Source organism: Cervus canadensis, chromosome 17 (genome assembly GCF_019320065.1).
Source record: "Cervus canadensis isolate Bull #8, Minnesota chromosome 17, ASM1932006v1, whole genome shotgun sequence".
NCBI classification, from domain to species: Eukaryota; Metazoa; Chordata; class Mammalia; order Artiodactyla; family Cervidae; genus Cervus; species Cervus canadensis.
Window position 1 is genome coordinate 53198843 of NC_057402.1, and position 72089 is coordinate 53270931.

Consider the following 72089-nt stretch of genomic DNA (forward strand, 5'->3'; position numbering starts at 1 on the left):
GGCTCAGTAAATCCGGAGCTTGGTGTTCCGTCTGGAAACCACTGTGAAAGGAAAGAGGATCCCCCTGCCCAGGCTGGGTGGAAAGGGTGATGACGCTGAGACAGGTGGAGTGACCGTGGCCACAGGGAGGCAATGACATGTGCAGAGCACAATCTGAACCCCCAGAAGGAGTGAGGGCTTAGGGAAATACTGTGAAATAGGGGGAGAAAATAGTAAGACAGAGGTCCAAGCCAGACCAGCGGACAGTCTTCAAGGGAGATGCAAACGAGCCCATGGAAACTGCAGAAGGCTGTGGGCAGGGCCAGTTGACCAACGCTCCTTTCTCTTTAACTTTCCTCAAAATCCCCCAGTTAAACTGTTCACCCACAGGAAGCAAAGATGGCCCTTAAGAGCCAGAAGAAGATCGAGTCTCGATGGTCATGTCTGCTCCTACCTGACTCAAGGGCGGCCTCCGAGAGACTGCGCCCGCAGCCCCGGGAGCAAATGGGAACAAGACGGAGCAGAGCCCCTTCCAATCCAGGGACTCTGGGCTTCGCTGGAAGAGGCTATTTCTTAGGGCTTTGTGTTTTTCTCTCTGGCTCAGTCTGTCTTTCAGATTTGAAAGGGGATGTTTGGAGAAGATTTGGGAGTGCAGAGTACATGGTGGTCATGCATTCTAAGGAAATGACTCTGAACATCCTCAAGTTGAAGGATACAGGCTTGTCGTTGCATCCTGGGGTGTGGAGAAACCCCAGGAACCACTGTGAAGGTGGGAGGTCATGAGCCAGGAGAGGTACTAATCTCTGGAAGGGCTCTTGCCAGAGCAGGTATGCCTCACATGGACAAGTAGACAAGCCCTGCCCCAGTCTGGCTTCCTGAACCAAGCCCTCGGAGGTGATCTGAGCAGAAGGGGGCCACTCCCCCTCCCCCGACTCCTTGTAAACACTGGTCCTGCAGAGACTTCTTCCAGCTCAAAAACAGGAGCAAACGAAAAAGAAGGGAAATGGGAAGAGAAAACAAACTCCCAGCCCCGACTTGAAGACTTGGAGGAAGAACACAGTTGTGGGAATGACCTAGGCAATATGTCTTAGCCCTGGTTTATAGCCTGTGGCTTGGGGGAAATTATGACTACGGATCTTCTAGAGATGCTGCAGCTTGGAAAAATAATAGCAAAGCCCTGCTTCCCGTGAGAATGCCTGTGCTCAGGGACCCTCCCTCGCCACCGGTTAGGCCCTTCTCATTTTCTTTTTTGACTCTTAGGACCCTTGAGGACCACCTCTGTTCTCTCTCTCCCTTGCTTTTTCTTTTTCACTCCTGTATCCTGTAGAGAGCCACACCTGTCACACTTAAGACTTCAACCAAGAGCTCCCATTCTGGAAGACTCCCTCCGCCCCAGGACCATTGCCACCCCCAGCCCCTTCACTGGATCTCCCTGGGCCACTGTGGGGTTGACCCACCAGGAAGAGAGCCCCAGTGGCCTCGAAGACTGTCTTTTCCAATCTGCCTCTGCCTGGAGGAGCGGGCGCGGGGCCAGTGCTCAACAGGGAGGGAGGGGTGGAGGGCCACGCCCTGTGGGGAAGACCCCAGGGAGAAGGGGCTTCTCTTCTTGCAGTCTGCACATATCAGAAATTCACAGGGATTCCCAGGATGAAGGAAAGTCCCAGGACATGTAATTTACACTCTCACAGCTGCTGAACGTCTTTTCATTAAATTCCCGAAGGGCGGCCACTCCTCCCCAGGTAGTCTTGGCAAGGCCTGCCCCAAGAAGGGGTCTCGCAAGACTCATGGTGGCCCCCCAGGCCCACACAGGACTTTAGACGCTCCGGAGGCAGGGCAGGTATTTCACATTGAGGCCCGGAAGCCAATAAGAAAGTCCACCCCTTCTTTTGGAAGCTTTTTTTCTTCCCCTCTCTCACTCTGGGCTTCCCTCTCACTCTGCATAACTCTAGGAGTAACCAGGACCAACTGAGATACTCTGGGAGAGTCGTTCAGATTTTTTTTTTTTTTAAACCAGGACTACTGCAAAAGCAATAACCTCTTACGTGGGTTCCCGTAAGAAACACCCGTTGGTGCACCTAAAGATGAAACAGAAGTTTCACCGAGCAAGACTTAACCTATGTGCAGTTCACTCTGTTTTCTATGGTTATTTCACATTGTCGGCACCTACTGAATTATTTCAGGCACATTCTCGGTTGGCAGCTGGCAGTTTTAGAAGTGTTACCCTCAGAGATGGGTGTTATCTATCCCGTGCGCCCCCAGGCACCCCGGCAGCCTCGGCACAGGTGTCAGAAAGAACCAGGACTAGAAGGGACTGGGGATGGGGCTGCCCTCCTTCCCTGTTTCCCGGGGTGTGTCGCAGGGAACCCCTGGGGCCCTGGCAGAGCTGCCAGGCGAGGTGGATGAGACGCTGAAAATTTGCTCCTGGAATCTGGACCGTAGAAAAGGCACGGGATGAGCTGCCTCGGCAGACAGCATGCAGTACAGATGTCATTCCAGAATTTCGTGTTTCTCCAACACTCACCCCTGCATACTTCCTGTCACTTTTTAGGTTGAGGAGGCAAAAATCTCACAGCCCCCAGGTTGGGCGGTGGGTGGAGGGCCAGGCCCTGTGGGAAAGGCCCTGTGGGGAAGACCCCGGGAGAAGGGGAAATTTCCAAGGGACACACCCTGCCTGGAGGTACAGCCCACATGCACATCCCAGGCCAGTATGCCCAGCAGAAGCACCCTTTCTGTTCCCTGATGAAGAAATACTATTCATCCCAGGAGAGGATCACTCAGGGAGTCCTGGGCTCCCGGACCCTGACTCTCAAATAGAACTGAGCTTGTCACCCACTTCCTAAGCGAATGGAATTTAGGGGTACCTGGACACCTTTAAATTCCAGCTTGAGAAGCGTGAGACCCCGACACCCTTGCACTTTGGACACAGGAAACAAGTGATGCCCCCTTCCTGCAGCACCCTCTCCTCTCTCGGGGCAAGGAGCATTGTCTGAGAGGTCCCTGTGGGGATTAAGCAGAAAGGGTGGGTGAAGCTCCTTCCCCAGCACAGACCCCTGTTTCAGCTGCAGCCCTTTCTCATCACCCTGGCTTGGCATCACCCCACCCCACCCCCCATCTCTAGGAATCTGTCGTCCTGTCCATTGAGGATGTTTCTGGTAACATCCCTCAGAGGGCCAGCACCCTGGCGTCACCCCAACATCTCCGAGCCCCGGAGTGCTTGCTGCATACCAGGGTCCGATCCCACCAGAGCTGAGTTTGCTGAGCGAAGTTGGGAGCCCATCCTTTTTGTCCTCTCCTCTTGCTGAGTCTCGTCTTTGGCTCCTGGACACCAGGGACCAGCCTAGTTAGAGGGATTTTTGTCAGCCACCCGCCATCCAAGAACTGAATTCATTTACGTCTCCAGCTCAAGTCACTGTTAGACTCTCCCCCAAGTTCTTAACAACCACCATCGCTCCAAGCATCCACAGAATGCTCACCACACCACATTCAAGCCCCAGGAAGCCTCCAAAGACGAGACAAATTCCCAACAGTCAAAGACGAGACAGATTTCCCCAGCACTCAAGGAGCTTACAATGTCACTTGGAAGACATGGTGAGCGTTGAAACCATGGACATGACAGTCCAAGCAACACAAGAAGTTGCCCACAAGTGCCCAAGATGCAGACCAAGACAGTGAGAGTTGAGCAGGGTCCCTCTGCAACTGTGGGTTCAAAGGCAGTGGTAGAAATGTGCAAGTCCCAAAATAATCAGAGACCTCCTCCCGCAAAGGCCAGAGCTGAAGGATTTGTGTAAGAAAGTTAATGGGATGAGGGGCTGGGGGTGTAGGCAGAAGGAACATGAAGAAGTGGGGTCAGCCAGGCTAAAGGCCTCTTTATGAGGCAGGCAGTTAGGATGCATGTTGCCTTCCCCACCCCCAGCATCACAGAAAATAGTAGCCATCCATACAGAAGCAGCAGTGACGATTCAAGCCTCTGCCATTCCCAGGGGTCCTCTGACATCATCAGTGACCTAGCACATTCCTTGGGGGCCCGATGATAACCAAGGCATGGGGACTGCACCATCCCCCAGGACCGCAAAGAATGGGCTTCCCCACGCAAGCAGCCTCTCTGGATTTATTTTCTCCCTCCTCTGTGTCACTAAGTCAAGTGATCCAAAAAAAAAAAAAATTTAAAAAGCGTCTGAAAGACGAGACCCCTCCTGTTTTCTTCCCCGAGTCTGGTGCTTATCATGGTCCTTGGAGCCTTTGATCAGAAAATCCACACAGGCATGACCCTGGGGGCCCAGAGCACTCCCAGCAGCAAGATTAGTGCTCGTAGTGGACCAGCCACTGGACAAGGAGACACGAGATCTCTTGTGACCCCCAGACCTGTAAATATCTCTGCTCCCACCCAAATCCAGCCCCTCTTCCGGGGCTGCTACGTATACGCGGCTCACCAGCTACTACTCCGTTTCCCAGTGACGATGGCAGGTGGGACCCGGGGGGCTGCGTTCTCTGCCAAGTGAGTGGACAGGGGGTGAACCTCCTCCAGGCCGCCATGACCCCTCCACATGTCCCTCCTCACGTGCCTGCAGGGGTGCTGACTGTGGTGGCGACCTGGGAAGCCCCCCGTCAGATGCGGCAGAGCCACCGGCGGCCTGGGTCCCTCAGGGAATTTCTAGAGCAGAGAGCTTCCTCTCCCCTCGCCCATGCCAGCCATGCCCGGCTACCGCACTGGACTAGCATGCGAGAAAGAAATAAACGTCTTTTGTGTTGGAGCCCTCATAGTTTGGGTCTATTTGTTATAGCAGTTTGGCCTACCCTAACATAACCTCAAAGGCCTGAGTCTTCCTTTATCAGTCCGCTAAGTGACTAGACACCTGATTCCTCATGAATAAGCAGGGGTGTTGGCAGCCTAGGGACAGAGGCTCCTGGGCGGTGATTTAAATGAAGGGTTACACATTCACACACTCTCTCCTGCACCTCTGGGAGGTGTCAGCCTTTGCCTCGGGTGCGCCTCCGGTCTGAAGGCTGGTTTGGAAGCCCATTCTCGGCTAAGAGGCTTCTCATCGGGTGGGCTGTTTTTCATTTCCACAGCCAGCTCCCTGGACTGGAGACAGAAGGCAGGAAGCCGCTGCCCTGGGCCCCAGCGCGGCTGCCATATCAGAGCTAAGTATCAACAGTTTATTGTAGGACTCCGCCCTTTCCCTCCTCTTGACCCCGCTGGTCCCGGCTCAGGGCACACACCTTGTTTGATTCTGACTGAAGCCGTTAACAGGACTGTGCGGAGTCTCGGGCGGTGCCGGGGCCAGAACCAGGCATTCAGAATGCTCAGCCACACGCCGGTCCTGACATTGTGACCCACGTGCGTGTTTTCAGGGGCCTCCTGGAAACAACAGTGCCCTTTACTGGGCTCTAACAAAGCGATCAAATAGCGAGACCCCACCGATTCCCGCCAGGCCCGTTCCGTCGGCCCTGGAACACACTGACACGGTGCTGACAGGACACGAATAAAAGAGAAAAACCAAGAAATTCTACAGGATGGGCTGGTGTGTTTCCTCTCCACGCTTAGAACGCGCCTTTGGAGGAGAATTGTGTCTTAGGAAGAAAACTGCCGTTCTCAGCCCAGCATCATCCATGACCAGTAGGGAAGCAAGCGGTGGTCTCTCCCAGCTTGGGAGAGACGCTCGCCCTCCGTCAGCTGTTAAGACGCCCTCTAGGATGCTTCCAGAGTTTATACTTTTAAAGCAACACAGTTTTTAAAAGCATGTGTCAGCATGCCATAGAACCTGATGGGATAGCCCCTCCCTGGGCCCCGTTAAAATATCCCCCCAAACATGCCCACACCGGGAACGATGAGGGGACCCTGGGGACCCTGCCTAACCATTCCATTTACTCACGGAGGCGGATGCAGGAGACCAGACAGTCCTCTTGAGTAGAGGTGTGCCTGCCTTGAGGAAGGCACGGGTCCCCCCTGGCCTCACCCGCCCGCCCCTGACTCTGGGATTCGGGAGTTTTACCAGACCCGAGGGGGCTCCCCCATCCTCCCAGGAAGCTGTCTCCTGACGGGCGTGGGAGGCGGGGATGCGGGGTGGGGGGTGGACGGAGCACCTGCCCTGCCCGCAGCAGTCGCCCACATCACTTCAGACAGAAGGGCTACCCGAGGGCCCACATCCGGGTTTAGCAGGTGATGATGCACCTTACCTGCCCCTGGGGGGTGGGGGTGGGCTGCTCTGTGAGTGGACAGCATCTCAGCATCTCACAGCATCGAGCGCCCCTAGGGGCTGGGATATGCCAGCTTAGACTTACAGTGGAGGACTTCTCCTCACAGGACAGGATTGGGGGAGGAGAAATGGTTATGGGGGGCTGGGGGGAAGGGCCCTGGTGACGGTTTCTGAGAACTCTGTGTGGCTCAGCCTGCCACCCTTCCCCCTCCCCAGCCTTGCTGAAGTCTTGGCCAAGTCTACAGAAGAGACCAAGAAATGTCTGGTGGGACTGGTCTGACTGGGGACAATGGGGAAGGAGCTGTGTTTCACGTCTGCTTCCTCAAGCTGCTGTCTAAGGCCAAGGGACCGTGAGAAGCCCCTTTGCGGAACGTGGCAGGAAAGCACAGGTGTGTTTTGGCCCTCTGTTGACCCCTGGCCCGGAGCGCAGGTGGTCACAGGACCCCGCAGGTCGCAGATGACACGGATGGGCGGGAAGGGGCCAGCCAGCAGGCCACGCCCCCACCCTGCCAGTGACAGGCAGGGCTCACAGGAGCTCAGTCACTCACACGCTGGGAGACGTGCTAGACTGCGATCATGCAAATACGGGGCCCATCCCATTTCTCAATGCATGTGATGTGACACAAGAGAGAATGCAAATGAATGCGTCCAGAAGACACTTAGAGGGCTGGATCAAGTCTTTTCTTCAATTGCTGCCTTCTGAAGACATCTAAACCCCAGTGGTGCCAGCATCTCAGGTCACAACACGAGGCTGAATGAACTTGTACTGAGTCTGGGCCGCCCAGGGAATATGCCACAAGCTGCATCTGACCCATGCCCAGGCCACCCCCAAGGCCCTGGAGCCCTGCATTTTTCCCCCTCACTCCACTGAAAGCCTGCTGGTGCCAATGCTAAGCTCTGGTTTCCCTGAAACTTGCCCCCACCCCTCCACCCTCAAGTCTAAACTAGGCAAAGGGGTCCCCCCAGCCCCCAAAGACTAAGGATAGAAGCTAGAGAAAATGCACACACACTAAGCTGGGACAATACAAGCCCTGGGGGAGCCATCCTTCATCCAGGACCAAGCCAGCCTCATGGGGAGGGGAGGGCTCTGAAGCACAGGGAGAGGGAAGTCCAGCTCTGAGAGTGAAAGATTTTTAAGCTGACCCTCAAGCAGAAAAACGTGTCTGAGAATATGAAATCTGGACCGGCAGGGCTGCTTCCCTCTGTTTTGTTGGCTGGTGTGTCCCCCCTACCGCCCCCCATGCTCACATTAGGGCTTGATGCATAGTAAGTGCTCAGTAAATATTTGTGAAATGAATGAATCAAGACCTGTGCAACTATGACACTGAGGAGGGTCCCTCCCTGCCAGCCAAGCTGCCCAGGGAGGTTACCGGGAGGGCCGGCTGGCTCACTACCTAAGAGCCTCCTTCTCCCTAGAGGCCACAGGAGGACCAGAGGAGGCAGGAGGACCTCTGACTTGGCTTCACAGGCTCAGAAGCTTGGTTTTCTTTGGTATCCAAAACTGATCAACTCCAAGGCCAAACTAATCATTAAAATAAAAAACAAAAACCACCTCCTCCCAGGGGCCATTAGCATGGGCTGTAGACATACCTCCCTAGTATCCGCACCCTCCTCTCTGATCCTCTGAGGTCTGTAAGCCCTTCCAACAATCCTGACTCCTCTCTCCTCCTGGGCTGTTTCCAGGACACACGTACACTGGAGAGTCCGGTGAGGAATCACGGAATCAGAACAAGGTACATTAACAACGGTGCCCAGCTGAGACTCATGTTACCATCTGTAGCTTCTCGGCATGCAAGCTGGTATAAACTCTGTAGGAAAAACAAAAGCAATGGTATAAAATACACCGAAAGCTTTTGCCCTGAGGTCCCCTTTTCAGGAATCTATCCTTCAAAATGATCAGAAAATGCAATCATCAGAGGCTCGTGCAAGGTTTTTCAAAGCATTCATTGTAACAGTGAAAACCTGGAAGAAGCCACACAAAGGTCCTGGACTAGGAGAATATTCCGATAAAAGACAGTGATAAAAGACAGTGCATTCCTCAGGAAACCCCATCCATGTCCTCGGAAATGGGGGATTTTGCAAATTGGCAGGAAGGGTGGGTTTTTGCGGAGATGACTTACATTGCAGAGAGCGTGCAGCGCTTGACACAAAAGAGAAAATATTCCTGTCTTTAGTTTTTGTCCCTGTGTCTCCTCGGGCTCACCCCCAGCCTCCCGAGCACCTGACAGTCATCTAGACCCTCTGGACTTGGCCTCCTCACTAACTCTCTCTTCCTCCTTATTTGATATTGGTAGTAAGAGAGGCGTAAATACAACACATCCTCTGTCAAATAAGGGACCACTGGCCCAGGTGCGCGTGAGACAAGGCAGAAGCAGACCCTGGGTCAGAGACACACGCTGAGCATCGTCACTGGCCCAGGTGCGCGTGAGACAAGGCAGAAGCAGACCCTGGGTCAGAGACACACGCTGAGCATCGTAACATAAATAGATAAATGAATGGGTAGAATACATATGTATGGGGAAATAATTGGAGTGAATTTGAACAAATGTGAATGTAATTTGATTTCCACTTGGGTCTCTCATAATATTGCCTAAGTTCAGGGAAAAAAAACAAAACAAAACAGAATACCCTACCTAAAGGCTTAGGTGGGAGTCCCCTAAAAATCTGTGGGTGCCTTATATCTGCAGGCAATTTGATCCCTCCTCTCTGGCCCTCTGAGTCTGCAGGCCCGCCCAGCATGCCTGACTCTTCTTCTTTCCTTCTGGTTGTTCCTATCCCGAAGTCCCTGAGAAAAATAAGGACTCAATAGCCAATGAATGAAGAGGCCAGTGTGAGAGGCTTCCTTGGGTGGCCCAGCGGCGGGACCCTGCAAACCCTCCCGGGAAGGTGAGCGGGCCTCTGCCCCTGACCTGAGGCTGTCTGTCTGAGTTTTGTCTGCCCCAAAGACCCAGGGCCCAGCCACCTCCCTCTGCCCGTCCCCCACCACAGCTCTGCGGAACACTCTCCTCCCAGGGTGGGCATCTCTGAAGCTGGCCAGGAGCCCCATGGCAGGATGGTACCAAGACAAGTAACTTAAGACTTCCATTGGTGGAAATGGCCCACTAGGCCTTTGAAACGATCCCCTGGAGACAGTTACTTTAAAAAAAAAAAAAAAAGCAAAAGCTAGAATATTATAAAATGGACAATCTTCTTAAAGGCATCAAAGAGATAACAAGATAGTGGGGAATTTACTGGGCAGAGTCATAGAGAACCCAGAACAGTAAACCCAGCTCTCGAAGCTGCTTTTGCCTTGAGGGCACTGGTGGATCCAGATAAATCTGCTCAGAAACGGAGCTGTGCATCCAGTGGGTTTGTAGACAAAAGCCACGGCCCAAAGCCAGGGAGCCCAGTGAGCCCTCCCTCACCTCCTTCAACCCTGACCCCGCAGAAGGGCTACCCTCTGAGCGTAAGGGGGACCAGAATGAGCCAGCCCTCCACATGCTTGCAGCTCAGCTTCCTGTCACCGAGTTGGTTCGGGCACCTCCGACTGTGAATTTGGATTATGGTAGTCCCGTCTGTCACGGCCAGCAGGTACGTGTCCGCAGCAGAGAAGTCTTCTCCGGAAGAAGAAGACAGCATCATCCTAAGCTTCTAACGTTTCCTACAAAGAGACAGCCATCCTGGAACTTCTTCCCCACCAGGAAATTCTGGTGGGTCCCGCTGCCTAGAGACTCACGGGAGTCACCTGTCAGGGATGCTGAAATGTCTGAGCCTGGGGGCAGACCCAACCTGACACCCTCCCCTCACTGCAGCGGGCCCTCACTGGGCCCTTTTCTGGGATGAAACTGGATCTAGATGCCTTGCAGGTTGTCTAGGAAATCAGCTAGATAACTTCTGGTGGGCTCATCCTGCCCGGGTGACAGTTGAAAGAATCCAAACTGGAACCATCGGCACCCATCCCCTCTTCTCCCACATTCCTCTCTGCAAGGGGTCATGAGGCACTCTCAGGAGCAAGGTAGCCCTGCCCTTGGAGAGAGGATGTCTGACACGGGGAAATCAGGCTCTCTGGCAGGAAAGTAGCCCCCGTGATGGTCTCTGGACACAGCCCACCTTGTAGCCATTCCTCCTGAGCCTCCCTCTGAATCCTCCCTCCTCCAACCAGAGTCCCCTTCTGTCCCTTCAAGTTCAATTCAGGGCTGGCTGACCACCGCCTGTGCACCATCACCCCTTCTCGCTTTCAGCAGGATGGCAGAATTTTTAGCTGCTGGTATTTGTCTTTTGCTTAGCATAAATTCCACGGCAGCAGAAGCTACGTCTGTCTTGTCCGCCCGGGTGTTCCCAGTTCCTAGAACAGTGCCTGGCAGAGTAGGGCAAATGAATGAAATCACAGCATCTCCCATAAGGCCCAGAGACTCGGGACGGCCAGTGAAGTACTGACCGCAGTGACTACTGCAGTGATGTACTCCCCCCTTCCTTTACAAAATACGGGGGCCCCTCCTCTTAGCTCACTTCATTTTCCTCTTCTTTTGTCTCCTCCTTTTGTGTGAGACTTTTCAGGTCACTGGATCGTGGCTGGGCTTTCAGAGTACTCTTAAAGTGAAATGCTGGTTGACATCATCCTTCACTCTAAAACTATTTCCAAGGTCACTGATCGCCCAGGTCCTCATATGACCATCATTGTCACTATCAAAAGTGATCACTGCCCCCCCGACCAAGTGCCCAGACTTGGCACACACACATACACAAAGCATTCAAGTCCACGGCCACCCGGAAGCTAGAGCATCATGAGGGAGAAGCTGACTAATGAGTGCTGGCTGACCTTGTGGTTATGTCAACAAGTACGTGGGGGCAACATCAGAGTAACGGCCCCTTTTGAGACAAAGAGTGTGGTTTGCTTGGGGCAGGGGCAGCAAGGAAGGGTATGATCAGGACTCATGGAAGAAAGAGGTGAGGTTCCCCAGAGCCTGAGGGAGACCATCCCAAGGCTCAGTGAAGAGGGTGGACTAACTGCCCCCAACAAGCCAGGGGAGGGTCGATGCTTTTGATTGAGGGGAAGGAATCGGGAGGGGGGGGGGGGGGGGGGGGGGGAGAATACAGTCAAGAGAGGGTGGGCGAAGAGAGGAGTGTCGGCAAGACTCCATGCGAGGTTGGACGCTGACCGGGGGCCCAGGGGACACTCCAGTGGCAAGAGGAAAGAAGGTTTAAAAGCAGCAAACGTCTGAAGCCCCCTGTAGAAGTGTGTGCACGTGTGCCTGTGACACACAGGGTCAGCCCTCCCCAGAACACCCGACCCCGCCCCCTCGCCCCGTTCCTCCAGAAAGTCAAAGCGCTGCCCCTGAATATTTTATATGAGGAAGTCTTAATGGCTTCTCACACCCAGGGCGACCTGGTAAATAAATATAGCAGATGTGCAGAAGGCAGAAACCAGGAGGCCAAAATGACCCCATGGTCTCAAACCTGCAGGCGACAGAGGACAGTGCGCAAAGGGCGTTGGCCTCTGAGATCCTGCTATCTTAGATGCCTACAGGGCCCGGGCCACCTCGGAGAACAGACGCCTCTGCAGAGCGCCACCCCGGCCACCCAGCACGGTGGGTGATGTCACCACAGAGAAGCAGACCTTGAACTGGATCTGAACTGGAAAGGGACGGCGTGTGGCTCATCCAGGAATCACGGAGGAGGCTGGCTGGATGCAAATTGGGGGGGGGGGGGGGGGGGCAGGAGCGGACGCTGAGGTCGGCCGGGGAGTTGGGGGGGTGGGCAGCGTGTCAGGGTGTCAGGCTGCCAGCACCAGCCGCGGTGCTCTTTGGGCCGGCCAGGTGAGGTTCGGGGCTTTCAGACTGAGTCTTGGCGCCTGACTGCCTTCAAGAACGCCCTGACGGCGGTCTCCCTCAGAGGCACCGCGTTGTCAATCTGAGGTGTGTTTGTGTGTGTGTGTGTGTGTGTGCATTTATAGGGTGGCCCGAATCCACCCCCGGCCCCGAGGGCAGTCGCCACAGCCTCTCGAGTCCGGGGGTGCAGGGACACAGCCCCCAGCACCCCCCGCCGCCCCTGGCGGGGCGCCGAGAGCCACTAGGCGGAGAAGGCGGCGGCCTCCGGCTGGGTCTTGCTTAGGGTTCTGGGTACAGATGCTTCGGGCTCGGCGGGAACTTACCGCCCGTTGGGGCGGAGGGCTGAAGCTCCCGCCAACTCCGGAGCCCGAGTCTCCTCAAGTGTGGACCGACAGTGCTGGACTCTGCGACCCCAACCTGACTCCAGCCCTACACATCCCCGCGTCGTCTCGCTCCGCGGCACTCCATCCCGGGGTGTGAACTTTGGGATCGGATCCGTCCAGGCCCTAGGACCTCGTCCCAAGGATGACCATCAGCACCGCAAAGGTAAGCTGCAAAACTTTCAGCAGAAACCTCTGATGTAGTACATAGTAGTGCGCGACGGAGGCGGCATCCCATGTCGGTGGTGCCCAGACCTTCTGAGAACACGTAAGACTGAACCCAGACCTCCCTCGACGGCCGCTTCCAGGACAGGGCAGCGGGGGCCAGTGCTCCGGAACTACCCCCCTGCGCATCCGAACCACCGGGAACACGTGCTGAGGCCACGCCCACGACGGCTGTGGGAAGCCAGGTAGGGCTCTGATGAGTCTGCGGCGCGCAGGTCCGGAGCCAGGGCAGCGGCTGCCCTTTGTGAGCTCCGCTCAGTGACACACGGACGGTCCCCGAGCTGCTCGACCCGGGTGCAGACAGCCGAGGGTCAGAACCACACACAGCCGGGCCTGGGCAGCAGCAGAGATGATGCTACCCCGTGACGAGCCAACTCAGGTCAACCTCACCCTTCCCCAGGCTCCAGGCTGAAATACCGGAAGGGGCCTAAAAGGGAGGAAAGAGGAGGAGGAGAAAAAGAAACTAGCTCTTTGGGGTGCAGTTCAGACCCCAGGGGCCTCACTCTTTGGATTTGGCCAAGGGGCCCTTCCTGTCCTCTATACATTTGTGGGTATCAGTTAGAGATGGAGTCCCTCGGTGGTGCAGTTCTCCAAAATACAATGCCAAATCTCTTTTTAAAAGTTTTAAATATTTGTGGACATGGGGAAATGCTTATGATGGTAAGTGAAAAAATCAGGTCATATGACCCAAATGTGTAGAGAACAGCTGAAAAGGCATAGAAGTGTAAGCAGAGCTGGCTCCTTCCCTTGTCGAGGCTTCCGAGGCCCCATCCACCCCCATCCCTGCCACACCTTGTCACCCTGTAATCCCTCTAGGTCACCATGTCTGGTCTTCCCTTCAGACTCAACTTCCTGAGCCTTCCAGTTACAGAGCCCTGCATAAGTGGGTCTTTGCTAAATGCTTGCAAATGATAGATGCAGATAAATGACCAAAGGAACGAAGAGAGGAAGGAAGAGAGAAAGGAAGGGAGGGAGGGAAGGAGGGAGGGAGAGAAGGGGAAAACACCAAAATGCCATTCAGAGTTATCTGATAAGATATTTTATCTTCTTTATAATTGTCTTCCATAATGTCCCCCATAAAAACATTGCTTTTATAATAAATTCACTTTTAATCAAAATTCACTTTTTAAATCAGTCTGAAATGTTTTCCTCATAACTTCCAGTCCTATTTTTTAAGTGAATTCAGAAGACACCACACTAGATTGTGTCTCTACAGCATTCACACCTTTCAGAGCTGATGCTGGACATGTGATGGGGCTTCCCTGGTGGCTCAGATAAAGCCTGGTAAAGAATCTGCCTGCAATGCAGGAGACCCCAGGTTCAATCCCTGGGTCAGGCAGATCCCCTGGAGAAGGGAATGGCAACCCACTCCAGTATTCATGCCTGGAGAATTCCACAGACAGAGGACCTTGGCGGGCTATAGTCCACAGGATCACAAAGAGTTGGACTGATGGACTAACACTTTCAATTTCATGCACTTGTTAAAGAATGGGAACTGGGTCTTCAGGATCGGGGTACCCCCATTTAAGGACACCTAAGCTTCCACTGAGGGAGGAAAGCAGAGATGCTGGGGGTGTGGGATCCTTTTGGACCATGGGCCCCTTTCACCATGAAGTCGGCCCCTCTGAAGTGCCCAGGAAAAGAACAGAAAGAGGAAGGAAGACAACCTACCAGGTCTGACATTCCCTCCACCCCAACTTTGCTTTTCCAAGGCCCAATTCACTCTGCTTTTAAGAAACAGAACTTATCTTCATGGAGGAGGGGCTGGATAATGCAGATAATGAAAGGGTACCCCCGTAGCCTCCTCTCCCCACCCCACCCTCCCTTCTCCCCACTGCCCCGGACCCCACTCCCCCCAGCTCCTGTCGACACAAAGGTTGGCCTGCCTGCCTCACCTTGCAGCCTCTCCACCAGCGAGGGGTGCACAGTGGACAAAGCGGGGCAGTGTGCCGTGCCCCTGGGATTTTTTTCTAAACTCCCAGGACCAGGGACCTGCCCGTGGTCCACCATCTCTGCCCCTCCCAGCCCCAGGCACCCTGCTGGACTCCCAGCTCAGAAAACATCCAAGGCAATCAATGCACACAGTTCGCGCCAGAAGAGTTTTTATTTAAGAGCCCATGGTGCCAGAGCTCTGGCATCCAGAAGGTCATCCTTGGGGGCTGCCTCTGCCAGGCCCGGTGGCAAGCACCTGGTGTTTACGCATCAGGCAGAAAAATCCAGCTTCTCCGAGGATACAAAGGCGAGTGGGAGCCATGGCTCCAGTTCAAAGGGTACACAGCTCCCAGGTGAGTCACCCCCTGCGAGGACACAGTGGATGGCGGAGATAAATCCGGCCCAGTCCTCCGGCAAACAGGGTGGAGAAAGGGAGAAGGAAGGTCAGCGAAAGCAGTGCGGTCCTGGGAGGCGCCAAGGGGCAGCGGGCCCCCATCTTCAGGTTGGCCATCCCCAAGCATCGTCCTCTGTCCCCCACAGGCCAACGGGTCAGCCTGACTGGCCCAGTGGGGCTTGGGGGCCAGGGACCCCAGAGCAGGGCAGCCCCCTTCTCAGGAAGAATTTGAAGAATTTGAATAGAGGAGGCAAGTGGGAAAAAGCTGGAGTTTTCATCCCAAGCAGTGGAGGAGCCAATATACAGGCAAATATGGGAGCCCTGCAGAACGCCAGGAAAGAGGAGATAGAAAAATTTAAAAAACATCCTTCCAGAAAGAACAGAGTCCCCAGGCCCCCAAGGCACTGCCCAGAGACTTTAGCCAGAAGGACACTGGGAAGCGGGAGGCCTCTAGCGTCCTGAGAAGTCAGCCCGAGGTCCCGCTTCCAGAAGCCGGCAAGTGTTGAGCACTGGAGCTATGTGATAGCCCGCCGCCCGGACCCCTGGCCCCACCTGCGGCCGGGTAGGCTCTTGGACCACCCTGGCCTGGACAACAGCAAACACAGTCCCTGGCAGTGGGTTTTTTATCAGCCAACTAGATCACCATTCATTTAAATTATCACAGTGATTTTTTTAATTCCATTTCTAAGACCAACAACGTAAAACGGTGACAGGGTGGAGAAAAAACAGATATTACTAACTGAAGGGGACGAGCACTTTCTCTTCTCTTTGGAGATGGAGAAATGATCTCACGTGTATACACACACACACACACACTCACAGCAAACACAGGTATAGGTCTCTCCCTGATATTCAGAATTCTTTGTGAGCTAGCCATGGCCAATTCTGCTGAGCCCTTTGGAAAAGAAAGAAAAGGAACCACAAGGACTTGTTTACACCTGCTATGAGCTGAGCAGCTCTACGCCCCGCGCTCTAAAACTTGGACGCAGCCACCACCAACGAAAGGCCAGAGCTCCAGCAAGCCCAGTAAAACCACACCTAAAACCTCGCTGATCCAGGAGAGTGGACTGTCGGAAACCCACTTCTGATCTCTCTCACTTTTGTCGACAGAGTTGCTTTAAAGTTATTTTAAAAATCAGCCTGTTTCTGCCCCTCAGCAAGGCAAAAGCCCTCTGGGGGAGGGACGGAAGGGGTGACATTTTAAAGGGGCGTCCAGAGGGTAGTGTCTCCTGCAGTGACACGCAGAGCCGATGTTGCACAGACACACACAGGAGTGCGCCGCAGTTGCACAAATAGTGTTTGTTTTGGTTTCAACACCTCGGGTGGGACAGCTTCCAGATCCTTCACACCCCCAGCCTCAGCTGACCAGCTTGCCACAGGATGCCAACACGCTGGTGCACAGGTTTTACCTAAAAGAAGAGGAGGAACAGGTCAGTGGCCTCTGGCAGAGCCGCACACCCTCTGTGAGCCCTCCCTGACCACGGCCATCCCCCAGGCCACATCATCAGCTGTCAGCCTGGCAGGGCAGGTGGCACCCCCCTTCATGCCCCTCTAGCAGCGCCTCCCGAGCTGTCACCCCCACCTCTATTCCCATCACACCGAAAAGCTATCTTTTCAGTTCTTGAAAACTCCACCCTCCTCAACCCCAGGACCTTTGAACGTGCTGCCTGCAATGCACACCCACTCCTCCAGGTAGGGCCTTCCCTCCGCTCAGCTCCCAGCTCAGCATCCTTTCCTAGGTCCCCACACAGACCTCTGTACACAACCCCTCTTCTCCTTGTAACCCTCCTTCCTAGCACTCCTGCGGGTATTTATACCAGCGCTTGGAGAAGGAATTGGCAACCCACTCCAGTATTCTTGCCTGGAAAATCCCATGGACGGAGGAGCCTGGTAGGCTACAGTCCATGGGGTCGCAAAAGAGTCGGACATGACTGAGCAGCTAAACAGCAACAATGATATAATCACATGAAAAAATAGTAGGGACTTAATAGAACTTATAAAATAACAAACTTCTCTGCATGATGTTGTTGTTGTTCAGTGGCTAGGTTGTGTCTGACTCTTTGCAACCCCATGGACTGCAACACATCAGCTTCCCTGTCCTTCACAGTCTCCCAGAGTTGGCTCAGGCGCATGTCCATTGAGTCAGTGATGCCATCCAACCATCTCATCTTCTGTCACCGTCTTCTCTCCTGCCTTCAGTCTTTCTCAGCATCAAGGTCTTTTCCTGTGAGTTGGCTCTTTGAATCAGGTGGCCAAAATTTTGGAGCTTCAGCTTCAGCATCAGTCCTTCCAATGAATATTCAGGCTTTATTTCCTTTAGGAGTAACTGGTTTGATCGCCTTGTTGTCCAAGGGACTCTCAAGAGTCTTCTCCAGCAGCACAACTTGAAAGCATCAATTCTTCAGCACTCAGCCTTCTTTATGATCCAACTCTCACATCCATATATGACTTCAAGAAAAACCACAGTTTTGATGTTATATGATCCCAAATATAAATATCAGGTAGCTAATTACTGAAAGATATGGACATCCTATTTTTAGGAAATCCACACTTTATTTGGGGGGAAAGGGACATGATAAATGTAACTTATTTCAAATGCTTCAGAAAAAAATAATCTGAACACACAGAGCCACCATAAGGCGAATGAGGCAAAATATTAAAATAGGAAAATCTAGGTAAAGTGTATCTGGGTGTTCCCTATACTCTGTTTTGCAACTTTTTTAAACTTTGAAGTTATTTCCAATTTAAAACAAAAAGGGTATCCTCATATTGACCACTAGGGTCCCCTACTCAACAGAGTAGAGAAGAGAAAAGATAAATCCCCACGGCCATGTCCACGCTGTGAAGGCTGGCTTTCTTGGATCACCTACATGCCCCCTTCTCTGGGTTGGGGAGTGGGCGGCTCACTCCCACTGACTGACATCCATAATCCGCAGAGCCCAGGCACTCACCCCCACTCTACAGACGCAGCCTGAGGACCTCCCAGCGGCCCTGACCCCCACCATCGGGCCCTCCACTGCATCCGGCTGCAAGTTCAGCGTTGAGCGTGAGGGGCAGGGGCCAGGACACTGGAGACAGAGCCACAAAGGTTTCAGAAAACAAGAATCAGACCAGAGTAAAGGGACCCAATTCCCAAGAGCTATCCCTGAGCAGACCTGCAGGTAAACAAGCATACACCAGCGAACCTGCTGAATCTGGAAAAAGCAGACCGTTAGCACTCTGTCAGCAGAGATGTGAACTTTACATATCGCCAACACGCTGAAAATTCCCTTTCACTGGCATCCCCAAAATGCCATTTAGTTGAACTGCATCTTCCGGATGCCCTGAGGGCCCACCCCCTGATTCTCTGATAGGTTCTCTGCCTGCACCCCATCCCCCTGCCCCACATACACCATGTGCGGCTGTTGATCTCTCGTGCTTCTAGGAATAAACACCCACGTGTGTACATACACACAGAGCCAGTGGAACTGGATCAGGAGGAGGGGAGCCCACGAGGAATCAAGCACATCTCATTCCTCAGGCTCCCTCAGCGGAACTAAACCTTGGGGGGCTGCTCCCAGACAAAGGGAACAGATCCGCTCACCCACCCCACGGGGAGCTCTGGAGGCACGCACCAGCACCCCGGAGGTCACCAGCTCTGGATCTCAAGTCTGAGCACTGTGGTCAGCTGTCCTGCAGACTCCGGTGCTACCGGGACTTGGGAAGTTCTGGGGAAAACCAACATGGGGATTGGGGTGAGGAGGCTGGCGGAAAAGTCCCCGCTCTCTTCTTCCCACCCCGCTGTTTCCCTGAGGCCGTGAAGCTCTGGGGTGCTCCCCTGGGGAGGGTCCTGGGTTCACAGCTGTGGGTCATCTGGCTAGCTCTGTGTGCTTAAGGTGCCTTCCATTGTGCCCAACTCTTTGTGACTCAAGCTCCTCTGTCCGTGGGATTCTCCAGGCAAGAATACCAGAGTGGGTTGCCGTGCCCTCTTCCAGGGGATCTTCCCGACCCAGGGATCGAACCTGCATCTCTAACGTCTCCTGCATTGGCAGGTGGGTTCCTTCTGGTTGGCGCCACCTGGTTAGTCCTACATCTGCTCAAACCTGCACCCCTCGACATGCTATTATTTCTTCCACCAATGCCCTCACGCTCCTCCCTGCCCGTTAATCAGCTCTGCGTTCGCTCCCTGGTCCTCCCTAACCCCCTGTAAGCTTCATCTCCACTGGGAAGAGGTGCCAGGGAGATGAGCCCCTCCTGGCGGCCCATAGAGCTCTGTTCTTTCTTCCCGGAGGTGTTGGCCAGGTCCTCTTGTAAGAGTCCATGTTCCTGCCGTCTCCCCATCTCAGCCCAGAACCTGCGCTCACCGTGATCTGGGCACACGTACAAGGTGATGCGCAGAGATTTCCAAGAGGGCTCTCTAGGTCCTTTCCCTCCTCCAGAAGAGCCAAACCACTACTGACATCCTTGCTTTGTCATTAAGACCAACCAGAAAGGGGGTCCATTCTGACCCCGTCCCCACCCTCCCTGGACACTCCAGGTGAAGTGAAGGCATGTTTAGGCACCATGAGCAATGTTTATTCCCTTCAGATTGGTAACTACCCTGTATGACAATGCTGGGTTATAGCCATCCCAGAAAAAGAGAGAGACATTCCCCAACCTGTCCCTGTCCCCTGCTTCACAGGAAGCTCATCTGTGGGTACCAAGAGCCCTCCACAGGGGAGCAGCTGTCTGGGAACCAGGATGCCTCTGAAAGACGGCGCGGCAGCCACGGAAACAGAAGATGGAGAAGCTGAGGGGGAAGCTGGGCTGCCCGTACTGAGTGCTCCGGAGACGGCCAGATGGGAGGACCCCAGCACCCCATGCCAGGGGCCCCGGGCAGTCCCCCTGCTTTCATGCCACCGCACCGAACACAGAAAAGAACCACCGAACAATGCGGCAAGCTTCTAGAAAAGCTCTGCTAGTTAGGATTATGTGTGTTCTTTCCCTTCCCCCCCCCCCTTTTTCATGCCTGATTCTCACACAGCACTGTAATCTGTATATGCAGGTAAGCAGCGCACTAAATCAGATTCACTTAAACACGGGCAGGCCTAGAGATTATCCTACGAGGTGAAGTAAGTCAGAAAGGGAAAGACAGACGCCATACAATATCACTCAAAAGTGGAATCTAAGAAAATGATACAAATGAATTTATATACAAAACAGAAACTGATCCACAGACACAGAAAACAAACTTATGGTTATCAAAAGGGAAAGGAAGGAGGGAAAAATCAGGAGTCTGGGATTAATATATGCACACTACTATATATAAGGGCTTCCCTGGTGGCTCAGAGGTTATAGTGTCTGCCTGCAATGCGGGAGACCCAGGTTCGATCCCTGGGTCGGGAAGATCCCCTGGAGAAGGAAATGGCAACCCACTCCAGTATCCTTGCCTGGAGAATCCCATGGATGGAGGAGCCTGGTAGACTACAGTCCACGGGGTCGCAAAGAGTCAGACACGACTTCACTTTCACTTTCACTGTATATAAAACAGGGGTTCCCAGGTGGCGCTAGTGGTAAACAACCCACCTGCCAGTGCAGCAGACGTAAGAGGCGTGGGTTCGATCCCTGGGTCGACAGAAGATCCCCTGGAGAAGGCAATGACAACCCACTCCAGTATTCCAGCCTGGACAACTCCATAGACAGAGGAGCCTGGCGGGCTACTGTCCATGGGGCCGCAGAGAGTCAGACAGAACTGAGCACAAAGGTATATATAAAACAGACAACAACAAGGATCTGCTGGACAGCACAGGGAACTATACTCAAGGTTTGTAGTAACCTATAAGGGAAAAGAATCTGAAACAGAATAGATACATGTATCTGCATAACTGAATCACTTTGGCCGTACACTTGAAACAAACGCCACACTGTAAATCAGCTATGCTTCAATAAAAGAGTCACTGAGCAGTAAATTTTCATCACCACACAAATTCCTGTTTGCACAGTCTCCCTCCTCATAGACATAAAACTCAACCAGTTTTAAGGGGCACAATACCTTAGCTGAGAACTGCCCCCAGAATGCCAGCATTGCAATTCAAACAAACAAAAAATGCCTCAGGAGACACTCATTTACATACAACAGGTAAGTTCCACGTTCTGCAAGCAAGAGGGCTGGCAGAGAGCTAGTCAGACTGCTTTGGGGATGGCCTCCGAGGCTGTTTCAGGTCCAGGTAGGACACTCTGGGGGAATCCACCTGCCAAGGCAGAAGATGCATGTTTGATTCCTGATCGGAAAGACTACCCTGGAGAAAGAAATGGCAACCCACCCCAGTACGCTTGCCTGGAAAATCCCATGGACAGAGGAGCCTGCTGGGCTACAGTCCAAGAGGTCTCGAAAGAGTCGACATGACTGACAGACTCAAGAACAACAAGGATGCCCCAGCACCGTTGTGGAGCCTGCAGGTCCTCGGGTCCCCTCGGATTCCTCCCAGGCCCCAGCAGCTCAGGGTACCCACTGCCTCTGCAGCTGTGCCCATGCTGACACGCCAACAGCCTCATTCCTCGTCCTCAGGAGATGAGGGCTCGTGGAGCGAGCCAATGGGCCTTCCCAGCTCAAGGATTCTAGAAGTCTTTGCCCTGAGGGCACTGAGCAGGGACTTAGTTGTCACTACCCTAGGGTGGCCATGGGGACCCAGGTCCCGGGCCTCAGTCGAGGATAAGCAAATCAAATCTGTTTTCCCCCTCTCCTACCACAGCCTCCAGGGGCCTCTGGCTGCAAACAGCCACTGAATGCGCTTTGTTCCAAAGATAAGATGATGCTAGGCACAGCCCCCAGAGGTGCAGGGGACATCTCGTGCATTTCTAATTATATTCCCTCCGGCAGCCCTATCCAGGAGAGGGTGGGTGGCAGGCATCTCTGGAACGCACATCTGCACTCCCACGGGTCACATCTTTTCCAGACTTAAGATGCGGAGGAACTGAACCCTCCCTCCTGGCCCCGGGGAACCGGTGTGTGTTCTCCAAGAGGAGCACCTTTGGGCTGCGCTGGTCACAGCTGCTGGTGCCGCCTACCAGGTGGAGAAAGAGTAGCATCCGCCTCGCCCCTGGGGTTGCCCAGAGGATGTCACATAAGGCTTCAGTAATAAACCGGGGAGGTACAGAGGCCCATAGCATCAGCTACCAGTATACGCGAGGCCAACCAAGCTCAAATGCATGCAACCAGGATGCAAACGCCTTTTGAAATAAGGAACCATTTCAAAGCCCCAGGGTTCTCTGCAGTCCACTGAGCCATCATTTCTCTCTTCCAATTAGCCTTTTAAAGTACAGAGTTGGAAACTCATCTCCAAAGACTCTTTTCCCTCCCCACATGTGCACGTACGTGGGCTTAGTCGCTCAGTCGTGTCTGATTTTCTGCGATCCCATGGACTGTAGCCCACCAGGCCCCTCTGTCTCTGGAATTCTCCACACAAGAATACTGGGGTGGCTAGCTATTTCCTTCTCCAGGGGATCTTCCTGACCCTGGGGTTGAACCTGTGTCTCTTACGTCTCCTGCAGTGGCAGGCAGGTTCTCTACCACTGCACCGCCTGGGAAGCCCCTGCCCCTCCCCACATCTGGCCCTAAACGTGGGGGCCTAACCTCACACGTTGTAACATCTCAGTGCCATGCGAGCCTTTGAGGAGGCTGCCCACGGAAGCCTTGCCCTGTCTGCCTTTTCTCCGCCCCACTTCCTGGCTGATGCTCACAGGCTCCAAGTCAGGACACGTTATCCGCGAGCTAAAGGTGTAATACAACGCAGGGTACCACCTCACTGCCGGGCGCCAAAACCACGCTTTTCCTTATTGCACTCATTCATAAAACCAACCAAGGTCATGATTCAGCCACATCCGATTTAAATGTAGTCTGTTTCCCAGGGCGAACCAAAAAATTAAGCTGAGCTCTGTCTAAACAGGAAAGACGAGGACCAGTGAGCAGACCATCACGTGCAGACAGAGAAGGTCTCAAAAACACTAAAGCCTACATAAAACCGGCCTTAAAATCCTTGTCCTTTCAAATGTATTGACCTGAAAAGCGGTTTGTGACATGCCGTTCAGGTGGAAAACCGTTCCAAAGCTGCATGTGTAACACAGTCCTATTTCTGTTAAAAAAAAAAAAAGAGGATTCCACAGGTACGTACTCACACACACTCTAGTGGTTATCGTTAAGTAGTGAGATTAAACGTCATTTTATTTTCCCTTTTTTTTAATCTGTAATCTCCATACCATACATTACATCTGTAATAAGAAAAGCTATGACCCAGTCTTTGTCTTTTTCAACAACCGAAGGTCTTTGAGCCCGAGGACTAGAGTGGTCTTGTGACGGGTGACTCAGCCCCAAGTTCACTCACATTCTTACAAATGGCACCACCTTCTCACAAGAACCACTTGAAGCCATTGTCCTTTACAACAAACAAGAAGGCAGGGTAGTGCCTGGCACTGATAAGGACAGCCTGAGGGAGGCAGCTGAAGTAGATAAGATTACAGAATACTGCTAACATCAAGGCAGCTGAAAATAAAGGAGCTAAACAGCCAACGGAAGAAGTTAGGAAAAAACAGAACAGAATGCACTCAAAGAAAGTTAAGGAAGAGAAGCAGAAATGAACTGAAATCAAAAATGATAATATAATAAAAAGGATCAAAGAAACCAAAAGTTGGTTCTTTGTACAGATGGATAAAATTAAATGTACAGCAAGACTGAACAAGAAAAAGGAGAAAAGGTAAACATAAGCAATATTATTATTGGAGAAGGAAATGGCACCCACTCCAGTGCTCTTGCCTGGAAAACCCCAAGGATGGAGGAGCCTGGTGGGCTGCAGTCCATGGGGTCATGAAGAGCCGGACACAACTGAGCAACTCCAGACCTAATGAGAAGGCAATGGCACCCACTCCAGTGCCCTTGCCTGGAGAATCCCATGGACGGAGGAGCCTGGTGGTGGTGCAGTGGCTAAGACTCCATGCTCCCAAGGCAGAAGGCCCGGGTTCCATCCCTGGTCAGAGAACCAGATCCCACGTGCTGCAAATAAAGATTACATGTGCCACAGCTAAAACCTGGCAGAGCCAAATAAACAAATACTTTATTTTTTTTTTTTTATCTCATAATCTTCCAGGACATATGCACACACTCCAGATAGCACTTCATATCCATTAAGCAGACATATAAACTAAAGTATGTTAGTCTATGTTCTACATTTTAAAAATATTAACATGTTTTTCCCTCATCAAGCCAAAACCAGAGTGAGCCAAATTAGGAGTTTGTGTTTTTTTTTAGTTGGCTTGGTTTTGTTTTTTTTTTTAATTTATTTATTTATTTTTTCAGTGGGTTTTGTCATACATTGACATGAATCAGCAATAGATTTACACGTATTCCCCATCCCGATCCCCCCTCCCCCCTCCCTCTCCACCCGATTCCTCTGGGTCTTCCCAGTGCACCAGGCCCGAGCACTTGTCTCATGCATCCCACCTGGGCTGGTGACCTGTTTCACCATAGATAATATACATGCTGTTCTTTCGCAACATCCCACCCTCACCTTCTCCCACAGAGTTCAAAAGTCTGTTCTGTACTTCTGTGTCTCTTTTTCTGTTTTGCATATAGGGTTGTCATTACCATCTTTCTAAATTCCATATATATGTGTTAGTATGCTGTAATGTTCTTTATCTTTCTGGCTTACTTCACTCTGTATAATGGGCTCCAGTTTCATCCATCTCATTAGAACTGGTTCAAATGAATTCTTTTTAACGGCTGAGTAATATTCCATGGTGTATATATCAGGTGAAAAGACAGCCCTCAGATTGGGAGAAAATAATAGCAAATGAAGAAACAGACAAAGGATTAATCTCAAAAATATACAAGCAACTCTTGAAGCTCAATTCCAGAAAAATAAATGACCCAATCAAAAAATGGGCCAAAGAACTAAACAGACATTTCTCCAAAGAAGACATACAGATGGCTAACAAACATATGAAAAGATGCTCAACATCACTCATTATCAGAGAAATGCAAATCAAAACCACAATGAGGTACCATTACACGCCAGTCAGGATGGCTGCTATCCAAAAGTCTACAAGCAATAAATGCTGGAGAGGGTGTGGAGAAAAGGGAACCCTCTTACACTGTTGGTGGGAATGCAAACTAGTACAGCCGCTATGGAGGAACAGTGTGGAGATTTCTTAAAAAACTGGAAATAGAACTGCCATATGACCCAGCAATCCCACTTCTGGGCATACACACTGAGGAAACCAGATCTGAAAGAGACACGTGCACCCCAATGTTCATCGCAGCACTGTTTATAATAGCCAGGACATGGAAGCAACCTAGATGCCCATCAGCAGATGAATGGATAAAGAAGTTGTGGTACATATACACCATGGAACAAATACTTTAAAACAACAATGAGAAAGAATGAAAAGGGGACCATGACTACACATGGGACAAAGAATACAAAGATGATAAAAAGAGAACGTTGTAAGTAACCTGAGGAGGATACATTTGAAAACTTGTATGACAAGGACAAAATCTCAGAAAAATAAAACCCATCAAAACTATCCCAAGAACAGGACCTCCCTGTGGTCCAGTGGCTAAGACTCCGTACTCCCAATCCAGGGGGCCCAGGTTCTGTCCCTCGTCATGGAACTAGATCCTACATGCCCCAAGTAAAGATCCTGCATGCCCCAACAAGACTGGGCACAGCCAAATAAATAATTTTTTTTTAATTGCCCCAAGAAGAAATAAAGACTAAATAGTCCTGTAACTATTCAAAGAATTAGACATCAATAGTGTTTTCCAGTATTCAAACAAAGAAAGCATCCGGGCCCAGACACTTTTAGCAAATTCTACTAAACATTTAGAAACAAATAATTCTAATTTGATACTATCTCAGAGAAAAGGAAAATAAGGAACTGCCTCAATTTGTTTTATGAAGCTAGTAAAACTTCTATCAAAGCCTGACAGTTCAGTTCAGTCACTGAGTCGTGTCCAACTCTTTGTGACCCCATGGGCTGCAGCATGCCAGGTTTCCCTATCCATCACCAACTCCCCAAGCTTGCTGAAACTCATGTCCATTGAGTTGGTGATGCCATCCAACCATCTCATCCTCTGTTGTCCCCTTCTCCTCCCATCTTCAATCTTTCCCAGCATCAAGGTATTTTCCAATGAGTCAGTTCTTCACATCAGGTGGCCAAAGTATTGGAGCTACAGCATCAGTCCTTCCAATGAATATTCAGGGCCGATTTCCTTTATGATTGACTGATTTGATCTCCTTGTAGTCCAAGGGACTCTCAAGAGACTTCTCCAACACCACAGTTCAAAAGCATCAATTCTTTCACGCTCAGCTTTCTCTATAGTCCAGCTCTCACATCCATACATGACCACTGGAAAAACCATGTAATGCAGGCGTAAGTGGTTTAGCCACTAAGTCATGTCTGATGCTTGCGACCCCATGGACTGTAACCAGCCAGGCTCCTCTGTCCATGGGATTCTCCAGGCAAGAACACTGGAGTGGGTTGCCATTTCCTTCTCCAGGGTTCTTCCCGACCCAGGGATCGAACCTGGGTCTCCTGCACTGCAGGCAGATTCTTTACTGACTGAGCTACGAAGGAAGCACCATAAGTTTTGACTTGATGGACCTTTGTCGACAAAGTAATATATTTGCTTTTTAATATGCTGGCTAGGTTGGTCATAGCTTTTCTTCCAAGGAGCAAGTGTCTTTTAATTTCAGGGCTGCAGTCACCATCTACAGTGATTTTGGAGCCCCCCAAAATAAAGTCTCTCACTGTTTCCATTATTTCCCCACCTATTTGCCATGAAGTGATGGGACCAGATGCCATGATCTAAGTTTTCTGAATGTTGAGTTTTAAGCCAACTTTTTCACTCTCCTCTTTCACTTTCATCAAGAGGCTCTTCAGTTCTTCTTTGTTTTCTGCCATAAGGGTGGTGTCATCTGTGTATCTGAGGTTATTGATATTTCTCCCAGCAATCTTGATTCCAGCTTGTGCTTCACCCAGCCCAGCGTTTCTCATGATGTACTCTGCGTATATGTTAAATAAGCAGGGTGACAAAATACAGCCTTGACATATTTCTTACCCAATTTGGAACCAGTCTGTTGTTCCATGTCCAGTTCTAACTGTTGCTTCCTGACCTGAATACCGATTTCTCAGGAGGCAGGTCAGGTGGTTTGGTGTTCCCATCTCTTGAAGAATTTTCCATAGTTTGTTGTGATCCACACAGTCCACGGCTTTGGTGTGCTCAATAACGCAGAAGTATATGTTTTTCTGGAACTCTCTTGCTTTTTCTATGATCCAACAGATGTTGGCAGTTTGATCTCAGGTTCCTCTGCCTTTTCTAAAACCAGCTTGAACATCTGGAAGTTCATGGTTCACATACTGTTGAAGCCTGGCTTGGAATATTTTGAGCATTACTTTGCTAGCGTGTGAGATGAGTGCCATTGTGCGGTAGTTTGAACATTCTTTGGCATTGCCTTTCTTTGGGCAAAGCCTGATGAGGATATGACAAAATAGGAAAATTACAAACCAATCTCAGTCTCTAAGAGAAAAAAGAAAGTCCTAAGCAAAATATCAGCAAACTGAAGGTGGCAACGTGAAGAAAAACATGACCAGGACCAAACTCCTTTTATCTCAGGAATGCAAAATTGATTTAATATTAGGGGGAAAATCTATAATTATAAGTTCACCACCTTAACAGATTAAAGGAAAAAGTATAATATTCTCAATAGAGCTAGGAAATACATATAATAAAATCAACATTAGCAAAGTATGAATAGAGGGAAGCTTCTTGGAAAAAAACCTACAAACCCTAAATGGTTTGTATAGTATTTACAACAGCAAACACTGCTGTCAGTGTCAATACTGAAAGCATACCCGTTAAGATCAAGAATAAGCCAGGATGCCTAATACCATCACTTCTATTTAACAAGGACTTAGAGACCAAGAATGAGTATAAAAAGGCTTAAAAAAAAAGGGTAAAATGATGAAGGACTTGAGGGAAAGGGAGGCACTCCTACTAGTCTCACGTGATATACTGACACAGAAAACTCAAAAGAATCCACCGTTACACTACTAGAATTGATAAGAGTTTAATGAGGCTGCTGGATATTTTTTAAATCACTATTTTTAAAAAATCAACTGCATTTCTAGACACCATGAACAGAAAGTTAGAAAGCGACATTTTATAAAGGAGGCTCAGATTGAGGTCATGAATCATGTGGCAGCGGCTTGCAGAGGTACTTGTCTTTGAAGCTGTCCCCAAAGGGACAAAGAGAGAAGCCTGCAGCCCCAGAAGCAGAAACGCGGGCGCGGAGGCTGATCCGGTGGGACACGGGGGCCATTACGCTGAATGATCAGGGATGAAAGACTAACACGAATGGACTTGCTGGGCCCCGACTTTCTGCCCAGAATGGGGGTGGAGGAGAGTCACAGAGGCGCCTGGGGGACCTTAAGTGATTCCTGTATTAAAAATCACCACGGGTGAAAGGGCCCCATGCCACTGCTCTGTGATTTAGGGAACGGGGGTGGGGGGCGGGGATGGCATGACTACAGTGGCCAAAGAATACACTCCAGAGCACGCCAACAGACCAGGGGGCAGACTCAGACTCTCAAACAGCAAAAGGATCATCTGCTACCTTAACACCTACCATGGTTCCATGGAATCATCTGCCTAAGTGTCCACTTACAGACGAATAAATGAAGTGTGGTATACACACACACACACACAAAATGGAACACTCCTCAGCACCGAACAGAAAGGAATCCTGCCATTTACAATGCCATGGACGGACCATGAGGGCATCACATTAAGTGAAGTAAGTCAGACTGAGAAAGACAAATACTGTGTGATCTCACTTATATGCGGAATTGAGAGAAACCAAACTCATAGAAAAGGAGATGAGATTTGCAGTTATCAGAATCAGGGCCCTGGGGATAGGAGAATTGGGCGAGGGCGGTAAAAAAGGTTCAAGCTTCCAGGCAGGAGACGAATACATCCTGGGGAGGCGATGCAGAACATGACGACTACACGGAACACTGCTGTATGACGGGTCTGAAAGCTGCCTAGAAAGTGGATCCCATAAGTTCTCATCACAAGGAAAAAAAGTCTTTCTAACTACGTTAGGTGCTAGATGTCAACTACACTTATTGTGGCAATCATGTCCCAATACATGTACGTCATATGTATTCCTTCAACTTATACAGTGCTGTATGTCAATCAACAGCACAAGAAAACTGAAAAAAAAAGTTTTAATTTTGCCTTTGCAAAATTATCCATCATTTAGCATCATTTGCCTCTGCTGGTGACTGTCCTAGCCAGGAGCAATGCCAATATAGCACGAACTGTTCCTAGGAAAGGAGCTGGCTCCATTGTCTGAAGCACTGAGATTCACTGGGGAAGGCTCTTGGCCTGACAGTGGGCTCAGTATGTTCCTCCTCCTCATGCCATCAGACGCGACTTCCACCCAGCCGTGTTCAGACCACAGTAGTACTTACATCCAGACACTCTTCCCACCTACACTCAGGAACAAGCCTACAGTAAGACTGTCCAGACAGACTATTCTATTTCTTTCCTCAGCCTTTTCTTATGCAGTCAGACCTGGGGCTACCACAAAAATCACTCCATCCATCGCAGCCCCCAAGGAGTCAGCTCAGACACCAAATACAAATGAGATCCCATTCCATGGCTCAGAATCAAAACAGTCCGTGATCCACTAAAGCCATCCAGGGCTCCCTATTGTACAATAACCCCAGCAGGCCTGCAGGACACAGCTTTCCATTGTGACTCAGTGAAGACAGCGCTGTCTTCACATTTCATTTTATTTCTGTGACTTGAATGTGAGATAGATAAAATGACTTAGCAATAAAATCAGTATAACCACTTCTTATGTACATAGTATTCTGCAGTACAGATGCACATTAGTAATTGCTTTGATTCTTCTTAAAGGGGGTCATTATTTACCTAAAATGCAAATCATAGTTAATGGTTTGTTCCTCTATATATAACCAACCCATGTCTTAATGTTGTGCATTCTCTGTAAAATTTATGTGTGATTCATTAATAACTCTTTTTCTGATATCAGTATGTACGTGAACACAATAGTACATTTTTTTCAGACATGAGTATAAATAAAATAGCATTTGAAAGTAAAATATATGTATATATCAGAATAAAACCTTGGAATATATCTAGCAAAAATTCATAATACATTAATGGAGAAATTTTTGAAAGACATTTCTTAAAATACCTAAATCAATGGGAAGTCATTCCACACTCATGGATGAGAAGAGAGAACATAAAGGGCCTGATTCTCTTTATTTTTTTTTTTTTTATTGAGGTATAGTTGATATACAGCATTATGTAGGTTACAGGTATGCAATATAATGATTCAAAATTTTTAAAGGAAAAACTTTTAAAGGTTATACTCCATTTATAGTTATTATAAAGTACTGGCTATATTCCCCGTGTGGTGCAATATATCTCTGTGGCTACTTTCATATCTAGTAGGTTGTATGTCTTAATCCCCAGCCCCTATCTTGCCCCTCCCCATTGCCCTCTCCTCACTGGTAACCACTAGTTTGTTCTCTGTACCTGTGAGTCTGCCTCTTTTTATTTTGTTATATTCACTACTTTGTTGTATTTGTTAATTCCACATATAAGCGATATCATATAATATGTCCTTCTCTGTCTGATGTAGTCCACTTAGTATAAAGGGCTGATTCTCTTTAAATCAATCTACAGAGTCAACACAGCTCTCATCAAAATCCCAAACACTGCTTTCTCGAATCTAACTCATTTATAGCCAAGTACACCCAAGGTCATGCTAGAAAAGGACAATTCAGGAGAGATATGGACAGCCTATATTTGCTCCCTGGAAGGAAAACTATGACCAAGCTAGACAGCATATTAAAAAGCAGAGACATTACTTTGCCAACAAAGGTCCATCTAGTCAAAGCTATGGTTTTTCCAGTGGTCATGTATGGTTGTGAGAGTTGGACCATAAAGAAAGCTGAGCACCAAAGAATTGATGCTTTTGAACTGTGGTATTGAAGAAGATTCTTGAGAGCCCCTTGGACTGCAAGGAGATCCAACCAGTCCATCCTAAAGGAGATCAGTCCTGGGTGTTCATTGGAAGGACTGATGCTAAAGCTGAAGCTCCAATACTTTGGTCACCTGATGTGAAGAGCTAACTTATTGGGAAATACCCTGATTCTGGGAAAGATTGAAGGCAGGAGGAGAAGGGAACAACAGAGGATGAGAGGGTTGGATGGCCTCACTGACTCAATGGACATGAGTTAGAGTGAGCTCCAGGAGCTGGCGATGGACAGAGAGGCCTGGCATGCTTCTGTCCACAGGGTGACAAAGAGTCAGACAGGACTGAGCGGCTGAACTGACCGACTGACTTTCTCAGTTATGGGAAATCTGTGTGGGATGTGACTCTTAGGGGTCAACCTGACTGGGGGACACGGTTCCCAGATATTCGGTCCAACAGTAGTCTGGGTATATCTGGGAGGGTGTTCCTGCCGAGATTAACAATTGTCTGGGTCCAGTCAGTAAAGCAGATTGCCCTCCCCAGCGTGGGTAGGTCTCATCCAACCTGTTGGAGGCCTGAAGAGCGCAAAAGGCAGGATAAGGGGAGATTACTCTGTGCCGGTGTTGAGCCAAGACGCTGGTCTTCTCCCGCGCTCCCACTGGAACTCATACCACGGGCTCTCCTGGCTCCCAGGCCTTCAGACCTGGACCTTTGTAACAAACCTCCTCCTGTATGCACATATCCTATTGATTCTGTTTCTCTAAGAACCCTGTGGGGGAGGGTGGACTCTCCAGATTGGGCCCAGCCTGCATTTGGGTCTCATCTTTGCCACTGAGACCTGAGACCTTGGCCAACCCAGGGCCCCTCTCTGGGTCTCCATGCCCTCATCTCTAAACTACGTTCACCAGAACCTCCCTGGCAGTCCAGTGGTGGGGAGTCCATTTTCCACTGCAGGGGATACAGGTCTGATTGCTGGTTGGGGAGCTGGGATCCCACATAGCTCAGGGCAGCGAGGCCCACACATTCTAGCCACTGAACCTGGGTGCTCTGGAGCCCATGAGCCATGGAGAGCCCTGTGGCCCCACTATAGCGTCACACCCACACTCTGGAGAGCCCATATGCCACAGTGAGGGCCAAAGACAGCCATAAGTAAATAAATAAACTCCAGTCATCCAGCTTTCACACTGAGAATCCCACGGACCCAAAAGCAGTACACCCCAAAAGAAGCCAAAACCAAAAAGACAATCCTGAAGTCACACAGTCATTCTGACTTTTCCATAGGCCACCTTAAAGAAACACGCCTGCCTTTGGAACTCAGCAGTCAGTTCCATCCGAGGAGTAGCCCCCACCCCCCATGCTCTGTCACCTGCTAAGAAAGCCTGAAAGAGCGGTTTCCATTCATGTGCATGGTGTGAGGCACATGAGGCTGCGTGCACCAAACCCCCGCCAGCCTGTGCAAGGCAAGCTCACGGTCTGAAATCCAGCTCCCCTTTTGCTCCGGTGAAGCTGGCTGCTCCCAATGAGGGAGTCCTGGGTTCAACCCCTGGGTCGGGAAGATCCCCCAGAGAAGGAAATGGCAACCCACTCCAGGATCCTTGCCTGGAGAATCCCATGGACAGAGGAGCCTGGTGGGCTACAGTCCATGGGGCTGCAAAGACTTGGACAGGACTGAGCGGATCACACTTTCACTTTCACTTTAAAGTGTTAGCATCTGGAAAGAGCTAGGAATACCCACTTCCCTGCTGGCTTTCTGGGTGCTGTGCATTCCCAGAAGGGATCAGAGCACTTCTCCCCACATAAGCAGAATGCCCCAAGGTCAAAGACAGCCAAAAAACAAGATTATACTCCTGGCCACTCAGTGTCTTCAAAGGGGGACCACACCACCTTCCTGAGTCTGTGAGCGCAGGAGGAAGCCCCTGTCCCCAACCAGCTTCTCTTGTTGTTGTTCAGTCACTGAGTCGTGTCCACCTCTTTGCGACCCCATGGACAGTAGCCCGCCAGGCTCCTCCGTCCATGGGATTTCCCAGGCAAGAAAACTGGAGTGGGTTGCCATTTCCCTCTCCAGGGGCTCTTCCCTACCCAGGGATCGAACTTGCATCTCTTGCTTGGCAAGTGGATTCTTTCACCACCAAGCCGCCAGGGAAGCCCCCCAGTACCTGTATTTGATGTCAAATACTGTGGAGTCCTCGTCCTCATCATCCTCTTCGTTCAGCGGGGCCATTTCCACTCGCTCGGCGGGAGTGGTGATGATGTCATACTTGCGGGTCTTCTTCAGCCTCTTCCCGGACCTGGACGAGGATAAGCACATTCCTGAGACCCAGGCGATGCCCACTGAAGTCAGCCATACTGCCACCCCCAGCCCAGCTCCCAGGAGATCTGGCAAAACCCCACCCAGCTCCTCCACTTCCGACCATGGGACCTCGGGCAGGATCCTGACCTCAGCATCCCTCGTTGGTCCTCACCCACAAAGCAAACAGGTGCCCTGAGCGCCGTAAAGCCCTGGGATCAGGATCCATAACACCCAAATACAAGATTTTCAAAAGGCAAAGTAAAGCAAAGAAAACCCACGACGCGCCAAAGATCAGAACGCTCACCATGGATGGAGCTCAGCCAGGCCCTGGGCCAGCCCTGGGCAGGCCAGGCCCTGTGCCCTCTGCCCCCGACCCCGCGCCCTTGTCCCAGCCCTGCTGTGTCGCAGGTCACTGCTCCAGGCACAGCCATCACAGCCTGGTACCGCCGTGTGTGCTGCCCACGGGCCGGCCCGGGCAATCAGAACCCGGGCTGGGCCACCTTCTACCTGTGTGGTCACAGGCCAGTCGGTCAATCTCCCGAGGCCTCAGCGTCCTCATAAACAAAATGGGCTGAGGACAGGGTCTGTGCCTCACAGCCCAGGGAGGATGAAGTGAGACGAGGCATTCAATAAGCCCACGCAGCAGGCTCTCGGCAAACAGGACTGCTGGTGAAGTGAATCAACAGGGAGTGACTCCCCTTGTGGTCCGGTGGCCAAAACTCCGCGCTCCCAGTGCAGGGGGGCTGGGGTTCAACCCCTGGTAGGGAAACTAGGGCCCACATGCCCCAGCTAAAAGATCCTGTGTGCCACAACTAAGACCCAGCACAGCCAAACAAATAAATTTTAAAAAACGAATCAACAAAGAGGAGCTAAATGCGCTACGGCCTCTCTCATATGACAAGGACTTGGACACATCAGTACTGCTTCCGTCACAAGGATTTACGAGCATCGGGAGCTGTAACCCTAGGCTTTTACCTCTGGGATGGTAGACAGTCACCAGGGGCCCCCGGGAAATTGCTGAGCAAGGTCTCTAGTGTCAGACCTTCTATATGAAGCATGCAGCATTGATTAGGCCACGCTGAGAGTTTATGATGCCACAGGGAACAATATTGTTTTATGACTACTGATGCTCTAGGCATTTATTTCCCCACTATTTTGAACTTTATCCCAAATGCCTTGTATCCTCTGATGTCCCTCTTAAAAAAAAAAAAATTGAAACTGTCTATGAGAAACCAGTCAAACCACCACCACCCCCAAATCACAAATAGGACACTGAAGAATCATATTCTCTAAACATGCTTCCCACAGGCCATAAGCCATGTGTGCATAGAGACCATGTCAAAGATACGTGCAGGGTCTCTTTGTCCCCAGCGCACAAAACTCCTCAAGAAGTTTGCAAAACAGTGAAGACAGAAGTTCACCTTCAAGTAAGAATTTCTTAGGAACAGCAACTTGCTCTTTTCTTGAAGAAAGAGAGTGTTAGTCCCTCGGTTGTGTCCAGCTCTTTGCAACCGCATGGACTGTAGCCCGCCAGGCTCCTCTGTCCATGGAATTCTCCAGGTAAGAAGACTGGAGAGGGTTGCCATGCCCTCCTCCAGGGGATCTTCCCAACCCAGAGATCGAACCAGAGTCTCCAGCATTACAGGCAGATTCTTCACTGTCTGAGCCACAAGGGAAGCCCAGGGAAGCTCTTTTCTTGCCTAGTATTATTCATCAAAAACATGGTTTGTGAAAGGATTATTTACATAGAAAATATATATATTTATCTACACCTTTGACATAAAGCCTACATAGCCGACAGTATTTGCTGCCCGTGGTTCTCTGGGTAGAGACTTTGGGGCATCAGGTATACAGCCTGACAACCCCCTAGCCTCATTACAAAGCAATCTGTCATCCTGCTTCCATCACAGGCAGTGTGTGTGTGTGTGTGTGTGTGTGTGTGTGTGAAACCACATGGATTTCAAGCATGATGCAGCAAGGTGCAAACGCCACGCCAGGTGGTTAAGAGATAAGAGGGCCACAGGACAGCAGTATTTTGGAAGCAGATTTGTGTGGGAGCTTAAATGCTAACGTGATAAACCCCGCTAGTCCAGATTCTCACCATCAAGATTCTTGTTTTCCCTCCACCTCCTGGCAATGGAGTAAAATAGATCTTTTTATTCTGCCTCAGAGGAGTTACAAACCCTGCCCAATTTAACCTCCAACACCGGATGGAGACATTTAAGCCCAGAAATGGCTCCATACGCCCCAGGCAACCCACGATAAAGCCACAAGGAAAACCACCCACCCCTGAGCCCTCTAGACTAGGGTCAAGCCCCGAAAGTATGCTGACCCACACACCACTCCTTTCTCCGGAAGTCTCCTATCTCCACCCTGATGGGTCACAGCTGTTGGGAGGATCACCTGACTTTGCAAAGGACCTGCCCTTCTGGTAGCTGTGTGCAGAGCAGGGCTGCCCGCTGGGCACACACGCCTGCCAAAGCCTCCGGAACACTAGACCAGGAGACAGCCCATGGACCCGACGGCTCAAGAAGGATCCCATAGATGCCCAGAGAGACTAGCACCCAGGTGATTTCTGGATGAAGTCACCACTGTTGGGAACCATGTTTCAAACATCATGAGGCTGACAGAATGCAAAATCTGGACAGTAAACCTCAGGCTGCACTTGGAACCTGAAATCTGACTTAGTCACTGGTTCTGGAGCAGGACTGGCTGCTGACCCTGGGAGAAGGTTCTGGGGGCTCTGACTTCAGCCCTGCTTCGCGGGAATGAATCCCCATCACCCACAGAATCACCTTCCTTCTTCCTGACTGCTTTTACAGAGTCTTGTGATGAGAAAATTAACCTACTGAGCTTAAAATAAGACCCCTGAACACTTACCCATGGGAGAAGCTGGAACACAACCCAGCCTCTAGAACACCATGGCCTACTTACTTAACACCAGCCACTCCAAACCAGGTCACCTGAGAAGATAATTTTAAACCTCAAGATTACACCAAAAGTGTGACAGTTAATTTTATGCATTGACTTGATTGGGCCACAGGGTACCTCAATAAACACTTAAGCACTATTTCTGAATGTGTCCTTGAGAGTGATCCTGGAATCAGTAGACTGAGCAAACCATATTGCCCTCCCCAGTGCAGCTGGGCCTCACCCAGTGAGTCAAAGGCCTGAATAGACAAAAAGGACTGACCTCACACAAGGAAGAGAGAATTCCTCTGCCTGGGGGCTGGGACATCACACTTTTTTTTTTTCCTGCCTTCAGAATTGAAATCTTAGCTCTTCTTAGATTTCTGGCCTGTATGTGTACACACACACACACACATACACAACACACACACACTCTCTTGGTTCCATTTCTCTGCAGAACCCCATCTAATAACCCTCTGCAAGAACCCTCACGCATACATCAAACACCAGCTCTGAAACAATGAAGACGCTGCATTCCCAACAACTCTCTGAGACACGACACCCTTCACAAAAGGGTGTTTTGCTGTTTTGCTGTTTTGCTACTGGGTCTGTTAACAAGGGGAAACCAGGGTCGGGACATGTTGAAAGACTCAGCCTCACCCGTGGCAGGAGCTGTGAGGCTGGCAGAAGAGAGCTCTGGAGGGAGACCATGGCATACAGCTGGAGTCGGCAGGGATGGGGCAGGGGTGGGGGTGGCTCGCGTGCTTCTCAGATCGAAAGGTGGGCTGTTTCCTTACCGTGTGTGAGTCAGAAGCAGGGAAATGCATGCACAGGGTCGATCGGCATTTCCTGCAGACCCTCTGACTCTTGAGCCTCACTGTCCTGGAGTCAGAGAACGGAGTCATTCTGCCTCGGGGAGGAAGACGTGAGATAAGGGGAAACAGACTCGCTGAAAGCGTATACAACTGCTCCGAGGCCTGCTGTCTCTTCAGAATGCCCTAACACAGCCATCGCCAACCTTTTTGGCACCAGGGACCAGCTTCATGGAAGACAATTTTTCCATGGAAGTGGGGAGGGGCAAAGTAGTTTTGATTTCACCCACTGCTCATCTCTTGCTGCACAACCAGGTCCCTAACAGGCATGAGCCAGTTAGGGTTGGGGATCTCTGGTCTAACTCGTCTTTTTCCTAAGAGGTGAGCTCCTCCTGAGTGCCAGCTAACCAATTAACATTAAGATCACGCGCAAAACATAAATCATCCTATGAGGCAACGGGCTTCCCATGTGATGCTAGTGGTAAGGAACCCATCAGCCAATGCAGGTTAGACACAAGAGACACGGGTTCAGTCCCTGGATTGGGAGGATCCTCTGGAGGAGGGCATAGAAACCCACTCCAGTATTCTTGCCTGGAGAATCCCATGGACAGAGGAGCCTGGTGGACTGCAATCCATGGTGTCACACAGAGTCGGACAGGACTGAAGGGACCCAGCACACACGCACACACATAAGGCAGAAATGCTATCTCTGTGTTGCTCAGAGAGGTCGATGTCCCCACGACAGAGAACCAAGGGCTGCCGCAGCACAAACCTCCCTGGAAGGTCACCTTGAACCACCTCACGCCGGCCAAGAGGAAGGCTCCAGTTCTCCACTCACTCTTTCTGCAAGCTCACTCCACACTCCACTAGAGTCCGCCTCCACTTAACTTTAACACCAGGAAACGCTCTGCCCTTGGTATACATTTTTCTGCAACTTGTTGCTTAACACAGCTCACACATTCCTATTTCAAAGCAATCGGGGCAGACTGCTTATAATAAACTCTTTCTAATGCTGACTCCCTCCAGACATGAGTTGGTTTGGGACAGGCCATCCTCCATCTCCTCCCTCCTTTGGGCATCTGTATCCTTTGTGAATCCCCCTGCCCCATGGTCCCTAGGGGATGAGGAGGCCTGACCACTGGCCACACCCCCAGTTCCAGGAGTGGACCTGGGCCTTAAGTCTGAGTCAAAATCAGTGAATTGCAACCCCGAGGCCATGACTGGAAGGTTGGAGGGAGTATGTGACTAATCGGAGCCACTGACCTTTGCTAGGCAGGCAGGAAAGGAGGCAGGGGATCACCCAAGTAAGAGCCACCTCGCCACCTTCTAGAAATGGAAAATATCCTTTTCCGGTAAGCAGTCTCTGAGGTGACCTCTAAAAACGGTTTGCTATTCACCTGACCCAGAAAACCCCACAAAATCATGTAAATCAAGAGGTTCAAATCTCCGCGTTCACTTTAAGAACACCCGTGAAGCTGCTCAGGCCATGAAGAGCATGCACATCTGGAAAACCACCATGAACGTGACGGATGTGATTTCAAAGGCGAGATGTGTGTCATTCCAGTGACACAATGGTAGAGCTGGCAGGCGTGCAAGGGCCAAACAGTGGGGCTGGATGAAGGGTCACTGGTGCAAAAAGAGTGCTGAATTTTGACAGCACAAGCTCAGAAATGCAGAGAGTGGTGCTGAATTTACACGCTTAGATGCAGATTCTCTGCTCATGGAGCAGGTCCAGGCAAACCAAGCCCCCAAGACGCAGAGCAGGAGGACTTGACAGAACCCAGGGTCGGATCAGCCTGAGCTCTCCCTGCCACACATAGAGGACCCACACTGAAAAAGAACAGAGTGTTCCTAAACCGGAAGAGGGGGTCAGACCGGAGAAAAAGATACCCTGGAAGATACTCAAGAAATAAAAATTTAACGGCCCGGGAATAAATGGCACAAAAAAAAATGCAAATAAAAGTTATTTTTGTTTTTGTTTTAAAAGAAACGGAAAATAAACCAACATGGAACAGGAGAGACTGGAGGGAGAGACCCTGCTCCAAATCTCCTATGACGCCAGCCCTCCTGACACCAACAAACTACCCTCATCGTCACCAAAGCCCGTCCAGCCAGGGCTTTCGGTCACACACAACCAAGGAACTCTGACCGTCACCGGGTCTCAAAGGAACGTAGGCATAGCTGTGATGATAAACACCGTCTTCTGATTCTCCCAAATTTTAACAACAAACCCGCGTGTAAGTAGAATTTTCCCATTTTGTCAAGCGCTTTAAAACCCCAGGACCCTTGTATTTCTGGTTCTAGAGGCAAAGAACCATACATGTGAAGGATCTCGGTGACGATGCCATCCAAGTTCTCGATCAGGGCCTACCGGTCAACTGGTTTTCCAAAATGACCAACAGCCCCTTCCCACGGGGCTATTCACCAGCACCCTGGTCTGAGGAAAGGGCAAAGGGGATGTGGCTACAGGGAAGCTGAAGTTCCCTGAGAGTCCCCAAGGGGCAGTGGGTCGGCCTCTGGGACACAGCTCGAGAGGGAGCATCTGGTTCTAGACAGAGGCCCGGGCCAGAGTCAGACTTGGGTTCCTATCCTGGTGTCTCTAGTTATGGACCTGCTTCCTCTGGACCTGGGGGCAGCCGCGGGGAGAGGGGAAGACCAGCAGGAGAGCAGCTTGCCACAACAGCCACAGCACCCCCTGCCCAACAGCGGGGAGATTCAGGGAACAAGGAAGGGAAGTGAGAAATGACATGGCTGGCCCATGCTCAACAGCACACCCAAACAGCACGCCCCTCTGTGGCCATAATTTTTCTCTTCTGGTGCCAGGTCCTGCGAGACCAGGAGGCCTCCAGAGAGAGACAGCGAACGGTGGTTTTAAACAAATGCCTGTGTTGTGCTCCACAGGACCCAGCAAGACCAGAGAAGCTCTAGAAGAGACAAAGGACCCTTCCACTGGGGCCGAAACACACATTTCTAACAAGACAGAGGAGAAGTCCCAATTCCTTTCCTCTGAAATGTAATCCTACAGCCAGAGGGTTTGTTTACTCAAAGGCTTGCTGGACAGCTGCTCAGAAGCTGGTCTCCCCACGCACCCTGGAGGCTGGGACGCGAGGGGAGCCCAGAGGACCAGCGTGGACAGGGGCCTGCTCGCCCAGCCTCCCCTGCGAAGACACACAGAAGAACGCAAAGCCGAATGGGCCCGTCTACTGTCAGAAGTTCAATCTGGGGGCACAGCTATTGGATCCACAGGCTGAGTGTCCAGAGCCTTGACTCCACCTCAGTCCTTCCAACTCCTCTGTCTGGGAGCCTCCGGCCAAGTCCTCACCTTGAACCTGAATTTCGTATCCACGTTGGCCACCTGCCAAGTGCAGCTGGGTTTCCAGGAGCAGATCTCACCGTGGTGGGGGGTGGGAGGGAGACAGGGAGTGAGTGCAAATGAGCTCGCATTTCTTTCTGGAACGATCTTCTACCACTGACCGAGGAGATGGCGCACAACTCCGTGAACGCACTACAAAACCATGATCTGGGCACTTTAAATGGGTGAGCTGCAAGGCATGTGACATCTTACGAAGCTGTCATTAAAAACAGGAGAAAGAGAGGGACTTCCCTGGTGGTTCTGTGGTTAAGAATCCGCCTTGCAATGTAGGGGACGCAGGTTCGATCCCTGGTCGGGGAACTAAGATCCTATGAACCTCGGAACAACTGAAGCCCCTGTTCTGCAACTGCTGGAGCCCACACACTCTGGAGCCCGTGTGCCATAACTAGAGAATCCGCGCACTGCCAAAACATCCCACAGGATGCGAGGAAGAGCCTGTGTGCCACAGCTAAGACCTGACACAGCCAAATAAATAAATACTAAAAAATAACAGGAAAGATAGATATATCTGTATGCATGCATATCTACCACATTCATTCATTTCTGTATTTATAAAATCTCTCTCAAAAGAGTCACAAGAAGCTGACAGCATCCGGAGAAGGAAGCTGGGTGGCCCAGGGACAGGGCTGGGAAGGAGCCTGGTCACTGTGCACCCTGGCTCCTTATGAATTTCAAGCCATGTGAATATATGAGCTATTTTTAAAACACAAAAACAAGTAAATAAAATTCAAAGGCAGTAATTCAGGTAAAGATTTAAACAGGCCAGGGGTGTGTCAGGCCTGCCTCTCAGGCAGGAGACCCTTTCCCTGGAGAGGCCCATGGCCCGTGACGCCCCCCCACGGCCTCATCCCACCCAGAGGCTGCCTGCCGCCTCCTGCTCACCTGCTGACAGGAAGAGCCAAACCCAGCATCTCTGGCCTCTCCTCCACCCGAGCTGTGCCCGCTGTGAAGCCCAGTAAAGTCAACAGCTCTATGGACCAAGGGCCAGCTTTCTGCTGAAACCACACTACTCGTTCCAAGGAACACACCACCTTTGACATTTGGAAAATTAATAAAGAAGATGAAAACGGAATGTGTAAGGGAGAGGCCGAATTGAGCAGCTGCTGAGAGTCAGCTGCCCGCCTTCACGCTGGGCCGAAGCTTCCGAGGCCCTGAGGACACAGGCCTTTCCTGTTTTTAATGTTTTTGGCTGCACTGGGTCTCTGTTGCAGGGCAATTGCACAGGCTTCAGTGGTTGTGGCACGCGGACTTATGTGCACGTGGGATTTTAGTCACCGGACCAGGGATCGAACTCGCGTCAACCACAGTGGCAGGCAGATTCTTAACCACTGGTCCACCAGGGAAGTGCCTAACCTCTGACCTCTACCCTACATCTTCTCCCTCGGGACGTGACATAACTGAGCCTTCCCTAGACAGCCAAGCAAGCTTGGAAAAAGAGCACGACCCCCAAACCCACTTTCCAGCCCCACCATGGCGGGAAGAAGCAGGTGTAGGAGAGACAGCGACAATAGTGCTACGTCTCCCAAGAAGGGGCAACGGCCTGGCATCAACCCTGGGATCAGTGGCAAACCCAAGGCTGGGGAAGTGAAAAGGGAAGTCGCTCAGTCATGTTGACTCTCTGCGACCCCATGGACTGTAGCCTGCCAGGCTCCTCCATCCAAGGGATCTTCCAGGCAAGAATACTGGAGTGGGTTGCCATTTCCTCCTCCAGGGGACCTTCCTGACCCAGGGATCCAAGCTGGGTCTCCCGCACTGCAGGCAGACTCTTTACCGTCTGAGCCACCAAGGAAGGCTGGGGACTGGGGGACAATTCCCAGTCACTGGCCTCCTCCCCATCCTGCCTGGGGCACGGCCCCCAAGCTCTGCCCATCACCTTCCTTTGAAAGCGGCTTAACCGAGCCCAGGCCCGGGGTGATCTGAATCTCACCTGGCTCCGCTCCAGAGAGGCAACTTGAGGCCCTCGGTCACAGAAGACAGCAGCAGGAGCTTTAGGTCCTCGGGCAGCCCATCGCTAACAGGGCTCCGGCCAAGCCCTGCAGAACGCAGGTGTTGCAGAGCCTTCCGACCCCTGACCCAGGGCCTCCCCTCCCCACCTCTCCGGGCTCTCTGCGCCAGTGCAGCACCCGGCAAGAGGAACCACGCAAACGCCCCGAGCCGGAAGGCACAGGCGCAGTGCAGCCAACGCTCCGCCCTGGGGTCAAGAAGACGCAAAGACTGGGTCTCGCAAACCCAGATGAGATGGGATCGCACCTACCCAGCTCCTTCCACCCCCGCACACCATTATTCTCACTCGCTACAGGGGCCTCGTGTTTCCATAAATATTCCCATCTGTTGAAAAAAGCAGATCTGGATATTCATGTGAAGACTCCCAATTTGAAGTGTTCTCAATTATCTCAGTTGTTAAAAACACTGTGTGTTTATGTGGAATCTAAAAGAATGACACAGATTAGCTTATTTACAAAACAGAAATAAATTCACAGACTTAGAAAACAAACAGTTACCAACAGGGAATTATATTCACCACAGTAAGTCCTCTACACATAAACAAGTTCCATTTCAAGAGCACGTAAGTCCAATTTGTTCATAAGTCCAACAAAGTTAGCCTCAGGACCCAACTAACACAATCGGCGATACAGCCCTGTACTGCAATACGTTTATAATATTCTTCACACAAATAATACATCAGAAACTAACACAAAAAATAAAGAAAACATTTTTAATCTTAGAGTATAGGACTTGAAAAGTACAGTAGTCAGTACAACAGCTGGCCTACAGGGGCTGGCGTGGAGTGAGCCGGCCAGAACATTTCCTGATGGAGGAGGGAGCGGAGCTGGGAGTCGATAGAGCTGAAGCGTCGTCGGCAACAGGAGACGGAGGGCCAGGTGCAGGGTCGCTCACGCCTGATGTGACTGGACATGCAGATGCATGCATGCATTTTAGAAAGTTTGCAACTTGGTTCATATATAGGGGACTTACCATACCCTGTGATAACTCATAACAGAAAAGAATCTGGTAAAGAATATATAGATGTGTGTGTGTGTTTAACTAAATCACTTTTCTGTACACCTAAAACACTTCAAATCAACTCTAAGAAAAAAATTAAAACGGTGTGCTGATCAAAACAAAACACAAAAACACACCTGTGGGCCATCAGTCTGCAACCTCTGACTTAGCTTCCTGACCATGGTTTAGTTGGCCCTGGGTGCCACGCGTGAGTGATAGAGAACAATACAGTTAAAATCATGGGCCCAGAGAGGCGGACTGGTACGCATGGTCACCTGAGGTCTGGGATCTGCTCAGCAGCAGCTCCAGCACCATGAAGAGGTGCTGGTCATCACCTGTACAGCTGAGCAGTTCCTTTCCTCTCCTGGCACCGTCTCCGAGGGACTAACAAAGTGACACCATCGTCAGCTGAGCCCAACACCCGCCTGGAGCCCCGAAGGCCCCGTGTTCCTGGGGCTTCCATTCACACAGGACCAGAGGCAACACAGGCCAGCAAACCCCAACCAGCTCAAAGACGGGCCTTGGGGCTCTTCTTCATAACACCTCAGGGTGACACCTCCACCCGCTCCCCGTTCCTTCCCCCGGTCCCTGGGGGACAGATCCACCTCTCATCCGTCCAAGAAAAAAAGAAGCATGCCCCAGTCTGACCTGTTTGAGAGTCACGTGAAATGTGCCTGCTAACAGCAAATGTCCCAAGACCTGTTCCTCCCTCCAGCTCCCCAAGTGTGTTTGCAAAGGGTTGGGTCCACTCTGCCCACACGGGAGGTGCCAGGCGAGGGCAGTGAGGCTAAAGGCAGGGGGAGGAAGCCCCTCAGGGCAGCTCCGCTGGTTCACGGGCAGCAGCACGAAGACCAGGAGGGACTCTCTGGTGGACCCACGGGGCCCACACACAGCCCGGAAATTCTGGGGTCGCTGTGCTTGTGACACACGTCTTCAGTGACCCTCTCAGCATCCGTGTGCCCCTGCCATGCGGCAGTGAGTCGGCCCTTCCCTGACCACTGTGTCCCCCACCAAAGTCCCTGGGGCTTTGATAGGTCCTTTTGCAACTTCTCAGTACTGCTTTTGACACATGACTCCCTACAGAATTGGACTGTTTTTAACCTGCCAAGCAAAATCACACAAAGGCATCATCCCCTCTCCCAAACTGAACTGGAAACCCCTCACCCTGACTTTTTCTTCCACCACTTCTAGTCCTCCAGTGAAAGTGTTAGTCACTCAGTCGTCCGACTCTTTTTGACCCCATGGGCTGTACCTCTGTCCACGGAATTCTCCAGGCAAGAATACTGGAGCAGGTTGCCATTTACTTCTCCAGTCGGTCTCATTAAACACACTGGAAGGATCTCTCCATCCACTTGGCCATGCTGTCTGCTGGCTCCTTAGCTGAGCTTCAGGGAGACCCAGATGACTGGGCTAAAGCCAAGCCTAACACATCCTGGAGGCCCAGAAAGGACCAGGCTGAGCATTAGCACACCTGGTCTAGAGCCTTACTCTTCCTGCAAACTCACTGAGTGAGCATGAGGAACCCTTCCCATTTCTGGGCCTCAGTTTCCTCATCTGCACTATGGGTAGAAGAAGCAACACCAATGGAGTTCTGAGTGCAAAGAAACCCCACACCCCAGAGAGTACAAGCCCCCAAGGCCCTCCCAGGCCTGAGGAGCCTGTCCAGGCTCTGCTACAGCCCCTCTTCTGCTCCACACCTGCTAACGAGAAGGGACTGCCTTCTCCCTGCACCCTGGGGATGAAGTCTGGATTCCTGGCAGATTGCCTTAGATTAAATCCAGATTTTTTTAAAGTGAAACCATGCCAACATGATTCTAAACTGATGGTTGCAGAATTTCCCTTTGTAGACAGAACCAAAACATCAGCCACAAAACTAAAATTCCACTCACAGCCCATGAAACCTTCTCTGCTTAAATCCTGGAGGGCTTCCCTCCTGAGACACTCTCCTTACAGAATTTCCTGCAGACATTGACACTGGAGACCTCCACCCCCACCCCTACTGGTGGCCCGCCATACCTCAAGAAGAGCCTGTGTTTGCAAAACCCCCAGACTCAATGGGTACGTGGACATGAGAGTTTGTGAGCAAGTCAGCTAATCCGGAGGGCTCAGGTTCTAATTAAAGAGGGATTTTCGTCCCTTTCCGATTTGATAGAAGAACTCAGCAGCAGGCCCTGGGGCCCCACAGGCCTGTTAATAAGGACAGTCATGAGGCACTCCTTCCCCAGGGAAATTCAGTAGTGGGGGGGACAGACCCTCTGTGGGGTCCTCAGTGTCCAGGGAGGCTCACACAGGCTAAAGAGTCACCAGTTTCATTTCTGAAAGCCCCAGAAGCAGATTCATCTGTCTGACGATCCTGGCCATATGGCTGAATCCTCATTGACTGGCAGAAGCAAGACCAAAAGGTTGGGCATAAATTACGTCTGCTTTTAGGATCATTTTTTCAATATAATAGGAGACGCCTGGCTGCTCAAAGGTGAGCCAGGGACTTGATGGACCCGGTCTCACTGCAGACACCCCGACAGCCCTGAGCAGCAGGCACTTTAATTAGCCCTGGGAAGCAGAAGCAGAAAAGTCAGGTGACCTGCTCACGGAGACGACCAGGAGGCGCCCACCTGCACCACTGGCGTCTGGGGCTGGCGTCTCTGTTGAACGGGTCTGTCCTGGGCACTGGGGGTGCCCACCAGCATCACCTCTGGCCACAAAATGCCCCCTACCCAACATGACAACCAAAAACGTGCCCAGAAACTGCCAGATGATTTGAATTTGGGAGATAAAATAGACATATTTTGGTCTATAGACATATTTGGTCGTTTGGGACCAAATGACCCCAAAGCAGGCAGAATCCGCCCCAGGAAAGAAACACTGAGAGACCTTGTTCCTCCCACATGCAGTGACTTCCTCTCTTTCTTTTAAATTTTCATTGGAAGAAAGTTTTACCGCGTTGGCGTTAGTTTCCACTGTTATAGCAAAGCAAACCAGTCAAATGTACACCTGTACCCCCTGTTTTTTTAATTTCTTCTCATTTCGGTCAGCACAGAGCCCTAGGTAGACCTCTCGGTACGGTCTGACTATACAGCAGGTTCCCATCAGCAATCTGGTTTATTCTGCTGTTGCTGTTGATCAGTCACCCAGTCGCGTCTGACTCTTTGGGACCCCACGGACTGCAGCACTCCAGGTGACGAAGGTCCCTCACCACCTCCCGAAGTTTGTCCATTGTGTCGGTGATGCCATCCAGCCATCTCATCCTCTGATGGCCCTCTTCTCCTTCTGCCCTCAGTCTTTCCCAGCATCAGGGACGTTTATACCATGTGTAAAACAGAGGCTATTACACGGAGCATCAACAGTGTATATACGCCAACCCCCAATCTCCCGATTCCCCCACCTCCCTTTTCCCCTTTGGTGTCCATGCATTTGTTCTCTTCCTTCTCTGCATCTGTGTCTCTGCTTCTGCTCTGTAAATAAGATCATCTTTGCCAATTTTTTTCAGGTTCCACATATATGCATTACTGTACTACATTTGTTTTTCTCTTTCTAACTTACCTCACTCTGGTTGACAGTCCCTTTTTTAACCTGGTGGAGATCTCAATCAAGGGCATGCTCCCTCCCCTCTTTGCTTTTAATCTGGATTTTTACTGGGTTAGACCTATTTAACAGTTTCTTCACTGTGCTGTATAAAATTAAACACCCATGGGAACTGAATCATAGTACAAACTTCCAAGAAGACCAGTAAGTCCTGGGGGTGGAGCGGGAACCGCGACTATAGCTAACACTGCTCTGTAATAGACAGGCAAGTCTCTAAGAGAGTAGACCACAAAATTCCTTATTACCAAGAAAAAAAACTATCTCTTTCCTTTTCGGGTATCTATCAGAGATGATGGATGTTAACTATGTTTATTGTGGTCATCATTTCATGATGTAAATAATCAAGTCATTATGCTGTCCATGGAAACTTACATAGCGTGGTATGTCTGTGTTATCTCCACAGAACCGGAAAACAAGGGAAAAAAGGAAATCATTTTGCAAAGCAAAAACTAAGATAGATATGTTTCAGAGCTATCACTCTTCCCTTAATTCAAAACTTTAGCCAAGCAATTAAAAAGGACCTCCTGATAAACAAGAAGGTACAGTACAGGGAACTGTTTTCAATAGCCTGTGATAAACCACATGGAAAAGAGTGTGATAAAGAATATCTATGTGTATAACTAAGTCACTTTGCCGCACAGCAGTAATTAAACACAACATTGAGAATCAGTCATACTTCAATAAATTTTTTTTAAATGACCTCCTGGTGCTACACAAGCACCACAAACCCAAAGTCATAAAAAGGGGTTTAACTTTGTAACCAGGGCCCTGCCCCAAACTCTAATTTATTAAAATAATATGTATACACTAATGAGCAATAACTAAAAACATTTCAGAATACTTGCCCCCAAATCCTGAAAGTATTAAGCTTCTATATTTTCTCTTAAATAACTTTCATTCTCAGGACAAACAATAGGAGATGTGGGGATCCCAGGAGAAGCAGGAAATGTTCTGGCTCCTTTTCAAAGACCTGGCTTAGTAATTAACTAAGCTCCCGCGGTTCCAGCGTCTTCAGGCTCTGACGGCGTGTATCTTTGCCATTGATCCAAGTGCGACAGCTGGGCAATAACAGATCACCTAGAATTTGTCTTCCTCCTCATCCCCCAGGAAGCACCAAAACAAACCCTCCTTTCAGATAGGACAATTTTACAGAGCTTTTGAAATAATGGGGTGGGCATGCAGCCAACAGAGATCTGGGGGAAACCTGGCCTGGGAAGAGAGCCGGGAGCTCCCCAGGACGAGGGAAGGAGCGCGTGGCCTCAGGAGGCACTCTGCGACCTGTCTCTACCTTGCTCGTGAGACACTAGAGTAAAGTCAGATGCCCCCTGGCACTCAAAGGGTAGAGCCTGATCTCAGAGAGTGTGGGGCGGGGGAGGGCAAATGGTTCTGATCAGCAGCTACTGGGCTTTACACGCATCATCCCCAGGTCCACACAACCCCAGGAGAGGCGTCCTGACATCCAAACCCGGAGGAGTTTTCTACTTCCTAAACACAGCTTCTTTGTTGATTTCCTTCCAGCTCTCATAGCCATGTAACCAGTAACAGACCCAGGAGGGCAGGTCTACTGTGAGCCAGGCAGAACTGCACACACACACACACACATACACATACACACACATACACACACGCATACACACACATACACGTACACATGCATACATACATACACACAGATACACATGCACACGCACGCACACGCACACATACACACGTGCATACACACATACACATGTACACGCACATACACACACATACACATGCGCGTGCACAGGCACACATGCACATGCACACACACACACAGAGACACACATACACACATACACATGTACATGCACACACACACACACGTGCACAGGTGCACACACATACATACATGCACATACACACACATACGCACATGTACACATACACACACACATACACACATACATGCATACACACGTACACACACATACACACAAACACACTCATACACACACACACATACATACATACACACATACACATACACACATACACACGCATACACACATACACATGTACACACATACACACACGTACACACACATACATACACGCATACACATATGCACGTGCACACACATACACACACGTACACATGTATACACACATAACACATACACACTCATACACACACATACATGCACACACACATATGCACACATACATACACACATACACATGTACACACACATGCATACACACATACAGATACACGCATACGCGCACACACATACACACACATATACACACACGCACGTACACACGCGCACACACATACACATACACACGCACACATGCACGCACACATATACACACATGCACACATACACATATGCACACACACACACACACACGAAGGTACCCTCACCAGCAGGTACTAAAACTGCCTTTCCCTCCTCCAAGTTTCTCTCCAGTCTTAAAATAGTTTTCCATAATGATTCCAATACATGAAAAAGCTGTAAATGATTCTGCAGATGGGACATCAGATTGATTAATACGTATGGGAGATAAATTTAATTATAAAAAGAATATGAATGGGAAGAGATGGCGGCTCAACCTCAGAAAGAAGTGGAGATCTGCAAAAGCAAGCAGAGAGGTGCCCAGTCACGCCCGGGGGCTAAGACAGCAGACCCCGAAAGTTCTCACTCCCAGGAAAAAATCTGTTTTTTGTTGGAAAACATTGTGAGATAATACTAAGCGTCAGATATGATGGGAGGATCTGAGAGCCCCAGATACTGATGGTGGGAGGGTAAGCTGACACAGCCTCGAGGAAACCAAGTTAAGAGCACCCCTGGGACCCAGAAGCCCCACTGCGAGGGATCCACCCCAGACTCTTACACAGGCTCTCAGGAGAACATGTTTCAGGGAGCAGCAAACAGTTGAGTGCACAGAGAGAAAATGAATAAATGTCCATTGAAAGGAAATTCAGGCAATGTAGAAATATATCATAAACAATAAGTACATAATAAATAATAAAGAACCATGCGGACATAGAGAACAGACGTGTGCACACGGCAGGGGAAGAAGAGTGTAGGAATTGAGAGAGTAGCACTGAAACATACATTATGTTTACGTGTGTAAAACAGACAGCCAGTGGGAAACTGCCGTATAACACAGCTCAGCCCAGCGCTCTGTGACAACCTAGAGAGCTGGGGTGGGTCGGGGGTAGGAGCGAGGTTCAAGAGGGAGGGGACGTATGTATGCCTAAGGCTGATTCATGCTGACATACAGCAGAAGCCAACACAACGTTGTAAAGCAATTATCCTCCAATTAAAAAAAATTTTTAAGTATCTCCCACAGTCACATGTATACACACAAAAATTTCTTTGCACATTCATATATACAAATTTCTTTATTTGATGAGCTCATACTACACAGCTTTTAGCAACCTGATCCACTTAACAGTATATAGTGTTACACCAACATCATTTTTCTCAGCTGCACAGTATTCTGTTATAAAGACTACCATAATTTATGTAACCAACTGTTAGATACCAAGCTTACTTAAACATTTTCACTATTAAACAGAACTGCTCTGAACTTCATTGGTCATGCCTCTTTGCTTCCTCTTTGAAGTAATAAAATTTGAAGCAAAGAATAGATATCGCAGTGAACAATGTGTGTACCTTAGAAATGGAATTGCTTGATAAAAAGTATATACCTTTCTTTGCTTCTAAGTTTAACAGTTTCCTTGGATCCATATTCTTTCTGCTGTCTGGTAAAGTGACTCATTCAGGGAAAACGGACACGTGGGCTGGGGTTCTATATAAGCAATAACACATACTACCCTCTTCCCCTCTTGTCCGTATCCATCGTCATGGAAATGGTGGCCCCCACCCAAACTCCTACTCACAGGCTCCCTGCACCAGCCACATAGCTCATCACAGAGACATTCTAGGAAGCACCAACAAGGCAAAATACTTAGGGGTTCATTCATTTGCTAAAAATATCCGTATTAGATGCCAGCTTGGAGCCCCAGGAGGCGTTAGAGAGGCACAGATGAGTACGGGCCAGTCTTGTTCTTAGGAGCCCTCCCCCGGGACCTTCAGTGACGCTCTTGACTCCCGAGTAGAAAATTCAAATCTCGAGTGTGCTCTGGGAGCACCAGGGGGCCCGGGCTGTGGGGCTTCTCAGAGGAGGTGACGCACAGGCAGGCAACCAGCAGTGAGCTGGTCACGAAGTCTTGACGGCAGAGGGGACTTGACGCAGATGATCATCAGAGTGACATGCGGTCCTAAGGCCACAAGACACCCCTGGAGAACCCCCGGACGTCCAGCAGGGCTGGGGCAGCCGGCAGAGCTGAGATGGAGGCTTGAGAGGGAGCAGGACCCCAGGTGCGAAAAGCCCGCTGGTAGGTACACTAAGGATCCTGTGCCTGCGGGGATGGGTGGGCAGAAGGGATGCACGGGAATGGGGAAGGTCGGCTGCGGGAACACCAGCCTGAAGGGCACTGCTGTGACTCTGGAGACAGAGCGAAGTGAGCCGGAAGCACCGGCAGGTGGGGGGGGCGCCCCGGGGGAGGGGTGTGGCCCAGGTGAGATGTCTCAGGGAGACTGGGGGGGCAGAATGGCCAGGAGGTGTTCACTGCAGGCAAAGCAGCTAGGAGGGTGCCCAGCCAGGGCAACAGGCCTTCAAGGAGCCTGATGAAGGCAGCCTGCAGGGTCCTGTGGAAAGGTCACAGAACAGACCCTGGGCTTGCACTGTTCTAGAATCTACTGCATAACTTACTGCACTCCCTGGGCTTCCCTGGTGGTTCAGACAGTAAAGAATCTGCCTGCAATGCAAGAGATCCAGGTTCGATCCCTGGGTTGGGAAGATCCCCTGGAGGAGGGCATGGCAGCCCACTCCAGTATTCTTGCCTGGAGAATCCCCAGGGACAGAGGAGCATCGTGGGCTATAGTCCATGGGGTCACAAAGAGTCAGACACGACTGAGCAAGTAACACTGTCACTGAGATGCAATTTTCTTCTCCACCAAGGGGCACATGGGGCCCGACTATCTACCATCAAGGCATTTCCCAGCTATCAGATGCTGTAAGTCCCCGTCCACGTCAGAACCGGGGTGCCGACTGTCCCCCCTGGAAACTCGACCCCACAAGAAAGCCATACCGGCCTCTCCTGAGAAGTCAGACCCCCTCTCCGCAGTCGGCTCACTGGCCGGCAAGGGCCCATCCTCTCCAGCTCAGACGCGCACCCTCACATCTGGCCGCAGGCTGCTGACTGTTCTCCCCCCTCTCCTGGGTAATAAGGAGCAGACTGGCAAAATAGTTCAAATACCTTCTGAAAAAGTACACCGCCTTGTGGGCTGGGCGGCCTATTTTGAGCAAAATGCTTCAAACCCCCAGGCTCAGAGCAGCTCTGGGGCATCCATGCTCAACGCAACTGAGAGATCAGGAAGGCAGTAAAGGATGACGGCCACATCCGATGATGGGCAGGCCATGCCTGGGCACGGGACGGGACGTGCCCACCCTCCAGGACCGTCTGCTGAGTGTAGGAGCCACCAGCCTGACGTGAGAAGGGCCGTCTGGAAGATGAACAAGGTTGGGGCTGGGGGTGGCCAGGAAGGGAAATGACCTCCTGGCTCCGACGTGCAAGAAAACAACCCAGAGGAAGGGGTGTGGGAGCCGGGCCCTGCAGTCAAGGCAAGCGTGCAGCAGGGCCAGGCCCAGGAGTGGAAAATCCACAAGCCGGCAGCCGGGAGTGTAAGGAGAGAAGTGACAGGCGGTCCAGAGGGCTGGTGGATGGCCTCAAGGTGCTCTGGGGCTAATTTCAAGGCGCCCGAATGCCACACCCAGGTAGTGGCTACAGGGAGCCACTGAAGTTTGCAAGCAGAGGAAGGAGGGCAGGGGGAAGGATGGGGCGCAGAGGGGATCACGGGATCAGCACAGAGAGGAACAATGTGGCCGGAGCCAGGAGAGGGGAGGAGAGGGGAAGGAGGAGGGGAATGTGGGCCCACAGTGCCCCCTTCTCCATTTTTTCAGGACCACAGGCATATTTAATCCTGTGGACCCACAAAGAAACACCTTGCCTCCAAGTCACACACTGATCAACAGCAAACCTCAAGGGACAGCTCCCAGACCTTGCCTTTGCAGATCTGGTTTCTGCTCCTGCCCTGAAAATGCTCACAAGCCCCTGGCCCCAAACCTCCAACAGCTGATCAAACACCCAAACACTCTGTGTAAACTCGGAAGGGGAGGGAACAGGCTGTGAAAAACTGACACACATACGCCCAGATTTCCCGGAGGCCCGCCTGAGTAACAGGATACATTTGGTTCATTTCCTGAAAAACTAGAATTTCCCAGCCATGGGGGGAAATGCAGCCCTCCCTGCATCGCCTGTAGCCCTCTCCAGCGCCCTACTCCAGACACTTTCTCCCTGAACTTGAGCAACCTACAACAGCCGCTCTAAGATCTCTCACATCCCTGAGAATCTTCACTGCGATAGTTCATTCAGGCACAGAGGTAGGCAGAAAGTCACTGAGGCCACCAAGGGCCACCAAACGTCCTGGAGCCCAGCTCCAACTCTCTGGCTCAAAAAGTGTGCCTCCAAGGTATCCTGGGATCAGCCCACCCAACAGACACTGCTTTTTTGGTAGCAGAACCAAAGAAAAGAAAAAAAGCAGGTGGCACGTCAGGGACCCTCAAAGGAAACAGAGGGTGGGGTAGCAAGGTGGGTAAGGTGGACCTGGGTTCGGATCCTACTTCCACCATTGAGTTTACTTGGATAAGCCACCTTGCCTCTCCGGAAAATGTTTCATCTGTGAAACGGGTATAAAAATAAGATCTGTGTAAGGCTGTCAGAATTTGAAGCACTACTGTTAGTGTTAAGCATTAGTGGAAAGTTAAAAGGAATTCAATATTTTACATATGTATAATTTTACATATACATATGCATGTATTATGGGCCACCCCGAGTGGCGCTAGTGGTAAAGAATCCACCTGCCAATGTGGGAGACCTAAGAGCCGCGGGTTCAATCCCTGGGTCGGGAAGATTCCCTGGAGGAGAGCATGGCCAGCCACTCCAGTCTTCTTGCCTGGAGAATTCCATGGACAGAGGAGCCTGGTGGGCTACAGTCCATGGGGTCGCAAAGAGTAGGACATGACTGAGTGGCTGATCACATATCTGTATATATATACATATGGGTACATTGATCGTTCAAACGGGAGAAAACTCCTAGTGTGCCACAGGGAAAAAGCCTGCGGGGCAGGGCCGGAGTCCCAGGGTAGCACAAGCGCAGCCAGGCGCCGGGCCGGAGCGTCTGATGTGCGCGCTGATGCCACGGGCGCGGTGACAGCGGGGCGGCGGGCCGGGCTGGCCCGCGGGGCTGCAAAGGGGCGGCGGACCCACCTGAAGACTCGCAGCAGCAGGCAGGCGATGAGGAAGGCGGTGAAGGCGCACGCCACGATCACGGCCGCCTTCAGGGTGGGCAGGTCGCGGAGCAGGCTGGAGATGCGGGTCACCAAGGCGTCGCCGCTGCTGTTGGAGCCGCCGCCGCCGCCCGCCGCCTCCCCGGACCCGGTGCCGGTGGCGTTCCCGGGCCCTGGGCCGGGCGGCGGCCGCGGCTGGCGCTCGGCTCCGGGCTGCGGAGGGCCGGCGGACTGGGCTCTGCTGGCGCGGGCGGCGGGCGCGCCCAGGAGCGCGAGCAAGAGCAGCAGCGGCAGCAGCCGCGCGGGAGGCGGCGCGGCGCGCATGGTGCGGGCGGCGGCGCGGGGGCCGGGCTGGGCGCGCGCGGCGGAGCCCCGAGTCCCGCAGCGGCGCCGAGGCCTGCCCCGGGTCCTCCCGCGGCGGAGCCAGGCGGCTGCGCGGTGCTTGGCAGGAAGCTGCGGCGCCCGGAAGAGTCCGCGCCGCCCGCGGCCGCGGCCGCCGCCGCCACCAACACGTTGCACCGAGTCATTCGACGGGCCGCGGCCCCACGTGGGCGGGGCAGGCCACCAGGCCGCGTGCGGGCTGCGCTGTTCCCCCGGGGACCTGGGACACCCTGGCAGAAGTAGCAATCGCCAGGAGCTGTGCGGCACGTTGCACATTTTATCTATTTGATATCATCAGCCCCCTTAGGAGACAGGTATTGCTGTTACCCTTCTTTAAGAGTTGATTTAGCTCCCAGCAACTCAGATTGTGCCAGACAGAAAATCAAAGACTTCATTCTACACAGGCGGAAACTGAAGCCTCCGAAGTGAATGAAGTGTGCGGCCGAATGCCCTGTGCACTGGCGTGCGTTTATAGTTCAGCATCTCCCCAATTAACTTCTTTTTTCCTAAGAGTTTCCTATCTCATGGCTTCGATATTTCAGACATTTTTCGCCTCTGCTTCTGAACTAGATTGTGCTGCGTGCTAAGTAGCATCAGTCGTGACTGATTGGGACCCTATGGACTGTAGCCTACCAGGCTCCTCTGTCCATGGGATTCTCCAGGCAAGAATACGGGAGTGGGTTGCCAGGCTCTCCTCCAGGGGATCATCTTCTCAACCCAGGGATCCAACCCAGGTCTCCCGCATTGCAGGTGGACTCTTTACCATCTGCGCCCCACAGAAGCCCATTCCTGCCTTTGTACCTTTGCTGTAGAATAGTCTTCCTCCTAGGTTGAAGTTTCAGCCCCCAGGGAGTAATTGGCTTGCTGCCTCTAGTTTGCAAGCTAGATGATACTTCAGTGGAGAAAGATAGTTGTGGATGTTCCAGTGTGAGGCCCAAAGGTGGGAACTGATGGAGGGCACAGAAGGCCTTCCTGGATCACTAGGAACTATCCTGCAGGCCTCAGGTCCCGCCTTTCAGCATGAGGCTGGATCCTGGCCAGAAGCTCTCTGGTGACATGACAAGTATTCAGTGATCTTAAACAGCTCACTCCTGGTCCTATTTTGTAAAAAAGCAACAGGTAAATAAAATATAGTACAATGTATCAGTTAGCTATTGTTGCCTAACAAATAATCCCCAAACTTCTCAGCTTAAAACACATACACATATTTTATCAGGGTTTCTGTGGTTTAGGAATCTGAGCATAGCTTAGCAGGGTCCTCTGCTTCAGGGTCTCTCACAAAGGTGCAGTCAAGGTGTTGGGTGGGGGGGTGGGTGCTGTTGGCTGGAGTCTCATCTGAAGGTTCAACTAGGGAGGGATCGGCATCCAAGCTCAATCAGTGGTTTTTGGCCAGATTCAGCTCTTTGTGGGCTACTGGTCTGAAAGCCTCAGTTCCCCACTGGCTGTTGACCAGAGCCTGCCCACCGTTCTTACCATGTGGCCTTTCCAGCAGGGCAGCTTGCCTCATCAAAACGTTCATGTCTCGGACTTCCTTGGTCCAGTGGTCGTGAGTCCACCTGCCAGTTCAGCGGCCACAGCTTCCATCCCTGGTCTGGGAAGATCCCACGTGCCGCAGAGCACCGAAACCCATGTGCCACAACTGCTGAGCCCAAGCTCTAGAGCCTGCAAGCCACAACGACTGAGCCCACATGTCCTAGAAATCATGCTCTGCCACAAGAGAAACCATCGCAATGAGAGGCCAAAGCACCAGAACTAGAGAGCAGCCTCCAGTCACTGCAGCTGGAGAAAGCTGGTGTGCGGCAACAAAGACCCAGCACAGCCATAAATAAATATATTTTTTTAATATGTAAGTCTAGAAGGCAATGGAGAAACTCTGTTAGCAAGACCGAAATCGTTGTCTTAGGAAACCTGACCACAGAAGCAATATCCCAACACCTTTGCTGTATTCTGTTGGTTGGAAGCAAGTTACAGATCTCATCACAAGGGGAAGGGGATATACAAGGGTGAGAGTATCAGGAAGCAAGGATCATTGGGGGCATCTAAGAAGCTGCCAGGAGACCCAGGTTCAACCCCTGGGTTGGGAAGATCCCCTGGAGAAGGGAATGGCAACCCACTCCAGTACTGTTGCCTGGAGAATTACATGGACAGAGGAGCCTGGTGGCCTACAGTCCATGGGGTTGCAAAGAGTCAAACATGGCTGAATGACTAACACACACACAAGAAGCTGCCTGTTTCTTATAATGTGGTACATTTTGATTTACTGGGATGAACAGCAAGCAGGTTATCAGAAGTCAACACCCAGGAGGTACTATTTGAAATGCATACTATAGTCCAGCATGCCCCAGTGGTGAGAAATTTGGACAGATCACAAGCTTTAGGTCTCTTCCAACTCTAAAATACCACTTTATGTCAAAAAATGTTGTGCTGATAGAGAGCCAGCATTTTATCATATCATCATGACAGAATTCAGAAAAGAAATTTCTTAAAGAACCACTGGTGATGTCCATGATTTTGCAGGACTGCCCTCTAAGGCATAAACCTCAGATATCACAGGCTTAGATTTTTGTCCTTATCAGAAATCCCTGCACGGAGAGTTAAAGAAGTCCTGGGTTTTGGAGCCTCTATTCAGGATAAGAGGTTTGACCACTGAGTGGCCTTGGCTGAAAACTTACCCACAGAATCCAAGTCTTTAATGTCTAAAGTGATGATTGTCATAGTTAGCTCAGAAAGGTCACTGGAATTGTCCCTAAGAAGGGAGAAAATATTTGTCTCCTTATCTTTCTTTTGCCACAATTCATGGACTGGGGTAGACTTGCTTAATTGTTTAACACCAAGAATTACATAACTTACCACCAAGAATGTACATAAATGTTAGATTATTTTAGTAAAGTGAAACTTTAGAACCTTTCCTTCTTCCTGATTACTTACTGTGCAAATCATCACAATGAAGAACTTACTTATAAACTGCGCCAAAGTTCCTTAAACATTTTGAATCAACTGTCGACTTGAAAAATATTCACAACCTAAAAGTTAGAGTTATGTTTTATTCAGTGGGAATTTTTAGGACTTCAAGCCCAAGAGACAGCATCTAAAGTGACCCTGGGAGAACTGCTCTGAAGAGGTGAGGGAAGGAGCCAGGTTATGTAGAGGTTTTGCCACAAAGTCCAGGGAGTCTGAACGTCAAAAGATGATTGTTGATTAAAGAGAACCAGATATCCCACGTTAAGGAATCTAGCACTTCTCTGTGTATGGGAAGTTGCAAGAGTCTGGGCTCATTGAAATCATTCCTTTTCTATGCACCTCATCTCTCTGGGGCCAGTATCCTGTGTTTTTTTACATCCTGAGCTTCCTTGGGGTTCACTGTAGGGAGTGAGCAGGGAGTAGCAGGCTAATGCCTGCCAGCTAGCGGGTCTTCTTCTCCTTCCTGGGTGTCCTTAGGGCTCACCAGCTCATATTGGAGGGCTGCAATTGCTGATGCCTGTGACATCCTTACTTACTGATAGGGCAGGAAATGCTTCATTTCTCACAACTAACCATAAACAATAATATTTTTAACATGGAACACTGGTGACTGGCAACTGATTTCAGGAAAAGAGAGTTTATCGGAAGCATGTTGGATTGTCTCTAGAATCAACGGCAAGCTAAAGCAGAAGTTCTAAAAGTGTCGTCTCGGGCTCCTGGGGTCCCTGAGACCCTTCCAGGGAAACTGCAAAGTCAGAATGAATGCTTTAATAACAGTAAGATGTTATTTAGCTTTTTCATTGATGATACAAAAGCTATTGTGATGAAAACTGATGCTTTAGCATGAATTAAGACAAACTATACTCATAGTAATTGCATTCCTTATGACCATGCACAGCAGGAAAAAAAAGAGTCACTTTCACTTTATTGTGTCCTTGATAGAGTCATGAAATGATTAAACCCTGACCCTTGAGAAGGGAACATTTTGCTGTTAGATGTGATGAAATGAGAAGTATGCATAAACCACTCTTGCCGCATTCTGAGCCATGATGACTGTCTCCAGATAAAGCACGTATGCAACTCTTAGAGCTGTAAACTGAACTAGCCACTTTTTTCATGGAATGTCATTGTTAATCAAGAGTGCCTGACAAACTTCAGACCTGGTCCTTGGCAGTGCCTGCTGAGTCGCTTCAGTCATGTCTGACTCTTTGCAACCTGTAGACGAGTCTTCCAGGCTCCTCTGTCCGTGGGATTCTCCAGGCAAGAGTACTGAAACAGGTTGCTCTTACCTCCTCCAGGGGACCTTCCCGACTCAGGGATCAAACCCGCATCTCTTATGTTTCCTGCCTCGGCAGGCAGGTTTCTTTACAACTAGGGCCACCTGGGAAGCCCCAGGTCTTTGGCGAGCACTTTCAAAAAATGAACAAGAATGAGTCTGTCCTTTCAAGGATAGTTACTGATAGTATTGTAACCAATGATAAAATTCAAACCTTCAAGCTAAAACCTGAATTTTGGGGAAAAACTTGTCAATTAGGAGACTTTCTGCTGTAAGCTGAACAACTTCCTAATACTGCAAGACTTTTCTGATGAGCTTGGTGGTATCTTTTATATTATATAATGAAATACGTCAAAATTTGGAAGATCTGCTTAAGTCAGCAAGCCAATTCTTTTCTACGTGGCCAAAACACAATGTTACAAAATTATGTCTGGCTGAAAGTTCCATTCAAAGTGCAAGATAGACCCATGGATTTCAAGGAAACAGAGTACAAAATTTCATTGATATGGTTCCAGACTTCACAGTAGAACTAATCTTTAAGAAACTTCTTTAAGAAACTACTGCTCACAAATTTTGGTGTGAAATTAAAGGACTATATCCATACTATCTGAAAAGGTTATTAAAATCCCCTTCCCTTTTCTAACTGCATATCAGGGCAAGGCTGGATTTTTTTTTTTTTTTTTCATTTTTCAACCCAAACAACAAATTGCAACACAATGAATTCAAAACTGAATGTGAAAACCTATTTTCTACTGTCAGACATTAAGGAGTTTTACAAAAAAATGTTAAAACAAGGCCACTCTTCTGGGGTTTTAAAGAAAATATAGTTATTTTCATAACCATGTGTCAATGTTAACACATTTATTACTTTGTTTCTAATTGAATTAGTATTTTTAGGATGTTGTTGTTGTTCAGACAGTAAGTTGTGTCCAACTCTTTGTGTTCCCATCAACTGCAGCACGCCAGGCTCCTGTGTCCTTCACTATCTCCCAGAGTTTGCTCAAAGCCATGTCGGTTGAGTCGGCGATGCTATCTAAACATCTCATCCTCTGCTTGTGCCCTCAATCTTTCCCAGCATCAGGGTCTTTTCCAATAAGTCAGCTCTTCGTATCAGGTGGCCAAAGCACTAGAGCTTCAGCTACAGCATCAGTCATTCCAGTGAATATTCAGGACTGATCTCCTTTAGGATGGACTGGTTTGATCTCTTTGCAGTTCAAGGGACTCTCAAGAGTTTCCTCCAGCATCACAATTTGAAAGCATCAGTTCTTCAACACTCAGCCTTCTTTATGGTACAATTCTCACATCCGTACATGACTACTGGAAAAACCATATTTTTGACTATATATACCTTTGTCAGATATGCAGATGACACCACCCTTATGGCAGAAAGCAAAGAATTAAAGAGCCTCTTGATGAAAGTGAAAAAGGAGAGTGAAAAAGTTGGCTTAAAACTCAACATTCAGAAAACTAAGATCATGGCATCTGGTCCCATCACTTCATGGCAAATAGAAGGGGTAAAAGTGGAAGCAGTGACAGATTTTCTTTTCTTGTGCTCTAAAATCACTGTAGACAGTGACTACAGCCATGAAATTAAAAGACACTTCATCCTTGGAAGGAAAGCTATGGCAAACATAGGCAGCGTATTAAAAATCAGAGACATCACTTTGTTGACAAAGGTTCAGTTCAGTTCAGTTCAGTTCAGTTCCTCAGTTGTGTTTAACTCTTTGTGACCCCATGGACTGCGTAATGCCAGGCCTCCCTGTCCATCACCAACTCCTGGAGCCTACTCAAACTCATGCCCATCGAGTCGGTGATGCCATCCAGCCGTCTCATTCTCTGTTGTCCCCTTCTTCTCCCGCCCTCAATCTTTCCCAGCATCAGGGTCTTTTCTAATGAGTCAGTTCTTTGCATCAGGTGGCCAAAGTACTGGAGTTTCAGCTTCAGCATCAGTCCTTCCAATGAACACCCAGGACTGATCTGCTTTAGGATGGACTGGTTGGATCTCCTTGCAGTCCAAGGGACTCTCAAGAGTCTTCTCCAATACCACAGTTCAAAAGCATCAATTCTTTGGTGCTCAGCTTTCTTTATAGTCCAACTCACATCCATACATGACTATTGGTAAAACCATAGCTTTGACTAGATGGACCTCTGTTGGCAAAGTAATGTCTCTGCTTTTTAATATGCTGTCTAGGTTGGTCATAACTTCCCTTCCAATGAGCAAATGTTTTTTAATTTCATGGCTGCAGTCACCATCTGCAGTGATTTTGGAGCCCCCCAAAATAAAGTCTGTCACTGTTTCCATTGTTTCCCCATCTATTTGCCATGAAGTGATGGGACCAGATGCCATGATCTTAGTTTTTTCTTTAGTGCTGAGTTTCAAGCCAGCTTTTCCACTCTCCTCTTTCACCCTCATCAAGAAACTCTTTAGTTCCTCCTCACTTTCTGCCATTAGAGTGGTATCATCTGCATATCTGAGGTTATTAATATTTCTCCCAGCAATCTTGATTCCAGCCTGTGCTTCATGCAGCCTGGCATTTCTCATGATGTACTCTGCACATAAGTTAAATGAGCAGGTGACAATATACAGCCTTGACGTACTCCTTTCCCAGGTTTGAACCAGCCCTTTGTTTCATGTCCAATTGTAACTGTTGCTTCTTGTCCTGCATACAGTTCTCTCCAGAGGTGGGTCAGGTGGTCTGGTATTCCCATTTCTTGAAGAATTTTCCAGTTTGTTGTGATCCACACAGACAAAGGCCTTAACGTAGTCAATGAAGCAGAAGTAGATGTTTTTCTGGAATTATCTTGCTTTCTCTATGACCCAATGAATGTTGGCAATTTGATCTCTGGTTCCTCTGCCTTTTAGGAATCCAGCTTCTACATCTGAAAGTTCTTGGTTCACATACTGCTGAAGCCTAGCTTGAAGGATCTTGAGGATTACCTTGCTAGCATGTGAAATGAGACCTCTTGCAGTGTGAAGTCAAGTGGGCCTTAGGAAGCATTACTATGAACAAAGCTAGTGGAAGTGATGGAATTCCAGCTGAGCTGTTTAAAATCCTAAAAGGTGATGCTGTTAAAGTGCCACACTCAATATGCCAGCAAATTAGGAAAATTCAGCAGTGGCCACAGGACTGGAAAAGATCAGAGAAACTATAAGAGAAGTAATTTAGTCCCATAAACCTGTTATGCCTCCATTTCCTCACCAATAAAATACACATAATAAGAGAACCTGTCTGATGAGAGGATTTTCAGAACTAAATGAGTTAACACTTAAAACATGCTTAACACAATATCAAAGAAATGGCACATGGTCAGCATATGTTAATTATTAAGATATCAGAGCAATGAAGAAGGAACATTGCAATAACTGAAAATACTTAACTATAAAATTGTTTTTCCAACCTTCAAGTCTCACCAATACGCAAGGGAGAGTTTCCAATACCCTGCATGGGACACCTCCAGGGACAGCCATGGTAGAGCAAAGCTAGCTACCTGAGTTAATAATCTAGATTCCTTGGATTCAGAGCAGGAACAACCATGGGCAACTGGCACCGACTCTTGGTTTCACATATGTCAGCCCTGAGGAAATGGATCTCAAGCAAGTAACCTAATCCTTCAAAAGATCTACATTCTCTTTTCCCTGGGATGAACAGGGCTTCCCAGCTGGCGCTAGCACCACCTACAAATGCAGAAGACATAAGGGACATAAGGGACATGAGTTTGATCCCTGGATCGAGAAGAATCCCATGGACAGAGGAGCCTGCCAGGCTCTAGTCCATGGGATAGCAAAAAGTCGGACACGACTGAAGTGACTTAGCACGCCTGTAACAGCTGACTTAGAATGGAAGGATGCTCACGAAAAAATATTAGAAGGAAATATATCAACATGTAAACAGAAACTATCCTTAAGTGTGTGGTCAGTGTGAAAGTGAAAGTGTTAGTCGCTCAGTTGAGTCTGACTCTTTGCGACCGCATGGACTGTAGCCCGCCAGGCTCTTCTGTCCATGGGATTTTCCCAGGCAAGAATACTGGAGTGGTTGCCATTCACTTCTCCAGGGGATCTTCCCAACTCAGGGATCGAACCCAGTCTCCTGAATTGCAGGCGGATTCTTTACTGTCCGAGCCATTGGGCATTTATATTTTCTTCCTTTCCTTTCCAGAATATTCTAGTCTCTGTAGTAACCTTGTATTAATGTTGCATTTCTTTTTTAACTTGTAGTATATATTTTAAATCTGAACTATTTTGTTGCCTGAAATGGATAATGACATGAATCCCCTTCTTAATATAACTCTGAGGGGAAGGTCTACAAAGGTGACCAAAGATCAGACATCAGAGCGTAAGTAAGGAAAATGTGAAAGGTGGACTCAAGAAACCCAGAGCAGTCTCTCTCCATTTCTGCCCGACACCCACACCTGACTCTCTTTATCAGAAATAATTTTTAAGGACAGACTTAATGGGAGTGAAGAAGTTCCAGGTAATAATGGCCAGCATTCACTGAGCTTTACATGCATAATCGCACTTAACCTTCCAACTCTACATTACAGATTGGAAATGCGCGCTCCCAGCAGTTTCTCAGTTTAGGGACTTGAGGACACGCGAGCTTGGGCCATGGGAAGAAGGACTGGCTTGGAGAGGGGTCCCTATAGGCTTCGGGGGGGTTATTCCTACTCCAGTTTGCAGAAGCAGGTGACCAGCCATCCTCCTGGAGGGCACCTGTGGCGAAGAAGTGGAGGCAGCTCAGCGGGAAACCCGGAGGGGCAGGGGGACCCCACGGTGACTCGGCCATCTTTCCTCATTTCCTGATTATGTCTTCTGGGGGGCTCCTTGCAAGAGCAGCGGTTATTTCACGGGTTGGGCACCATGGGGAGGGAAGAAGCACGTGACTCATGGCCTCTTGTCTTGACGAAAGCCATTCTGATTCGCAGGCAAGACCTACTGGCTGGTAATTGAATCACTTGTAAATAAAGTGTCCAGACCCAAGAGAAAAGGGTCAGGGAGGGCAGGTAATGGATTGTACGTGTACCATACAATCACTGCTGGAGAAGCTCTGCCGGGGAACTGATATTCGTACGGTGCCCACTGCGGGCCAGGCTCCACCTCACACACGCATTCCTTCAGCCCTGCCAGCAGCCCTCTGAGGCCTGTTTCCCTCCCCCTCCCTCTGGGAAATGCCCTGTTCTGTGAATCTCAGAAGCCATTTAAAAGAATAGTGCTGGCTTAGACAGAGAAACTTCTGGAACCCTGTTCCAAACCTGCTTTGTACCCACCCTGATCATTGCTACAAAACATACTCCTGGAATATCAGGGAAATGCTATGTTCAAGACAAATTCTTTAAAATGGGCTTCTTTAAAGCTAAAAAGAAATGATACAAATGAACTTATTTACAAAACAGAAACAGACTCACAGACTTAGAGAACAAACTGATGGTTACCAGAATGAAATAATGTCATGTGCAGCAAAATGTGTGGACCTAGGGATTGTCATACTGAGTGAAGTAAGTCAGAGACGCAAAAACATCACATGACATCCCTTCTATGCCGAATCTAAAAAGACGTAATACAAACGAACTTATCTGCGAAACAGAAAGAGACTCACAGACCTAGAGAAGGAAACTATGGTGACCAGGAGGGGAGGAAGGGACAGCTAGGAAGTTGGGGATGGACATGCATACACTGCGATGTTTAAAATGGGTAACCAACCAGGACCTGCTGTAAGGCACATGGAACTCTGCTGCATGTGATGTGGCAGCCTGGATGGGACGGGAGTCTGGGGGGATGGATACATGTATTTGCATGGCTGAGCCCTTTTCTGTGCGCCTGAAACTATCACAACATTGTTCACTGGCTATACTTCAGTATAAAATAAAAAGCTAAAAAAGAAATAAAATAAAATGGGGTTCCTTATACACAGTTTCTGCCGAGGATGGCATAATAAAAGGAGTTGTATTTCTTTCCCTTTTCAGTGCTTGCACCATTTCCTCCCATTTCTCCTGGGTCAGCTGGGAAGTCTGGAGGAAGCCCCCCGAGGGGAGGCGGAGGGTAGGTGGCCAGATGGAGGGGGACGCCTCATTTCTCAGTCACTGGGTCACGTAGTCCATGACCAAGTGGCCAGGCGGGCGGAGGCGGTCCCACAGAGGTGGTTCCCGGCAGGTAAGGCGGCTGTCCCCTTCCCTTTCTGCATGACAGGTAAGTGAGTGTCCTTGTAATCCCCAGAACAGGTAACCTCACACGTGCTGGAGCTCTGGCCCCGTGACACAGGCTCTGATGAGGAGAGGGAAAACGGGAAGAGGACAGAGTCAACCCGATCGGACTCAGGAGGGTGATCAGCCAGCGGCTGCTCTGGAGGTTCCCACGGTGCAGGGCTTTCTGTTTTAAGTTTACATATTTCTTTCTTTCTTTTTGGTTGTGCTGGGTCTTCATTGCCGTGCAGGCTCCTCTCTAGTTGCGGTGCTCAGCCTTCTCTTTGCAGTGGATTCTGTTGCCGTGGAGCACGGGCTCTAGGGCACGCCGGCTTCAGTAGTTGTTGTTCCCGGGCTCCAGAGCACAGACTCAATAGTTCTGGCGCACAGGCTTAGTTGCTCTGCGGCAGGTGGGATCTTCCCGGACCAGGGATCGAACTTGTGTCTCCTGCCACTGAGCCACCAGGAAAGCCCGGGACTTTCCATTTTGAAACCAGGTACCTATATAGTGATGGATGGAAGCTAAATTTTTGGTGGTGAGCACCCTGTAGGGATGAAGTAGCAATATAATGTAGTACAAGTGAAACATGTTATAAGCTAATGTTACCACAGTGAAAAACAATTCTGATACAGAATGAAAGTTAAAAAAAATAAACCAGTGGGTCCTGGACAAACCAGGAAGAGTTGGTTGCCTCACCCACCCTCTCCCTGTTCAGGTGCTGGGATCTCCACCCAGCTGCACACCCCACCCTGTGGGTTCCCCAGCAGGCAGGCTCTGATAGCAGCTAATGTTTATTGTTTGCTCATTGTCGGGCGCTTTCCATATCTGTCCCCTTTAATCCTCATCACAGGCCTAGGGAGAAGATATCATTAGCACCTCCTTTCACTGATGAAGAAACTGAGGCTGACAGAGGGTGAACAACTTGAATACGCCTAGTTCCATAAAACCAGCTTGCTGACCACACTTGAGTTTAGCAAGGATTTCCATACTCTGCTTTCTGAAGTTTGTCTGAGCAAGATGGAGGGAAAGAGGGAGGAAATGAAGGAAGGAAAAGAAGGAGGGACGGGGAGGGGAAGTGGGGAGGGAGGAGGGTAGAGGGGGGAGAGGGGAGGGGGAAGGGGGAGGGAGCAGGGGAAGGGGAGGGGCGGGGCGGGGCGTGGAGATGGGAGGGGGCCAGGGGAGCAGGAGGGAAGAAGGGAAGGAGGCTGAGACAGCATGACTGAGGTGGAGAAGCCCTGACTCTTCTCCCGGGATCACACACGGCATCTCAGCTGCCAGCCGCATCCTCAGAGTGCTCCCGCTCAGCGCGCCCGCGGAGCCGACAGCACCAGCGCAGAGCATTTTACTCCCTGCGAGAATTGAGGGTATTATCATATGATATTCATGCCTATTTTCATAAATAATTCACCTTTTTTCTTTTTTTTTTTTTTTTTTGCACGAAAGTAAAACAGCCTGAAGCTGGAACATTTAAAAGGAACGCTGATGCCTTATTCATAAAATAATAATGTGCTGGTTTGCCAGACAGTTTGTAAAAAGTCCCGAAGCTAAAATACACCGAGTTCTAGGTCTATTTTTAGCCTGGAAAAGGCCTCCCTATGTCTTTCTCAGTTCACACTTGATAAGGGCAGTTGTTCTGCTGTCTCTGAAACGGGGCTTTCCCAAATCGGTTGCATTTGCACAGGGAACTCTTAAAGATAACTTGGTGGATAAACATATTTACGAAATTCAAACACCCGGGACACAAATGCTTTTTTTAACCACACAAAAATAAATTGTAAACAAAAGGATAATGGTCAACCATGCCTATGGGAAATGGGGCCACAGAGTTTACCGTTTACGTGACATTTTTCCCCAAGTGTCACAGGGAGATTTCTTTTGCAGAGGAATAGCAATTCCAGGGCTGGAAATGCTTAAAAATAACGCTTAGATGGTAAGAATTGTGCCTCCGTGTTATCATGGTTTCCTCCTTTCTCAATATTATGCTCTAGTTGTTTACAGCATATTTGTCACCTGTGATGATTTTTTTAAGAGTAAGATCGCTCTTGTCAAATCACATACCTCTAGAAGGACACACAACAGACTCATACTGTCAGTGATGCCTGTGACACTGGGTGGCCAACCAGTTTGCTGAGGACTTTCAGGACTAAATCAGAAAGCCTCAGCCTCAGGGCTAGCCGTCCCCTGCCTTTGCAGAGGGAGCTTGAATCACTGGGTCAAGTCCAGGAGAAAACGGTGACTCTATATCCCTTCCTGTGTGGGTGTGCTTCGTCGCTCACTCATGTCTGACTCTTTGCAAGTCCATGGACTGTAGCCCACCAGGCTCCTCTGTCCATGGGGATTCTCCATTGCAGAATACTGGAGTGTTGCCATGCCCTCCTCCAGGGGATCTTCCCAACCCAGGGATCGAACCCAGGTCTCCCGCACTGCAAGGAGATTCTTTACCATATGAGCCACCAGGGAAACCTTTCATCTGTTTGAAATATTAAACCCTGTGAGTTTTCTATTTTCTACCTGTTCAAAAAAAATTACGTTAAAAATATTCTGTCAGATGAATGGATAAAGAAGATGTGAGATATATATGTGTGTATATATACACATATACAATGGAATATGTATGAATGTTGTTATTGTCTTTGTTCAGCCAGTCAGTTCAGTTCCTCAGTCGTGTCCGATTCTTTGCGACCCCATGGACTGCAGTACAACAGGCCTCCCTGTCCATCACCAATTCCTGGAGTTTACTCAAACTCATGTCCACTGATGAGTTGGTGATGCCATCCAACCATCTCATCCTCTGTTGTCCGCTTCTCCTCCCGCCTTCAATCTTTCCCAGCATCAAGGTCTTTTCAAAAGAGTCCTCTCTTCACATCAAGTGGCCAAAGTATTGGGAGTTTCGGCTTCAGCATCAGTTTTTCCAATGAATATTCAGGACTGATCTCATTTAGGATGGACTGGTTGGATCTCCTTGCAGTCGAAGGGACTCTCAAGAGTCTTCTCCAACAATTCTTAGGCGCTCAGCTTTCTTTATAGTCCAACTCTCACATCCATACATGACTACTGGTAAAACCATAGCCTTGACTAGACAGACCTTTGTTGACAAAGTAATGTCTCTGCTTTTTAATATGCTATCTAGGTTGGTCATAACTTTTCTTCCAAAGAGCAACAGTCTTTTAATTCCATGGCTGCAGTCACCATCTACAGTGATTTTGGCACCCAAAAAATAAAATCTGTCACTGTTTCCACTGTTTCCTCATCTATTGGCCATTAAGTGATGGGACGGGATGCCCTCATCTCAGTTTTCTGAATGTTGAGTTTTAAACCAACTTTTTCACTCTCCTTTTTCACTTTCATCAAGAGGCTCTTTAGTTCTTCTTCACTTTCTGCCATAAGGGTGGTGTCATCTGCATATCTGAGGTTATTGATATTTCTCCCAGCAATCTTGATTCCAGCTTGTGCTTCCTCCAGCCCAGCATTTCTCATGATGTACTCTGCATATAAGTTAAATAAGCAGAGTGACGATATACAGCCTTGACATACTCCTTTTCCTATTTGGAACCAGTCTGTTGCTCCATGTCCAGTTCTAACTGTTGCTTCCTGACCTGCATACAGATTTCTCAAGAGGCAGGTCAGGTGGTCTGGTATTTCCATCTCTTTCAGAATTTTCCACAGTTTATTGTGATCCACACAGTCAAAGGCTTTGGCATAGTCAGTAAAGCAGAAATAGATGTTTTTCTGGAACTCTCTTGCTTTTTCTGTGGTCCAGTGGATGTTGGCAATTTGATCACTGGTTCCTCTGCCTTTTCTAAAACCAGCTTGGTATCATTCATGTTGTTTAGTTGTTAAGTCATTTAAGTTGTTAAGTCTCTTGCAACCCCATGGACTGTAGCCTGCCAGGCTTCTCTGTCCATGGGATTTCCCAGGCAGGAATACTGGATTGAGGTGCCATTTCCTTCTCCAGAGGATCTTCCCAAACCAAGGAGCGAACCCCAGTCTCCTGCATTGGCTAACAGATTTTGTTTTACCACTGAGCCACCAGGGAAGCCCACCATGGAATATTACTCAGCCATAAAAAAAATGAATAATGCCATTTGCAGCAATGTGGATACACTTAGAGATTATCATACTAAGTGAAGTAAGTCAGATAAAGACAAATATCACATACCACTTATATGTGGAATCTAAGAAAATGATACAAATGAACTATTTACAAAATAGAAACAGCCTCACAGACACAGAAAACAATCTTATGGGGAAAAAAAAAGCAAAACTATCTGATAGTTACCAAAGGGGAATGGGACAAAATTAGGAGTTTGGGATTAAAAGATGCATACTGTTATATGTAAAACAGATAAACATCAAGGTCCTGCTGATTGCACAGGGAACTAAATTTAATATCTTATAATAACCTACAATGGAAAATAACCTGAAAATTTTATATATATAAAAACTTTGCTGTACCCCTGAAACTAACACAATGTAAATCAGCTTTACTTCAATTTTAAAAATATATTCTGTCTATATCAGGTGAGAGGGCTATTTACTTAAGTTAGTAGATCTCTAAGAATGACAGTCTGTTAGATCCATATGAGATTAACATCAGTACATTTAAGTTCTGCTTTGTTACTTATTTCATTTGTTTCTAAAATACCCCCTCCAGGGCTTCCCTGGTGGCGCAGTGGTAAAGAATCTGCCTGCAGGTGCGGGAGACACAGGCTCAATCCCTGATCCAGGAAGATCCCACACGCCACAGAGCAACTCAGCCCATGGGCCACAACAATTGAGCCTGTAGTCTTGAGCTTAGGAGCCGAAACTGCTGAAGCCCCAGTGCCCTGGAGCCTGCGCTTCTGGAACAAGAGAAGCCACGGCCATGAGAAGCCTGCACACCACTAGCCTGCACACCACACCCAGCTCACCGCAAGGCAGGAAAAGCCAGCGTGGTGATGACGTCGCAGCACAACCTAAATAAATAAATGAACAAAATCATGAACTATGCCCTCCAAAGGACTTTATGATTACTCTTTATTAAAGAACTCAAAATTTTGCAAACTTCTTTAACTGCTCATTCTCACACCAGGAGGTAATTAGAGCTCCTATTGTTGTTCCACTTCAAAGATGAGAAAAAGAGAAAGGGGCGGGAAGGAGGTTATCTAAGCTGTCCAGGGCAGGACGTGAGTGTGTGAGGGTCTCCGATCCCCCCGGGGCAGGCCTCTCCTTTGCCGGTCCACTTTGCATCTGGTTAGTATTGTCAAACCATGGAAACAGCCGGCTGTTGCCAAAGAGAAATGTTTCTATCAAAGTTTCTCAAGTGTCCCGGAGGAGCGCTCGCCAACAGCCAGTGATGACATAATGTTGGCTGATGAAGCCCTCCGGCCCAATCAGGCTGCAGAAACAGTGCCACCCACGGAGGAACTTTTTATGGGATTTCACAGGGAACAGTCCCGAGGCGCACACGTGGGGCCGGCCCCGGCTCTGAGCGGAGCGCGGACAGTCCGCAGCTCCTTCTGCAGCTCATGTATTTGTCTCCTACACATCAAAGTCACGTTCACTCGTTTTCTTCTCAAAATGGAGATTTTGAGAGGCGAACACCAGCTGGGCAGAACTACACAGACTCCAGACTGATTTCCTCGGAAAAGCTGAAAGGGCGGGGCGCCGTTCACCCTCCCGGTGGTTGGTTGTAAAACACACAGCGACTGGGACGCCGAGTGCGGGCTGGCTCGGTGAAAACACACCAGCTGTTGTCTATGCGACGCAGGGCCACCCCCACGTCCGGAGACATCCCCTCCAGGTCTGCCCCGCTGTGACCCCGCAACTGGAATCCTCAGCCTCTCGGTGAAGGCCAGAGTTCAGGCTCATATCTGCACAAATTCGTGTTTGAATAGGGCTTCCCTGGTGGCTCAGCCAAAGAGAGTCTGCCTGCTGGTGCAGGAGACCCAGGTTTGATCCCTGGGTGGGGAGGATCCCCTGGAGGAGGGCATGGCCACCCACTCCAGGATTCTCGCCTGGACATGCCCATGGACAGAGGAGCCTGGTGGGCTACAGTCCGTGGGGTCACAAAGAGTTGGACACAACTGAGCAACTTCACTTTCACTTTTTCATATATTTATGTATTTGCTCTTGAAAGATTTGAGGCAAGTTCCTTGGTCTTGTTTAGCCTGCATTTGTAAAAGGGAAATAATAATATTCATTTCACAGAGATGCTGTGAAGGTTCAACGGATGTCAAGTGATTAACACAACACCTGGCATATACCAAGCTTTAATAAATGCTAGCTGCTGTTACTATTTATTGTTATTAAATAGCGAGCACAGTGCAATCATTAAGGGTTGGCTTCCTTCCCCCAAAGAAATGAATACAGGTGGCCTTAAATGTAATTATGCCGTAAAGAAAGCTTCCCTTCAAACACTGATCAGCCACCTTGCCCACACATTAGAATCCCCCAGGGACCTTTTACAAAGACTAATGCCCAACCCCGACCAATTAATTCAGAACTCCAGTGATGGATGCATGCATCCATCAGGGCTCCCCTGATGATGCTAATAGGCGCCCAGGTTGAGAACCTCTGCCTTAGGACACTGGGTTAGCTGCTTTCTAACTCTTAATTGCTGTCCTGGGTCTTTCCAAACAGTCCCCTGACCCCCAATCTAGGTGCTGGAACAGCAAGTGCTTAATTCCCTTAGTCCCCCCACCTTTGTCGTCAGGGCAAGAACTGGAGAACTCTCAGCCCCCCTGAGGGGAACCTTATTGCCTCTCCTCTTCATCATTCCAGGCTGGGACCCTCATTCCTAAAGCCCTTACCCCTGCGGCTCCCCGCCTTTCAGAACCTTCACTGTTTGTATTCTCTCCGGAATTTGGAGAAATGAAAAAGAGATCACTTCATCTGTGTCTCCCTTAAGGATACGGATGTTTCATTTTCTAGCCAGTGTTTCTCAAACTGAGGTCTACAGACACCTTAGGGACCCACCTGGATCTGCGTGACCACTTTCTGTCTGCATTTGAGGTCTG

The 72089-nt window shown here is 49.7% G+C and overlaps 1 protein-coding gene across 1 annotated transcript; it reads right to left on the reverse strand.

The window, feature by feature from the left end:
* Positions 1–14673: 14673 nt before the first annotated feature.
* Positions 14674–54808, reverse strand: FAM174B (family with sequence similarity 174 member B). The gene is made up of 3 exons (XM_043434309.1): positions 54276–54808; positions 33093–33224; positions 14674–16323 (listed from the first exon to the last, which is right to left on the reverse strand). The coding sequence occupies exons 1-3, from the start codon at positions 54617–54619 to the stop codon at positions 16320–16322; spliced, it is 480 nt and encodes a 159-aa protein (XP_043290244.1). The 5' UTR covers positions 54620–54808; the 3' UTR covers positions 14674–16319.
* Positions 54809–72089: the final 17281 nt, after the last annotated feature.

Coding starts and splice junctions, on each gene's coding strand:
- FAM174B (XM_043434309.1), bottom strand. CDS start 54,619: ATGCGCGCCGCGCCGCCTCCCGCGCGGCTGCTGCCGCTGCTGCTCTTG. Junction 33,225..54,275: donor CTGCTGCTGCGAGTCTTCAG/GTGGGTCCGCCG, acceptor ATCCTCGTCCAG/GTCCGGGAAGAGGCTGAAGA.